The sequence below is a fragment of the Perca fluviatilis genome, chromosome 2 (genome assembly GCF_010015445.1).
Source record: "Perca fluviatilis chromosome 2, GENO_Pfluv_1.0, whole genome shotgun sequence".
Classification (NCBI taxonomy): domain Eukaryota; kingdom Metazoa; phylum Chordata; class Actinopteri; order Perciformes; family Percidae; genus Perca; species Perca fluviatilis.
In genome coordinates this window covers 9,111,228-9,183,316 of record NC_053113.1, presented here as the reverse complement: position 1 = coordinate 9,183,316, position 72,089 = coordinate 9,111,228, and the positions used below count along the sequence as shown (strand labels likewise).

The following is a 72,089-nucleotide window of genomic DNA, read 5'->3' as shown; positions in this document are numbered from 1 at the left end:
ATCTACTAATATGGAACATGACTCAGCTCTTTGATTCTCTCACTAAATCTACTAATATGGAACATGACTCAGCTCTTTTATTCTCTCACTAAATCTACTAATATGGATCATGACTCAGCTCTTTTATTCTCTCACTAAATCTACTAATATGGAACATGACTCAGCTCTTTTATTCTCTCACTAAATCTACTAATATGGATCATGACTCAGCTCTTTTATTCTCTCACTAAATCTACTAAATCTACTAATATGGAACATGACTCAGCTCTTTGATTCTCTCACTAAATCTACTAATATGGAACATGACTCAGCTCTTTTATTCTCTCACTAAATCTACTAATATGGAACATGACTCAGCTCTTTTATTCTCTCACTAAATCTACTAATATGGATCATGACTCAGCTCTTTTATTCTCTCACTAAATCTACTAATATGGAACATGACCCAGCTCTTTTATTCTCTCACTAAATCTACTAATATGGAACATGACTCAGCTCTTTTATTCTCTCACTAAATCTACTAATATGGAACATGACTCAGCTCTTTTATTCTCTCACTAAATCTACTAATATGGAACATGACTCAGCTCTTTTATTCTCTCACTAAATCTACTAATATGGATCATGACTCAGCTCTTTTATTCTCTCACTAAATCTACTAATATGGATCATGACTCAGCTCTTTTATTCTCTCACTAAATCTACTAATATGGAACATGACTCAGCTCTTTTATTCTCTCACTAAATCTACTAATATGGATCATGACTCAGCTCTTTTATTCTCTCACTAAATCTACTAAATCTACTAATATGGAACATGACTCAGCTCTTTGATTCTCTCACTAAATCTACTAATATGGAACATGACTCAGCTCTTTTATTCTCTCACTAAATCTACTAATATGGATCATGACTCAGCTCTTTTATCTCTCTCACTAAATCTACTAATATGGAACATGACTCAGCTCTTTTTATTCTCTCACTAAATCTACTAATATGGATCATGACTCAGCTCTTTTATTCTCTCACTAAATCTACTAAATCTACTAATATGGAACATGACTCAGCTCTTTGATTCTCTCACTAAATCTACTAATATGGAACATGACTCAGCTCTTTTATTCTCTCACTAAATCTACTAATATGGAACATGACTCAGCTCTTTTATTCTCTCACTAAATCTACTAATATGGAACATGACCCAGCTCTTTTATTCTCTCACTAAATCTACTAATATGGAACATGACTCAGCTCTTTTATTCTCTCACTAAATCTACTAATATGGAACATGACTCAGCTCTTTTTATTCTCTCACTAAATCTACTAATATGGAACATGACTCAGCTCTTTTATTCTCTCACTAAATCTACTAATATGGATCATGACTCAGCTCTTTTATTCTCTCACTAAATCTACTAAATCTACTAATATGGAACATGACTCAGCTCTTTTATTCTCTCACTAAATCTACTAATATGGAACATGACTCAGCTCTTTTATTCTCTCACTAAATCTACTAATATGGAACATGACTCAGCTCTTTTATTCTCTCACTAAATCTACTAATGTGGAACAGCATCACTATGAGCTGGCTCTCCTCCAACAGGAACTAGTGGAGCTTCTTTATGATGCAGCTTTGGGTTCATATTCAACACCATGTTATTAGTAGAGTCCAATCCTAATCAGGAGCCTCTACTAATAGAGGAGGTGGAGAACACACTCTCAGCTATCAGTCTGATGTCTAAACTCCTGCATTCAGATATATTAGTAAGCATGAATTTAAGTTCCTAAATGTTGTAGGTTTCCCCAGAATGAAGTCGTAGCTCGATGCTCTTCTTCATCTCCTCGTCTTAATCCACATTAAAAAACCCACACACCCAAACCTGGAAAGGTTATTTCTTTTTTTTAAAAAAAAAAAAAAAAAAACCCTCCCAAAAAAACAAAACACACCCCCCCTCCCGGGGGGTTTTTTCCTCCCCCCCCCCCCCCCTCTCCCCCCCGACATGGAGTCTCTGGTGATGACGTCATGGCGCCCTCTGGTGACATCAGCAGGAACTACAAGCAGAGCTCCACCAATCATATTCACACATTAAAACATGTTTACAGATTTTATTAGTTTCATTTCTATGTTCTTATCTTACACACTCACCACACTTTATACATTACATGTTATTACATGTTATGTATTTATTTGGTAATACTTAATCAATAAACACTTAATTAACAATTAACACCATGTATTATTTACTTGATAAATGACCCATACCCCATGTAGTGTGTGTGTGTGTGTGTGTGTGTGTGTGTGTGTAGTGTGTGTGTGTGTGTAGTATTGTGTGTAGTGTGTGTGTGTGTGTGTAGTGTGTGTGTGTGTGTAGTATGTGTGTGTTGTGTGTGTGTGTGTGTGTGGTTTATGTGCGTCTAAAGGTCCGTTGGTACAGTGAATATAAACTCTCCACTGAAGAACAACTGATGAAATATTGTTATTTGGAGATAACGTTACTGTTATTGTGATTTAGTATTCTATTATATGAAGTATTGTATATTGTTCCAACTAGTGCAGTGAGCCGTCTGAATGAATGGAGGAGTAAACGGTCTGATTGTTTTTAAATGGATTGAGGACAGACATCTTTAAACAGCCTGGAGTCTGTGTGGACTCTCAACACACCATCCTCTGATAGAATCACAACAGTTTTCACACTCAACTGAAATACACTCCTGCTCTTTATTTTCTGATGATAAAGTTGTTATTTTCTACCTTATTACCCCACTGGGACCCTGACTTCTACCAATCAGTCCTCTGGTACAGGTCTACCCCACTGGGACCCTGACTTCTACCAATCAGTACTCTGGTACAGGTCTACCCCACTGGGACCCTGACTTCTACCAATCAGTACTCTGGTACAGGTCTACCCCACTGGGACCCTGACTTCTACCAATCAGTACTCTGGTACAGGTCTACCCCACTGGGACCCTGACTTCTACCAATCAGTACTCTGGTACAGGTCTACCCCACTGGGACCCTGACTTCTACCAATCAGTACTCTGGTACAGGTCTACCCCACTGGGACCCTGACTTCTACCAATCAGTACTCTGGTACAGGTTCACCCCACTGTGACCCTGACTTCTACCAATCAGTACTCTGGTACAGGTCTACCCCACTGGGACCCTGACTTCTACCAATCAGTGCTCTGGTACAGGTCTACCCCACTGGGACCCTGACTTCTACCAATCAGTACTCTGGTACAGGTCTACCCCACTGGGACCCTGACTTCTACCAATCAGTCCTCTGGTACAGGTCTACCCCACTGGGACCCTGACTTCTACCAATCAGTCCTCTGGTACAGGTCTACCCCACTGGGACCCTGACTTCTACCAATCAGTACTCTGGTACAGGTCTACCCCACTGGGACCTGACTTCTACCAATCAGTACTCTGGTACAGGTCTACCCCACTGGGACCCTGACTTCTACCAATCAGTACTCTGGTACAGGTCTACCCCACTGGGACCCTGACTTCTACCAATCAGTGCTCTGGTACAGGTCTACCCCACTGGGACCCTGACTTCTACCAATCAGTACTCTGGTACAGGTCTACCCCACTGGGACCCTGACTTCTACCAATCAGTACTCTGGTACAGGTCTACCCCACTGGGACCCTGACTTCTACCAATCAGTACTCTGGTACAGGTCTACCCCACTGGGACCCTGACTTCTACCAATCAGTCCTCTGGTACAGGTCTACCCCACTGGGACCCTGACTTCTACCAATCAGTACTCTGGTACAGGTCTACCCCACTGGGACCTGACTTCTACCAATCAGTACTCTGGTACAGGTACCCCACTGGGACCCTGACTTCTACCAATCAGTGCTCTGGTACAGGTCTACCCCACTGGGACCCTGACTTCTACCAATCAGTGCTCTGGTACAGGTCTACCCCACTGGGACCCTGACTTCTACCAATCAGTACTCTGGTACAGGTCTACCCCACTGGGACCCTGACTTCTACCAATCAGTACTCTGGTACAGGTCTACCCCACTGTGACCCTGACTTCTACCAATCAGTCCTCTGGTACAGGTCTACCCCACTGGGACCCTGACTTCTACCAATCAGTCCTCTGGTACAGGTCTACCCCACTGGGACCCTGACTTCTACCAATCAGTACTCTGGTACAGGTCTACCCCACTGGGACCCTGACTTCTACCAATCAGTACTCTGGTACAGGTCTACCCCACTGGGACCCTGACTTCTACCAATCAGTACTCTGGTACAGGTCTACCCCACTGGGACCCTGACTTCTACCAATCAGTACTCTGGTACAGGTCTACCCCACTGGGACCCTGACTTCTACCAATCAGTACTCTGGTACAGGTCTACCCCACTGGGACCCTGACTTCTACCAATCAGTACTCTGGTACAGGTCTACCCCACTGGGACCCTGACTTCTACCAATCAGTACTCTGGTACAGGTCTACCCCACTGGGACCCTGACTTCTACCAATCAGTACTCTGGTACAGGTTTACCCCACTGGGACCCTGACTTCTACCAATCAGTACTCTGGTACAGGTCTACCCCACTGGGACCCTGACTTCTACCAATCAGTACTCTGGTACAGGTCTACCCCACTGGGACCCTGACTTCTACCAATCAGTACTCTGGTACAGGTCTACCCCACTGGGACCCTGACTTCTACCAATCAGTACTCTGGTACAGGTCTACCCCACTGGGACCCTGACTTCTACCAATCAGTACTCTGGTACAGGTCTACCCCACTGGGACCCTGACTTCTACCAATCAGTACTCTGGTACAGGTCTACCCCACTGGGACCCTGACTTCTACCAATCAGTACTCTGGTACAGGTCTCCCCACTGGGACCCTGACTTCTACCAATCAGTACTCTGGTACAGGTCTACCCCGGGGCCCTGACTTCTACCAATCAGTACTCTGGTACAGGTCTACCCCACTGGGACCCTGACTTCTACCAATCAGTACTCTGGTACAGGTTCAACCCCACTGGGACCCTGACTTCTACCAATCAGTACTCTGGTACAGGTCTACCCCATGGGCCCTGACTTCTACCAATCAGTACTCTGGTACAGGTCTACCCCACTGGGACCCTGACTTCTACCAATCAGTACTCTGGTACAGGTCTACCCCACTGGGACCCTGACTTCTACCAATCAGTACTCTGGTACAGGTCTACCCCACTGGGACCCTGACTTCTACCAATCAGTACTCTGGTACAGGTCTACCCCACTGGGACCCTGACTTCTACCAATCAGTACTCTGGTACAGGTCTACCCCACTGGGACCCTGACTTCTACCAATCAGTACTCTGGTACAGGTCTACCCCACTGGGACCCTGACTTCTACCAATCAGTACTCTGGTACAGGTCTACCCACTGGGACCCTGACTTCTACCAAAGTACTCTGGTACAGGTCTACCCCACTGGGACCTGACTTCTACCAATCAGTACTCTGGTACAGGTCTACCCCCACTGGGACCCTGACTTCAACCAATCAGTACTCTGGTACAGGTCTACCCCATGGGACCCTGACTTCAACCAATCAGTACTCTGGTACAGGTCTACCCCACTGGGACCCTGACTTCTACCAATCAGTACTCTGGTACAGGTCTACCCCACTGGGACCCTGACTTCAACCAATCAGTACTCTGGTACAGGTCTACCCCACTGGGACCCTGACTTCAACCAATCAGTACTCTGGTACAGGTCTACTTATGCCCCGTCTTCTGTTGTCTGTTGTCTGTCCTATGCAGAATTCACTTGTGACAGTGAAGTTTGCCTTTACCTTGACCCACAGCAGTGATTTATGTGTGGAATTTACACTGGATTGTAAAAGGTGAACTACATTATTTAATTAATCACTTTAAACATAAATGTTAAAAATATTGCCAGTGTTTGTGGCTTATGTAGTTTTTGAAGTTAATGCCCATTTCAATGTGAAATAAAGGTCTTTCTAAAGCTACATTTGTTGTTTTTCTGAAGTAACTATAGGAACATACAGTATTGTAGTCATACAAGACATTGGTAATTTAATAGAATTTATAATTGATTAAAAGTGTCTATTTGGGCTTTAATCAACATAAATGATTTCTTAAATGTTACCATACTTACTTGAATGTTGACAAAGGATCAGCAAAATGTAGTTTGTGCTTTTCTTGTGTCTTTATGTACTTGTCAATTTTAATCACCATGAAAACACTTCACCAAAATCCTTTTAGATTAATTTATATATTTGAATATATTTCAAATACGTAGTCAAGTGTTTAGTAGGTAATAGAAAATGCACTAGGTGCTGTTTAATCTGTGTAGTTATTGTAAATTCATTATAACAAAAGTATGATCACAAATTGCAAAGAAAAAATAAACAACTTATTCAATGTAATAATTAAATCAATGTACCTTATATTTACTGCACTGACGTTTTTAAAGTATGAAAACTAAAAACCATACAAGGACATGCAATGTCAATATCTAATTCTAACAGTTTAATCCTATACATAAAATATCTCAATTATATGCCTTATACATATTTCTAAAGTGCTAACTTTTAGGTTTGAATGGTGAACAGAACGCAGAGCCAGGAGTGTGAATTAACAGGTTTTATTTAAAGTATCGAGTCCAGGTTTCTGAGGGGGGGAAAAGCATCGCAAAGTTTCCAGGATGGAGAACGGTCGGTGCTTTCTGGGAAGGAGCAGGTCCGTCAGAGGAAGATAGTAGTGTCGAGCTAGTGGTGGGGGTCCAGTGGGGTGGCTGTCTGCTCCGGTGGATGGCAGGAATGAAGCGGTAGCAGGAGTCAGGTTCCAATGGCAGCTGAGGCACAAGAGAAAGGATAAGGACAGGCAAATGTTTGTAATAGACAAAGTAGTTAAGGCATGGTAGATCACAATGAATTATATTAATATATGCGCTTGTACATGAATCTATGCTTCAGTTGAGGACATGCAGTATTAAGTAAACATACTCCTACATGTCAACTTTATCTTAGACAATGTGTATTGTACGCAACACTTTTTTAATGATATGTACATTTTGGTAATAAACAGCACTTGTAAATATAGATTGTAACATGTATGTGACTCATCTTAAAACAGACTAATGTGCTGACAGAAGGTCTTCAAATAGATTAGCAGACACAACTACAGTAAGTGGAAGAAAGACATCAGTGTAACAGCATCAACGCATATTCTGGCCCACTGCCCCGCCCAGAGACCTCCGTCTCCGTCACCTGTGAGGGTGACAGTGATGCTGTGAGGGTGATAGTGATGCTGTGTGGGTGACAGTGATGCTGTGAGGGTGGATGCTGTGAGGGGATGTGTGGTGACGGTGATGCTGTGTGGGTGACGTGATGTTGTGTGGGTGTGATGCTGTGTGGGTGATGGTGATGCTGTGTGGTGACGGTGATGCTGTGTGGTGACGGTGATGCTTGTGGGTGACAGTGATGCTGTGGGTACAGTTGATGGTGTGGATGTGGGTGATAGTGATGCTGTGGGTGACAGTGATGCTGTGTGGGTGACAGTGATGCTGTGTGGGTGACAGTGATGCTGTGTGGGTGACGGTGATGCTGTGTGGTGAGAGTGATGGTGTGGGTGATAGTGATGCGTGTGGCAGTGATGCTTGGGTGACGGTGATGCTGTGAGGGTGATGCTGTGAGGGTGGACGGTGGAGGGTGATAGTGATGCTGTGAGGGTGATGCGGTGATGAGGGTGACGGTGATGCTGTGAGGGTGACGGTGATGCTGTGAGGGTGACGGTGATGCTGTGGGGTGATAGTGATGCTGTAGGGGTGATGCTGTGAGGGTGATGGTGATGCTGTGGTGGTCGGTGATGCTGTGAGGGGTGACGGTGATGCTGTGAGGGTGATGCGAGGGTGACGGTGATGCTGTGAGGGTGATAGTGATGCTGTGTGGGTGACGGTGATGCTGTGTGGGTGACGGTGATGCTGTGTGGGTGATAGTGATGCTGTGAGGGTGACAGTGATGCTGTGAGGGTGACAGTGATGCTGTGAGGGTGATAGTGATGCTGTGAGGGTGACAGTGATGCTGTGAGGGTGATAGTGATGCTGTGTGGGTGACACTGATGCTGTGAGGGTGACAGTGATGCTGTGAGGGTGATAGTGATGCTGTGAGGGTGATAGTGATGCTGTGTGGGTGACAGTGATGCTGTTTAGGGTGACAGTGATGCTGTGAGGGTGACAGTGATGCTGTGAGGGTGACAGTGATGCTGTGAGGGTGATAGTGATGCTGTGAGGGTGATAGTGATGCTGTGGGGGTGACGGTGATGCTGTGAGGGTGACGGTGATGCTGTGAGGTGACAGTGATGCTGTGAGGGTGACGGTGATGCTGTGAGGGTGACGGTGATGCTGTGGGGGTGACGGTGATGCTGTGAGGGTGATAGTGATGCTGTGAGGGTGATAGTGATGCTGTGAGGGTGATAGTGATGCTGTGAGGGTTATGGTGATGCTGTGAGGGTGACAGTGATGCTGTGAGGGTGACGGTGATGCTGTGAGGGTGATAGTGATGCTGTGAGGGTGATGTGATGCTGTGAGGGTGATAGTGATGCTGTGAGGGTGATAGTGATGCTGTGAGGGTGATAGTGATGCTGTGAGGGTGACAGTGATGCTGTGAGGGGATGTGGGGACGGTGATGCTGTGTGGGTGACAGTGATGCTGTGTGGGTGACAGTGTGTGGGGTGATGCTGTGAGGGTGACGGTGATGCTGTGGGGTGACGGTGATGCTGTGAGGGTGATTGATGCTGTGAGGGTGACAGTGATGCTGTGTGGGTGACGTGATGCTGTGAGGGTGATGCTGTGGGGACGGTGATGCTGTGAGGGTGATAGTGATGCTGTGAGGGTGACAGTGATGCTGTGTGGGTGACGGTGATGCTGTGAGGGTGACGGTGATGCTGTGTGCGTGATGCTGTGTGGGTGACGTTGATGCTGTGAGGGGTGATGATGCTGTGAGGGTGAGTTATGCTGTGTGGGTGCTGTGGAGGGTCGATGCTGTGAGGTGACAGTGATGCTGTGAGGGTGACAGTGATGCTGTGAGGGTGATAGTGATGCTGTGAGGGTGATAGTGATGCTGTGAGGGTGACAGTGATGCTGTGGAGGGTGATAGTGATGCTGTGGAGGGTGAGGTGATGCTGTGAGGGTGACGGTGATGCTGTGAGGGGATGGGATGCTGTGAGGTGATGGTGATGCTGTGAGGGTGACGCGTGATGCTGTGGAGGGTGACGGTGATGCTTGTGGGTGATCGTGATGCTGTGGGTGATTGGTGATACTGTGTGGGTGACGGTGATGCTGTGTGGGTGAGGGGTGATGCTGTGTGGGTGACGGTGATGCTGTGTGGGTGACGGTGATGCGGGACACTGGTGATAGCGGAATAAAAAGAAAGAAAGATAAGGGGGAAAAGAATGTGGGGATGATGGAGGAAGGAGGGAAAGATGAAGAGGGTGGTATGATGGGATTGAGAAGTAGGTGAGTTGATGATATGGATAAGTAGGAGGGGATGGGAGTGGAGGTAGGGGAGGTGGAGGGGGTTGAGTGTAGAGGAGGGTGGGGGGGGGGGGTGAGATGTGTGGAAGTGGTGATGGTGGAAGAGGAGGTGGGGGGGTGGAGTGGAAGGGGGTGGAGTGAGGGAGTTAGTGGAGGTGGGAGGTGGAGTGGAGTGGTGAAGGGTGGAGTTGTGGTATGAGTGGAGGAGGGGGGGGTGGAGAGGAGGGTGGGGAGGGGGGTGGTGGAGAGTGAGGGGGGTGGTGGAGTGGAGGGGAGGTGGGTAGGGGGGGGTGTGAGTGGTGGTAAGGGGAGGTGAGGGTGAGGGTGTATAGGAAGGGAGGTAAGTGGAGAATGGAAGGGGGGGAAGGAGGGGATGGGGGGGGAGGGGGGGGAGGGGGGTGGAGGGGGGGGGGGGGGAGGAGGGGGGGGAGGGGGGTGTGGAGGGTGAAGGGTGTGGGTGACAGTGAGTGTGGGAGGTGGGGGGTGGTGATGCTGTGAGGGTGATGTGATTTGATGCTGTGGGTGATGCTGTGTGGGTGATGTGTGAGGGTGAAGTGATGCTGTGAGGGTGACGGTGATGCTGTGGAGGGGTGATAGTGATGCTGTTGTGACGGTGATGTGGGGTGTGGATGTGTGTGGGGAGGTGATGCTGTGAGGGTGACGTGATGCTGTGAGGGTGAATAGTGATGCTGTGTGGGTGATGCTGTGAGGGTGATAGGTGATGCTGTTGAGGGTGACAGTGATGCTGTGAGGGTGATGATGATGTGGTGAGGGTGAAGGTGATGCTGTGGGTTGATGCTGTGAGGGTGATGTTGATGCTGTGGAGGGTGACAGTGATGCTGTGAGGGGGAAGGGGATGATGCTGTGGAGGGTGAAGGTGATGCTGTGAGGGTGACGGTGATGCTGTGGGGGTGACGTTGATGCTGTGGAGGGTGAAGGTGATGCTGTGTGGGTGAAGGTGATGCTGTGGAGGGTGATAGTGATGCTGTAAGTGGACGGGTGATGCTGTGAGGGTGAAGGTGATGCTGTGTGGGGGATGCTGTGAGGGTGATGACAGTGATGCTGTGAGGGTGACGGTGATGCTGTGGAGGGGTGACGGTGATGCTGTGTGGGTGACAGTGATGCTGTGTGAGGGTGACGGTGATGCTGTAGAGGGTGAAGGTGATGCTGTGTGGGTGAAGGTGATGCTGTTGAGGGTGATAGTGATGCTGTGGAGGGTGAAGGTGATGCCTGTGTGGGCGAGATGTGAGGGGTGACAGTGATGCTGTGGAGGGTGACGGTGATGCTGTGAGGGTGACGGGTGATGCTGTGTGGGTGACAGTGATGCTGTGGAGGGTGATAGGGATGCTGTGTGGGTGATAGTGATGCTGTGAGGGTGACGGTGATGCGTGTGGGGGGACAGTGATGCTGTGAGGGTGACAGTGATGCTGTGGAGGGGCGATGACATGATGCTATAAGGGGTGACAGTGATGCTGGTGTGGGTGCCTGCGCGGGATGATATTATGTGCCTGTCCTTCGGGCACCTCCGGGTAACGTTGCCCAACCTCGGGCAGGAACATATATTTCAGTATATTCAAGTAAAAGCAGTCTCTGCTTGTCCTGTGCGAATGCGCCACATGAAACTCAGATGTGAGGGGGTATTTCTAAATCGCACGCAGTCCCAAAATTATTCTAATCCCGTGCGAATATAGGGTTTAATATGACTTTGCACCATAGCATTAACTATATCAGGCTTTGATTTTAAGCTAACATTAGCTACCATTACATGTAATGGTAGTTTTAGCTTGCGGGTTAGGGAGGCATGCGCATCGATTAGCAATAACACCACATCAGGTTAAAAATAGATCGCCGGCGAGACCGTTATGCATAGCTACTGTATACGACTGTATATGTAATATATATTTGAATCCGTTTATAAGGTCTGCATAACGTTAGCCCGCTAGCTTGGTTAGCAAGGTGCAATCTAGCTAGCAAACTGATATTAATTGGGATGTTAACGTTCGCTAACGAAAAACAGTATTTAAAAAAATTAACGTTACTTACCAGAAAAACTGAACTGCCGACTCCTTTGAGTGTGTTGTCGTCCAACCGAACGCTGAACAAGACATTATTAGGCGACCAAAGTGTCACAATCACTACGAAGAAAGCTGGTCAAACTCCAAAATGAAGTTTATGTGCCTCGGATAAGCTTTGCTAAACCTCTGTCGTGATTGCCCGCCGACGACTGAACCGTCAATCACATCATAGCCACGCCCCTAAAACACGTTCTGCTTTATCGCTGGTTTTAAAATCAACGAGACCATAATTCAAAAAATGAACATCATTCTGTGTTGCAGAAGACTTAAAACTAGCGATTGAGACCATAAACTCTTCAAGAAAATGTGAACTGAGGTAATAAATCAAGTGAGAAGTGGGTCACTTTCTCACAGACTTCTACAGAAACAGACCTCCTTTTGCAACCGCACGTGTCGCCCCCTGCTGGAATTCAGATAGAATGCAGCTTTAAGGCACTTCCGCATTTGCAGCACTTTGCGAAACCGGATGGACTGTCCACTAATAATATACAGTCTATGGCATTAACCCATAGCATTAACCTAGCTACCTAGCTAGCCAGCCAATGTAGCATACGATGACTCAGATATATCTTACTTTAATAAAAAAGAAAACCGATAACTATTATTAGATAACGTAAATTTGAATTTGCAAACAGACATAGAAGATGAAAATGATATACAGCCAAATGTCTCCATGAACAACTCTTCTGAAATAATGTTAATTAGCTAGCCAAGTTAAATGTCAGTACCCTTCAAAAGCTAGCTAGCTATCTAGGTTACGTTAGCTAATGTAACGTTATAGAGTTTATTCTAGAAACACTGTTTAAACAAGCAGATTTTCAGACTAGAAACAAACTACCAGTAAAATGAATGCTTACCTCGCCTCCCTGCACCAGGAACTGAAGTGTCATTTTGAGGAGAAAATAAGCTGCCCATGGTCCGATGCCAACTCACCGATAGAGAGACGATGTGTGGCCGCCTGGGTTACGCCAGTTGATGAAGCGCGCTCGTTTTTTACCTGTGTGAAGTTCCAGCGGGCGGGGTGCCAGATAGAGCGCACTCCTCAATGTGTTTCTGTCTCCGCCCGCCATAGTTCTTTGCTGGTATATATTTGCAACGCATATCGTGTTGGATTTAAATTTAATAACGTTTCTTGAATAAAACAAACCTAAATCAACAGGTTAAAAATCGTTAGTCTGTTTTAAGCTAAAGCTATACACTATATGATCTGTAATGTACGAAACAAACATTTTTATACATTTTTTTTTATACATTCATGTCACGTTTTTTTACTCTTCCCTTACCATGTCATGACTCATGAGTGTGTGTGTGCGTGCGTGTGTGTGTGTGTGTCTGTGCGTGTGTGTGTCTGTGTGTGTCTGTGCGTGCATGTGTGCGTGCGTGTCTCTGTGTGTGTGCGTGCGTGTCTCTGTGTGTGTGTGTGTGCGTGTCTCTGTGTGTGTGTGTGCGTGCGTCTGTGAAGTATTGATCAGGGGAAAAAGAACATAAACTAACTTGACCTACAGGCTAACTCAAAACATTTACTCAGTTACTGTACAGTATGTTTTAGGTAGTATCAGAGCCAATACCGATACTGGTATTGGTATCAGAACATCTCTAAATTATTACACCTACCTTTTTCAGCTGCAAAATTGACATTTACATTAATCCATATTTTTTGTACTTTTACTTTAAATTATTAACATTTTACTGGGAATTTACCAAGTATTACTAGTCCTATTAATCATAACCTCTGAGTCCTACTTCTACTATTGCAGTAAACTAACCATGCCAAACACTGTGATTTTGGGAAACTGTGCTGAGCATCTTTCACTTTGCTTTCTAATGTTTTATGCAGACCAAACAATCGAGAAAATCTGCAGATTAATCGATAATGAAAATAATTGTTTGTGCCCTAACTTCATGCTTTCTGGCTACCATGAACCGTTTGTACTCAAAAGAACCATATAAAATGCTTGAAGAACCATTCCCTAAATATAGAGGTTCTTCAATTGGTGATGGTTCTTTAAAGAACCAAATAGAGTCCTGAAGAACTGTTAAAGAACCATTATTTTTCTGTATACTTGGAATTTTATATAGTTGATTCAAAACAAATATTTTCCAATTCATGGCTCAAAAAGGTAGGTATAACAAAGAACATGCTACAATTATAAAAATTAAATCTGACTACAAAGTATGATTAAACTGTGCAAATAAATCAAAAGGAGAAAGAAAAGAAAAAATTTCCTTGAGACATTAGTTATCATTCATTTGAAGGCAGGGGAAACATTCTAACTAAAATCAACAATTAAGTAAATAAAAATATAAATATACTAATAATAATTGATCCAATAATTGACCAGGAAAAAGGCTTTTAATTCGACCTTCACTAGGTACAGTATCTAAAAGAATTTTTTTTAATTAAAGATTTTTTAAACTACATTTCTTATGAATTATTTAATAAAATATTATAAACTCATAGCTTTCGACATTTATTTAAGGAGAAACAAAATACAACCATTACAGTAGAAGTGAATAATTTCAAAATGTGTCTATCCAGTGGCATCGGAATATTCTGCTGTTGTAGTCAATCTTCAACATTTTATGCATTTTGTGTGTCTGAGATGCTTTTGTGCACACCACTGTGGCTAATTGAGTTGATGTCACCAAATATTGATAAGACATGACCTTTCAGGGATAACATAATGCAAAGCAGTGCAGCATCATGGGGCAGTGTCAATCAAAAATAATCAATAATCAAATAAATAGCCTAGATTTATTTGCCTCATAACATCACTATGTACTTTGACATAAATCAGTCCCTCCAGAAAAACGTGATTATGTGATTGTATAATTCGGGCTTGGCTCCTAACATTTGGGCAACGTCTGGCCCACACGACACTCACTGTAACTCAGGCCGGGCCCGGCTCCTTACATTTGGGCCACGTCTGGCCCACATGACAGTTGCCATAACCCAGGTCGGGCTTGGCTCCTTACATTTGGGCCATTTCTGGCCCACATGTCAGTTGCCATAACCCAGGTCTTGCTTCGCTCCTTACATGTGGGCCACGTCTGGCCCACATGACAGTTGCCATAACCCAGGTCTTGCTTGGCTCCTTACATTTGGGCCATTTCTGGCCCACACGACCCTCGCCGTAACCCAGGTCGGAGCCGGCTCCTTAAATTTGGGCCACGTCTGGCCCACACGACACTCACCGTAACCCAAGTCGGGCCTGGCTCATTTCATTTGCGCCACATCTGGCCCACACGACATTTGCCATTGCCGGAACTGAGCCGTAAGTGCCAAAAGTGGCCCAAATTTGGCCCAAATGTGTCTGCTATCTGGGTGAGGTTGGTGGGATAGGTTAGAGAGGTGGGATTGGTTGGATACGTAAGAGAGGTGGGGTTGTGGAAATGTTGCGAGCTAATGCGTGGTTTGTAGTTTCTCCGAGAGGAAACACGGACAGGAATGGAGAAGCAGCACATTTCTGGATGAAGACCCTGAGCAGTGTAAGTGAGATATGAGATATCAAACCCACTATAATGGCTAAGCCTAAAACTTAAAGCCACTGAGGGGCTGCTAGGCAAACTTAAACAATCAATCAAACAAATAAACAAACAAACAAACAAACAAACAAACAAACAAACAAACAAACAAACAAACAGTCTATGGCTACTAAATTGGCTGACGTGCTCTCTTCTACCTGACACCACTCAGTAGTCTCCTGTTGAAACCACAGACACCAATAGTCATCGTTGTGTTCTTCATATCAACGTGCAAGAAACCATGTGTCCATCAAGCTCCATCAACAAACATTTCATCATCCACATGAGCGTTGCGCACTGTAGCAATTTGATGCGGTCAAAAACTGTTTGTGCTCCTTCGCTGAACAGCACCCCTAGTTACCTGTCGAAAGGTTCCTACCTATATAGACTTCACTCATATGCCTACCAGTGCCACTAGTGGACAATTTGTGTCCTACAACCAAACCAATGAAAATGGCTCTTACACCCACTTAACTTCCCACTTAGCCTCCTGCGAAGACTTGTGCGTAGACTCCTTTGTCTTTGTCCTCCGAGTCTTCGTCCGATGACGCTGCCGCTTTACGCAAATGCCAATATTAAATACAAGGAGGTGATTGGTGTTGGCTACAGGTGGGGAGGCCACACCCTGGCTAATCAGTCAAAGACCCTGATAGTCGTTAACCTCCACTCCCCAACTTCACACTAAAATACTTTCAGTCACTTTAAGAAAAACCACTAAATGTTGCCTAAGAACACAGCCAATCCAGTGAAAACACAGCAGCAGTAGAAGGTAGAAAAGTAGAAGAATCAGCAAAAACCCAAATAAAGTAAGTACTTAACTTAATATCTAGCTGTCCAGTAGTGAGTTCCCTCAGCAATCAAATAAACTCTAAGTTTTTGATCTGATTTTAGCTTACTTATGTAGCCAGTTAGTGTGTTAGTGTGTGTGTGTGTGTGTGTGTTTAATATCATTCAGATTTACTGTCTTCAAACTATAACATAAAAGTATTACCAAATAAATACATAAAGTGTCATTTAAAGTGTGGTTAGTGTGTAAGATAACAACATAGAAATGAAACTAATAAAAGCTGTAAACATGTTTTAATGTGTGAATATGATTGGTGGAGCTCTGCTTGTAGTTCCTGCTGATGTCACCAGAGGGCACCATGACATCACCACCAGCTCAGAGATGAAAACTAACTGGGGACTTTAGGTTAGTGGGATTGTTCTTTATTTTGGTATTTCAATTACAAACTTTTTCATCTTTACAGTTTGAACAGTTTGAGTGACTTGACACTACTCAACAGTTTATTTAAGGAAAAAATATAGATTGTATAGCATATCAATTTTTACATAAGGTAAACAAGAAGGAATGAAAATCAGCAGTTTTCTTCAATAAAGTATTTTGTCTCTAGTAATTTATGGAATTATTGGGGAAAAAAACTAAAGGTACATAACAATACAAACGAATAGTGTGACTAATCCTGCCTCTCTCCAGCATCATGTGGCAAGTTTTCTTCATCACATTGGATGTCTTCATCATCTCTAAATACTAATGAATGTGGTGTTTCTATTGCTTTCACCTCCATTACTTTCTGAAAAACAGTAAGAACGCAGTTTTACTATTGTAAAGATATTGTGTTTTTCACTTTTTTTTATAGCTGTGTACATAACCTCAGACATCTTACCTGGACATATTGGTATCTTTGCTATTTTACCTGTTTCTTCAAACAGTACAGTGTATAATTGTTTCATTCTTATTTGGTGTTTGTATACAAAAAAGGGTTTCTGAGCTTTATCTGTATAAATACCATATATGTTCACTAACTAGTCTAAAACAAGACACCTACTTAGGCTATCAGCTGAAATTGCAATCAGCAGTGTTTGATAGGCACCAGACTGAAATCTATTCTGTTTTGAATGTGTGGTTTACAGTGTTGACAGTAGTGTGTTAGCATCTGAACAAAGTGCTGTAAATCTACAGTGTTGTGCACGTTGTGGTTAAAGTCATGGGATAAGTGTGTAGAGTTTTGAAAACTGTGTTCAAGCAATGAAAAACGAACTAGAGTTTGGTCCACATGAACTGCTGCTGTGCAGACTGTAGTTAGAGTTTTGCACATGTGACTCCAGTTGTGCCCACTGTCGTTTAGCAATCGAAAAAAACTGTAGTACTTTTACTGCAGTAACATGCAGGGCCGTAGCACAAAATTCTGGGCCCTGCAGAAGGGTATTTTCTATGGACCCCTCCCCGCACCAAACAGCTATTACTTCTAGCATCTTTTTGGGCCCTCCTTACATGAGGGTCCTGGGTACTCAGTCCCCTTATTCCCGCCAGTCCGATGCCCCTGGTAACATGTCTCAATACTTCCTTTAATCACAATAATCATCATATATTGATATATCTCTGCACCTGCATGGCGGGGGCTAGAGAGAGGGACGAGTTTGTGATCTACATTTTCTGTTGACAGCAAGTTTCACAGTTAGTAGAGTTTTGAAAACTGTGTTCAAGCAATGAAAAACGAACTAGAGTTTGGTCCACATGAACTGCTGCTGTGCAGACTGTAGTTAGAGTTTTGCACATGTGACTCCAGTTGTGCCCACTGTCGTTTAGCAGTTGAAAAAAACTGTAATACTTGCTTTAATCTCAGAAGGAAAGCTTGTACTTGTTATTGTCCTCCATTTATCTGACAGTGTGTTACTCTGCACATTCACAGTTTACACACAACATATGAATCAGTAGTAAAACATGATGTAATGTTCCAGATGAAACTATAAAGGAGTTCACATCAGCTAAGGAAGGGGGGGCGAGGAAGAAACTGGCATGTCCATTTCTAAAGGGGTCTGTTGACCTCTGACCTCCAGGTATCTGAATGAAAATATTAGATTAGATTAGATAATACTTTAATTATGGAGTTATATTACTATCTTTATTCAAGAGCGCATTATTTCAATTTGAGAGCATTTCTCACTGATATTACGTTCACATTTCTTGCTCTCACCCTCAAATAGTCACTGCTCATGCTTGATTTGCTCTGCTTGTGCTCAAACTTTCTGCCTGGACTCAGATATTTTGTTGTTTGGACAGATTTCCTGCTCTCAGCTTTGAACCTTCTCCTCACACTCAGGCTGATTCTGCTCGCTTACAAATCTTGCTCTGCTCTCGGATTTCTCCTGCGCGCTCGGATTTTTTGGTGTTATAACCCTATCAAAATTCAACAACCAAAAGAATGCCAGCTGTAGTGTTGACCAATGAAATGATCCCTGCCCCGTTGAAGATGCGTTCAATTTACTGTTGAGGGCGGCTGCTCTGTAACCAAGTTTAGTTATGTAGCTACCCCTGCCCCGTCCATTGCTTTATTATAAGTATATGTCAACAATGTGCATAGAGTGGTCGATGCACTTTCACCTGCACCCATCAGGAAACTGGAGAAAGCTTTGAAGTGGGACATATGAAGTTATGTCCACAACTATGAGGGTGAGTAACATAACTTAAGCACCTAGCTAGCTAGCTAACATGGCGCTAACATATAGCCTAGCTTGATGTCCATAAACAAATAGATTTTCTGTATTGTTTAGCTAGATTGAACAACATATGATGGACAGTATGTGTATATTTGATGACCCTACTTTGTATTTTTCCTCATTTGGTTAACCATGTTCCTGGGATTTGGCTGATTTCATATTAGAGCCAGTAGTAAAAAGTGTAATATAACTGAAAGAACACAAGAAACTGGATTGTTTGTCAGTTTCTGCATCACTGTTGTGTTCACCAGAATTTAGTCTTTATTCCTTCATTTAACATTCGTCTGAAAATTATGAATTCATATCAGTCTGTTTAAAAAGTTGTAACATTAAGTACAATTTCACCACTATAAGAAAAACAGATCTAGAAATGATATGGTTTCTTATTTGCTCCTTAAAATCAGTTATTTTTTAAATTAATACAAAGCAAACTGAAGTGAAAAAAAGTATTTTGTTTCACTTTCTTTTCATCCAGGTGGGGCTGAGGGGCTTGACCCCTGTTGATCTGTGTGTGTCATATCACCAGCCCATGAAAGCTAGAAGTCACCCTGCTGCTCCAGATCTACCTACTGTATGGATGGTTACAGACTACAACCATCTGCTCCAGATCTACCTACTGTATGGATGGTTACAGACTACAACCATCTGCTCCTGATCTACCTACTGTATGGCTGGTTACAGACTACAACCATCTGCTCCAGATCTACCTACTGTATAACTAGCTACAGACTACAACCATCTGCTCCAGATCTACCTACTGTATGACTGGTTACAGACTACAACCATCTGCTCCAGATCTACCTACTGTATAACTGGCTACAGACTACAACCATCTGCTCCAGATCTACCTACTGTATGGCTGGTTACAGACTACAACCATCTGCTCCAGATCTACCTACTGTATAACTAGCTACAGACTACAACCATCTGCTCCAGATCTACCTACTGTATGACTGGTTACAGACTACAACCATCTGCTCCAGATCTACCTACTGTATAACTGGCTACAGACTACAACCATCTGCTCCAGATCTACCTACTGTATGACTGTCTAAAGACTACAACCATCTGCTCCAGATCTGCCTACTGTATGACTGTCTAAAGACTACAACCATCTGCTCCAGATCTGCCTACTGTATGACTGTCTACAGACTACAACCATCTGCTCCAGATCTACCTACTGTTTGACTGGTTACAGACTACAACCATCTGCTCCAGATCTACCTACTGTATGACTGGTTACAGACTACAACCATCTGCTCCAGATCTACCTACTGTATGACTGTCTACAGACTACAACCATCTGCTCCAGATCTACCTACTGTATGACTGGTTACAGACTACAACCATCTGCTCCAGATCTACCTACTGTATGACTGGCTACAGACTACAACCATCTGCTCCAGATCTACCTACTGTATGACTGGTTACAGACTACAACCATCTGCTCCAGATCTACCTACTGTATGACTGTCTACAGACTACAACCATCTGCTCCAGATCTACCTACTGTATGACTGGTTACAGACTACAACCATCTGCTCCAGATCTACCTACTGTATGACTGGCTACAGACTACAACCATCTGCTCCAGATCTACCTACTGTATGACTGGTTACAGACTACAACCATCTGCTCCACCATCTGCTCTACCTACTGTATAACTGGCTACAGACTACAACCATCTGCTCCAGATCTACCTACTGTATGACTGTCTAAAGACTACAACCATCTGCTCCAGATCTACCTACTGTATGACTGTCTACAGACTACAACCATCTGCTCCAGATCTACCTACTGTATGACTGGTTACAGACTACAACCATCTGCTCCAGATCTACCTACTGTATAACTGGCTACAGACTACAACCATCTGCTCCAGATCTACCTACTGTATGACTGGTTACAGACTACAACCATCTGCTCCTGATCTACCTACTGTACGGCTGGCTACAGACTACAACCATCTGCTCCAGATCTACCTACTGTACGGCTGGCTACAGACTACAACCATCTGCTCCAGATCTACCTACTGTGTGACTGGCTACAGACTACAACCATCTGCTCCAGATCTACCTACTGTATGACTGGCTACAGACTACAACCATCTGCTCCAGATCTACCTACTGTGTGACTGGCTACAGACTACAACCATCTGCTCCAGATCTACCTACTGTATGACTGGTTACAGACTACAACCATCTGCTCCAGATCTACCTACTGTATAACTGGTTACAGACTACAACCATCTGCTCCAGATCTACCTACGTTACGGCTGGCTACAGACTACAACCATCTGCTCCAGATCTACCTGCTGTACGGCTGGCTACAGACTACAACCATCTGCTCCAGATCTACCTACTGTATGACTGGCTACAGACTACAACCATCTGCAAGTTTTGTTTGTAGTTAACATCAACAGCTGCACTAAAAGTCTCTTGGGTTCATATGGGACTTGGTTGTTCTCCATACTGCATCATACACTATTGTTTTGTTATATTAGTACAGACAACAGTATCATTACTTAATCACAGTATATATTATTCTGGTGTACACGGTTGACTTAACTCACTGCTATTGATTATACGTCACTTTAGTTTGCCACTACCTCATAACTTAAACTTAATTGCTCTTTTTTAGTTAATTTATCTTCTACTTGTTGTATGTACCTCCTTTTAATTGAATTATTCTTATCTTATCTTTTTTCATAACCCTGCTCACAAACTCACCTGAACCTGGGTCATCTGTTTGCCAATATATGTTCCTGCTACAATAAATCCTACAGGCAAATTGTACTGCTTCACCGTAGTATGAATCATACACTTTTAAGGTTTTGTGTGAAATATTGTGCAATTTGTTATGAATTACTCATTGTTTTGACAATGTAAATTAAAGCCATTCAACAAGTGTCAGCTCTGGTAAATTTAATTGTACTGTTTGTTTTTTTATAAATGTTATGGAAAATGAAAAACCATTTGCCTTGATCAGGGTTTTAATTTGTTGCAAATATGAACATGGTTTTAATAATCTGTATCTTATTGCTCTGAAAAACTACAATGCTTTAAGAAATATCAGTGATACTTATCAACATTTATTGAATTGATTGAATATATTGGCAGACATATCAGGCACCTATTCATGTCAACAGATAAAACAATAGTTTGTTCTCTCTTTTATCATTTTGATTACGCAGTTGATGGTGTAGAAACGTGTGAAGTCCTTGTAGATCTCTGGCTCTCCACTGTTGTCTTTATATAGTATGCTCCTATTAAAGACAAATTCATAGACATCAACACATAATATATTAGGTATACATAGCTTTTAACATAACATCATTGCTATCTTACCTTGTCTGATTTGGTTTTGTGGATATCAGTAATTTTCTCTCCCAGGCCTGGTTGTGTGTGGATTTAAGCAAGAAACATACATGCACATAGTGCATAGACCAGTGAGCTGTGATGCAGCTCAACAGGGATACTTCAGTCACACCTGAAAGAAGAGAAACAAACAAACAAAATACTTGTTCTTTTCTGCTCAGTTTGCTTTTTATTAATTAAAAAACATTTAAGTTGCAAATAAAGCACATCATCTCTAGATCTGTTTTATTATAGTGGTGAAATTGTACTTAACAGACTGATAGGAATTCAAAATTTTCAGACTAATGTTATATGAAGGAATGAAGACTAAATTCTGATAAACACAACAGTGATGCAGAAATCCATTTTTTTGTGTTCTTTCAGTTATATTACACTTTAGTTTTTACTACTGGCTCTAATATGAAATTAGCAGGAACATGGTTAACCAAACAAGGAAAAATACAAAGTGAGGTCATCACATATACTGTCCCTCATATGTCGTTCAAACAATCATGTCGCTAAACAATACAGAAAATCTATTTGTTTATGGACATCAAGCTAGGCTATATGCTAGCGCCATGTTAGCTAGCTAGCTAGGTGCTTAAGTTATGTTACTCACCCTCGTAGTTGTGGACTTTCTCCAGTTTCCTGATAGGTGCAGGTGAAAGGGATCATTTCATTGGTCAACACTACAGCGGGCATTCTTTTGGTTGTTGAATTTTGATAGGGTTATAACACCAAAAAATCTGAGCGCGCAGGAGAAATCCGAGAGCAGAGCAAGATTTGTAAGCGAGCAGAATCAGCCTGAGTGTGAGGAGAAGGTTCAAAGCTGAGAGCAGGAAATCTGTCCAAACAACAAAATATCTGAGTCCAGGCAGAAAGTTTGAGCACAAGCAGAGCAAATCAAGCGCGAGCAGTGACTATTTGAGTGTGAGAGCAAGAAATGTGAACGTAATATCAGTGAGAAATGCTCTCAAATTGAAATAATGCGCTCTTGAATAAAGATAGTAATATAACTCCATATTTAATCATCCCACAATGGGGAAATTCACTTGTTACAGAAGCAGCTTTTACACAATAAAACCAAACCAACAAACAAACAACCAAACAAACAAAAGGCAAACAACAGACAATGTGCAAAAAGAACTGAATGAATGGAAAGTAGCATTATATAAAAAGTATTGTAAATTAAAGAAATTAAAGTGAGGTCCCATAGTATGAAAAATATTGTAATGTACGTAAGTAATTGACGTGAAATTAGATTGAATATGTAATTAAATACCGACCAATCAGAGTTAAGCTTGGCCTCAGTTCTTTTACTGTTTATTGAGAACACTAACCGACCAATCAGAGTTAAGCTTGGCCTGAGTTCTTTTACTGTTTATTGAGAACACTAACCGACCAATCAGAGTAAAGCTTGGCCTCACTTCTTTTACTGTTTATTAAGAAGACTAACCGACCAATCAGAGTTAAGCTTGGCCTCAGTTCTTTTACTGTTTATTGAGAACACTAACCGACCAATCAGAGTTAAGCTTGGCCTCAGTTCTTTTACTGTTTATTGAGAACACTAACCGACCAATCAGAGTCAAGCTTGGCCCCACTTATTTTACTGTTTATTAAGAAAACTAACCGACCAATCAGAGTTAAGCTTGGCCTCAGTTCTTTTACTGTTTATTGAGAAGACTAACCGACCAATCAGAGTTAAGCTTGGCTTCAGTTCTTTTACTGTTTATTGAGAACACTAACTGACCAATCAGATTTAAGCTTGGCCTCAGTTCTTTTACTCTTTATTGAGAACACACTAGCCGACCAATCAGAGTTAAGCTTGGCCTCAGTTCTGCTGTTACTGTCATTAAACCAGAACTGTTTCTGTCCCCTAGGAGCCTTCAAAGCTTTAGGAGTTTAAAAAAGATAACCTCGACCCTAACTTTCATGTTTCACACACACAGACACAGACACCCACACACACACAGTGATACACACACACATACACACACACACACACACACACACATACACACACACACACACACACACACACACACACACACACACACACACACATGCCAACACAAATGCACGGCCACAAGCAGCAGCGTCCTCCAGTAACCCCGACCTGTAAGGACGTGCGAGGGCCCGTCCATCGCTGCTTGCAGCTTTAATTGTTCTTTATTTTGGTATTTCTTTCTAAAATAACAGATGACAACATTACCAATAATCAGTAACATTATAATTCATCATGTTGGTGTTTGTTAACAGTTAAAATATCTTTTAACTGAAGTTTAATTTCCTGTTTATCACTGCTGGTTGTTATAAAGAGTTACTGCTCCTCTCATCTCTGTTGACACAGTGTTTCTGGTTCTACAGGATTCTTTCTGACTCCTCCTCCTCCTCCTCCTACTGATGAAGATGAAACAGGTTGGTTGTGTTGCTGTCAGAGACACATACAATAAGATGTCTGGGTGTCCCAGAGGTCTTCCAGGTCCAGCTGCAGCGTGAGAAACCCTCCAATCAGAGCAGTCCAGTACGTAAGTCTTTCACTTTTTCATATTGTGTTGAGTTCAGGGAGCAGAGAGTGTGTCTCTTTTCTCTCCACGTTAGTTATCTGCTCAGCCAGCTGCTGGAACTTTACTCTGTGCTATTAGTACTTTTACTGCAGTACCATGTCTGAATACCTGTTTTAATCTCAGAAGGAAAGCTTGTACTTGTTATTGTCCTCCATTTATCTGACAGCGTGTTACTCTGCACATTCACAGTTTACACGCAAAGTATTAATCAGTAGTAAAACATGATGAAATGTTCCAGATGATGAAACTATACAGGAGTTCACATCAGCTCAGGAAGGGGGGGCGGGGGGCGAGGAGGAAACTGGCATGTCCATTTCCAAAGGGGTCTGTTGACCTCTGACCTCCAGGTATATGAATGAAAATGTTAGATTAGATAATACTTTATTCATCCCACAATGGGGAAATTCAATTGTTACAGCAGCATAAAAACAAACAAACCAACAAACAACCAAACAAACAACAGGCAAACAACAATGTGCAAAAAGTACAGAATGAATGTAAAGTGGCATTATATAAAAAGTATTGTAAAGTAAAGTAAATTAAAGTGAGGTGGCCATAGTACGAAAAATATTGTAATATAAGTTAATTAACGTGAAATTAGATGTAATTAAATAACATAGCAAAAGTAATTAACCATAACATAAATGATATTGTGTGACCATAATATAAATAATATTGTAAAAGTAAGTACAGGAAACACCTGATATCTCCTCAGATTGAGACAAGAAACAGCTGACCAATCAGAGTTAAGCTTGGCCTCAGTTCTGCTGTTACTGTCATTAAACCAGAACTGTTTCTGTCCACTAGGAGCCTTCAAACCTTTAGGAGTTTAAAAAAGATAACCTGGACCCTAACTTCGTCCATGTCCAAAGGGGTTTGTTGACCTCTGACCTCCAGGTATCTGAATGAAAATGTTTCTCTGGGCGGACATGCCCACTCTATGATAATCCATCCGGTTATTATCAGGCAGCTGATGTCCTGCAGGCCTGTCTGCTCTCACGCAGCCTTGTTGGCTGAAAACTTGTTCTGCATCTTTTCAGTGTAGCTCCTCCTCTCTCCTCTGATCTCTTTAGTCAGAGTGTTTCTGGTTCTCCAGGATTCTTTCTGTGCTCTTCCTCCTCCTGACGAAGCTGCCTGAGTTCAGCTAGAAACGGGTTAGTTCTGGCTCTCCTGTTAAATGATGAAACACATTGATGCCCCTTTGGCTCCCAGCCCTCAATGTGCTGTCTATAATATGGAGTTCTCTGCTGAGGTTTTCTCTGTTAAAGTCCAGAGAACAGAGAAAAGAGAGTCTGTTTTCAGACTGTCTGAATACTGCTTCAATACTGCTTTAATCTCAGTAAAACATGATGTAATGTTCTAGAGAATCAGCTCTCTCGCTGCTACTTCTACATCAAGTACATTTAGTAACAGAGCAGGATGTTGGACAGAGTATTTTCACCGTGTAATATTAATAGTTTGGAGTACTTCTTCCACTGCGTCACTGAGTCTGTTTAACGATAAAGTTTGTTCATCACATTTTAAACATGTTGGAACTTGACGAGTGGAAAGTTCCTCGTGTTGCATTCATGGGACAAAGGAAGAACAAACACACACTGACAACAACAACCACAGTTACACAGGGAGAAGATACAAAGCTCTTATTGTGAAAATCTGCTTCCTGACAGGTGGAGCTGTGACTCATCAGGAAACAACTCACCTGAGTTGTTCTACGTCGACATTTTGGACTGTTTGAAGAAACTGTAAGTTGCTGTTTGGTACTTTAACAACACATTAGTCTTTGGTCTCTTCAGGGATAGTTTCTGGCTCTGTAATGTTAAATATAATGTTTCTACTTCACTTCTTATTTCCTGAGAAAGTGTGGATGAAGCTTGTGTTGAAGATAAATCTCCATGTTGTAACATGAACTACTACAGAGGAGGTTTTAAATACTTTGCCAGGTGTTTCTACGTCTACCTGTCCCAACCGTGAGGCTGCAGTCAGAAACCTTTACAGCTGTGTAGTTGAGATCTAAATGAAGGCTTAGTTTGAAGATGGGGGGGGTCCAAGCCTTTCTCCTGCTGTCAGAAAACACACCGTCGTCTCCACCAGCATAAAGTCAGACACAACAGGACTCTACGGTTTCCTCTGGGACCTTTCAGAATAAAATGTAGTGACCTAAATATCTCTGATACTATAGAGTTTTCTGTTACTGTGGAGGAGTATGCACAGGACAGAAAGGTGAGACTGATTGTCATAATGGAGTCTTGTCTCCATTAGAGGACAGAAAGATGACATTAGTCCTGGAGTCTTGTCTCCATTAGAGGACAAAAAGATGACATTAGTCCTGGAGTCTTGTCTCCATTAGAGGACAAAAAGATGACATTAGTCCTGGAGTCTTGTCTCCATTAGAGGACAGAAAGATGACATTAGTCCTGGAGTCTTGTCTCCATTAGAGGACAGAAAGATGACATTAGTCCTGGAGTCTTGTCTCCATTAGAGGACAGAAAGATGACTTTGGTCCTGGAGTCTTGTCTCCATTAGAGGACAGAAAGATGACATTAGTCCTGGAGTCTTGTCTCCATTAGAGGACAGAAAGATGACATTAGTCCTGGAGTCTTGTCTCCATTAGAGGACAAAAGATGACATTAGTCCTGGAGTCTTGTCTCCATTAGAGGACAGAAAGATGACATTAGTCCTGGAGTCTTGTCTCCATTAGAGGACAGAAAGATGACATTAGTCCTGGAGTCTTGTCTCCATTAGAGGACAGAAAGATGACATTAGTCCTGGAGTCTTGTCTCCGTTAGAGGACAGAAAGATGACATTAGTCCTGGAACCTTTTCTCCGTTAGAGGACAGAAAGATGACATTAGTCCTGGAGTCTTGTCTCCGTTAGAGAACAGAAAGATGACATTAGTCCTGGAGTCTTGTCTCCGTTAGAGGACAGAAAGATGACATTAGTCCTGGAGTCTTGTCTCCGTAAGAGGACAGAAAGATGACATTAGTCCTGGAGTCTTGTCTCGTTTAAGAGGACAGAAAGATGACATTAGTCCTGGAGTCTTGTCTCTGTTAGAGGACAGAAAGATGACATTAGTCCTGGAGTCTTGTCTCCATTAGAGAACAGAAAGATGACATTAGTCCTGGAGTCTTGTCTCCGTTAGAGGACAGAAAGATGACATTAGTCCTGGAGTCTTGTCTCCGTTAGAGGACAGAAAGATGACATTAGTCCTGGAGTCTTGTCTCCATTAGAGAACAGAAAGATGACATTAGTCCTGGAGTCTTATCTCTTTTAGAGGACAGAAAGATAACATTAGTCCTGGAGTCTTGTCTCCATTAGAGGACAGAAAGATGACATTAGTCCTGGAGTCTTGTCTCTATTAGAGGACAGAAGGATGACATTAGTCCTAGAGTCTTGTCTCCATTAGAGGACAGAAAGATGACATTAGTCCTGGAGTCTTGTCTCTATTAGAGGACAGAAAGATGGCATTAGTCCTGGAGTCTTGTCTCTATTAGAGGACAGAAAGATGACATTCGTCCTAGAGTCTTGTCTCTATTAGAGGACAGAAAGATGGCATTAGTCCTGGAGTCTTGTCTCTATTAGAGGACAGAAAGATGACATTCGTCCTAGAGTCTTGTCTCCATTAGAGAAGAGAAAGATGACATTTGTCCTGGAGTCTTGTCTCCATTAGAGGACAGAAAGATGACATTAGTCCTGGAGTCTTGTCTCCATTAGAGGACAGAAAGATGACATTAGTCCTGGAGTCTTGTCTCCATTAGAGGACAAAAAGATGACATTAGTCCTGGAGTCTTGTCTCCATTAGAGGACAGAAAGATGACATTAGTCCTGGAGTCTTGTCTCCATTAGAGGACAGAAAGATGACATTAGTCCTGGAGTCTTGTCTCCATTAGAGGACAGAAAGATGACTTTGGTCCTGGAGTCTTGTCTCCATTAGAGGACAGAGAGATGACATTAGTCCTGGAGTCTTGTCTCCATTAGAGGACAAAGAGATGACATTAGTCCTGGAGTCTTGTCTCCATTAGAGGACAGAAAGATGACATTAGTCCTGGAGTCTTGTCTCCATTAGAGGACAGAAAGATGACATTAGTCCTGGAGTCTTGTCTCCATTAGAGGACAGAAAGATGACATTAGTCCTGGAGTCTTGTCTCCGTTAGAGGACAGAAAGATGACATTAGTCCTGGAACCTTTTCTCCGTTAGAGGACAGAAAGATGACATTAGTCCTGGAGTCTTGTCTCCGTTAGAGAACAGAAAGATGACATTAGTCCTGGAGTCTTGTCTCCGTTAGAGGACAGAAAGATGACATTAGTCCTGGAGTCTTGTCTCCGTTAGAGGACAGAAAGATGACATTAGTCCTGGAGTCTTGTCTCCGTTAGAGGACAGAAAGATGACATTAGTCCTGGAGTCTTGTCTCTATTAGAGGACAGAAAGATGACATTAGTCCTGGAGTCTTGTCTCCATTAGAGGACAGAAAGATGACATTAGTCCTGGAGTCTTGTCTCCATTAGAGAACAGAAAGATGACATTAGTCCTGGAGTCTTGTCTCCGTTAGAGGACAGAAAGATGACATTAGTCCTGGAGTCTTTTCTCCGTTAGAGGACAGAAAGATGACATTAGTCCTGGAGTCTTGTCTCCATTAGAGAACAGAAAGATGACATTAGTCCTGGAGTCTTATCTCTTTTAGAGGACAGAAAGATAACATTAGTCCTGGAGTCTTGTCTCCATTAGAGGACAGAAAGATGACATTAGTCCTGGAGTCTTGTCTCTATTAGAGGACAGAAGGATGACATTAGTCCTAGAGTCTTGTCTCCATTAGAGGACAGAAAGATGACATTAGTCCTGGAGTCTTGTCTCTATTAGAGGACAGAAAGATGGCATTAGTCCTGGAGTCTTGTCTCTATTAGAGGACAGAAACATTAATTCGTCCTAGAGTCTTGTCTCTATTAGAGGACAGAAAGATGGCATTAGTCCTGGAGTCTTGTCTCTATTAGAGGACAGAAAGATGACATTCGTCCTAGAGTCTTGTCTCCATTAGAGAAGAGAAAGATGACATTTGTCCTGGAGTCTTGTCTCCATTAGAGGACAGAAAGATGACATTCGTCCTAGAGTCTTGTCTCTATTAGAGGACAGAAAGATGGCATTAGTCCTGGAGTCTTGTCTCCATTAGAGGACAGAAAGATGACATTAGTCCTGGAGTCTTGTCTCCATTAGAGGACAGAAAGATGACATTAGTCCTGGAGTCTTGTCTCCATTAGAGGACAGAAAGATGACATTAGTCCTGGAGTCTTGTCTCCATTAGAGGACAGAAAGATGACATTAGTCCTGGAGTCTTGTCTCCATTAGAGGACAGAAGGATGACATTAGTCCTGGAGTCTTGTCTCCATTAGAGGACAGAAAGATGGCATTATCAAACAAAAGATACATTGAGTCTTGTCTCCATAGAGGCAGGAATTAGTCCTGGAGTCTTGTCTCCGTAGGAGGACAGAAAGATGACATTGGTCCTGGAGTCTTGTCTCCATTAGAGGACAGAAAGATGACATTGGTCCTGGAGTCTTGTCTCCATTAGAGGACAGAAAGATGACATTAGTCCTGGAGTCTTGTCTCCATTAGAGGACAGAAAGATGACATTAGTCCTGGAGTCTTGTCTCCATTAGAGGACAGAAAGATGACATTAGTCCTGGAGTCTTGTCTCCATTAGAGGACAGAGAGATGACATTAGTCCTGGAGTTTTGTCTCCATTAGAGGACAGAAAGATGACATTAGTCCTGGAGTCTGGTCTCCATTAGAGGACAAAAAAAGATGACATTAGTCCTGGAGTCTTGTCTCCATTAGAGGACAGAAAGATGACATTAGTCCTGGAGTCTTGTCTCCATTAGAGGACAGAAAGATGACATGAGTCCTGGAGTCTTGTCTCCATTAGAGGGACAAAAGAAGACATTAGTCCTGGAGTCTTGTCTCCATTAGAGGACAGAAAGATGACATTAGTCCTGGAGTCTTGTTTCCATTAGAGGACAGAAAGATGACATTAGTCCTGAAGTCTTGTCTCCATTAGAGGATCTAAATATGACATTAGTCCTGGAGTCTTGTCTCCATTAGAGGACAGAAAGATGACATTAGTCCTGAAGTCTTGTCTCCATTAGAGGACAGAAAGATGACATTAGTCCTGGAGTCTTGTCTCCATTAGAGGACAGAAAGATGACATTAGTCCTGGAGTCTTGTCTCCATTAGAGGACAGAAAGATGACATTAGTCCTGAGTCTTGTCTCCATTAGAGGACAGAAAGATGACATTATCCTGAAGTCTTGTGTCCATTAAAGGACAGAAAGATGACATTAGTCCTGCGTCTTGTCTCCATTAGAGGACAGAAAGATGACATTAGTCCTGGTGTGTATTCCATTAGAGGACAGAGAAAGATGACATTAGTCCTGGAGTCTTGTCTCCATTATTAGGACAGAAAGATAACATTAGTCCTGGAGTTTTCTCCCTTAGAGGACAGAAAGATGACATTAGTCCTGGAGTCTTGTCTCTATTAGAGGACAGAAAGATGACATTAGTCCTGAAGTCTTGTCTCCATTAGAGGACAGAAAGATGACATTAGTCCTGGAGTCTTGTCTCCATTAGAGGACAGAAAGATGACATTAGTCCTGGAGTCTTGTCTCCATTAGAGGACAGAAAGATGACATTAGTCCTGGAGTCTTGTCTCCATTAGAGGACAGAAAGATGACATTAGTCCTGGAGTCTTGTCTCCATTAGAGGACAGAAAGATGACATTAGTCCTGGAGTCTTGTCTCCATTAGAGGACAGAAAGATGACATTAGTCCTGGAGTCTTGTCTCCATTAGAGGACAGAAAGATGACATTAGTCCCGGAGTCTTGTCTCCATTAGAGGACAGAAAGATGACATTAGTCCTGGAGTCTTGTCTCCATTAGAGGACAGAAAGATGACATTAGTCCTGGAGTCTTGTCTCCATGTGAGAACAGAAAGATGACATTAGTCCTGGAGTCTTGTCTCCATTAGAGGACAGAAAGATGACATTAGTCCTGGAGTCTTGTCTCCAAGTAGAGGACAGAAAGATGACATTGGTCCTGGAGTCTTGTCTCCATTAGAGGACAGAAAGATGACATTGGTCCTGGAGTCTTGTCTCCATTAGAGGACAGAAAGATGACATTAGTCCTGGAGTCTTGTCTCCATTAGAGGACAGAAAGATGACATTAGTCCTGGAGTCTTGTCTCCATTAGAGGACAGAAAGATGACATTAGTCCTGGAGTCTTGTCTCCATTAGAGGACAGAAAGATGACATTAGTCCTGGAGTCTTGTCTCCATTAGAGGACAGAAAGATGACATATTTTTTTTTTCTAATGTCTCTATTAGAGGACAGAAAGATGACATTAGTCCTGGAGTCTTGTCTCCATTAGAGGACAGAAAGATGACATTAGTCCTGGAGTCTTGTCTCCATTAGAGGACAGAAAGATGACATTAGTCCTGGAGTCTTGTCTCCATTAGAGGACAGAAAGATGACATTAGTCCTGGAGTCTTGTCTCCATTAGAGGACAGAAAGATGACATTAGTCCTGAAGTCTTTCCAATAGCCTCTTTCTGACCAAGTAGTTACAGGAACGTAGTTATAGGAACAGTCCACTTCTCCCCCACCTCTGACTGATGCACTGTGTCTGTCTGTGTCTGTGTGTGTGTGTGTGTGTGTGTGTGTGTGTGGCCGTGTGTGTGTGTCTGTGTGTGTGTGTGTGTGTGGCCGTGTGTGGCCGTGTGTGTGTGTGTGGACTTGTTTGTGTGTGTGTGTGGCCGTGTGTGTGTGTGTGTGTGTGTGTGTGACCGTTTGTGTGTGTGTGTGTGTGTGTGACTGTGTGTGTCTGTGTGTGTCTGTGTGTGTGACTGCGTGTGACTGTGTGTGTGTGTGTGTGTGTGGGGCTGTGTGTGGCCATGTGTGTGTGACTGTGTGTGTGTGTTTGTGACTGTGTGTGCTGTGTGTGTGTGTGTGTGTGTGTGTGTATGTGTGTGTGTGACTCTGCGTGTGACTCTGTGTGCGTGTGTGTGTGTGTGTGACTGTGTGTGTGTGTGTGTGTGTGTGGCCGTGTGTGTGTGTGTGTGACACACTGTGTGTGTGTGGTGTGTGACACACTTGTGTGTGTGTGTGTGTGTGTGACTGTGTGTGTGTGTGTGTGTGTGTGTGTGTGTGTGTGTGTGTGTGTGTGATATCCTACTGTATACTCTGTGTGTGTGTGTGACTTCCTGATTGTTGCTTCCTGTTTTTGACTCCTGAACAAACTTGATATCTTTTAAATGTTGTGAGCTCACAGTCAGTGTTCCTGTTTGACCTCTCAGACTGACTTCAGATCAGAAGATGAGTGGTTTGGAGGAAGAGGAGGATGGAGCAGAGTCTGTAGTATCTGGCTGTCTGTCTATGAAGAGTGACCGGTCCAATGATCATCCTCCAGACTTCAGTAATGAACCTGGACCCTCAGACACAAAGTAAGACCACTGATACTAACTCATTTTATGAATCAGCTGCCAATGCCACGTTGTTATTGTTACACATTCACACATTTGTTCCATCTTCCTCTTTGTGTCTGTGAAAGCTGTCAGTGACCCAGAAAAACTCTCTGATCTAATCTAAGAGGACTAATACACACTTTAAATCCTCCTAATTATTGACAGTAGCATCAGTTTGTGTGATTAGAGCTTCATAAAGGGCTAAAAAAAGAGCATTTATCAAAGATTTAAGCAATATGAATAAAAACCTGTTGGTGTTTGCAGAGTTCAGGACAACAGACAGAGAGCAGAGTCTGTAGTATCTGGCTGTCTGTCTATGAAGAGTGACCGGTCCAAAGACCCTCCTCTGACCTTCAGTAATGAACCTGGACCCTCAGACACAAAGTAAGAGACTGTTTTACTGTCAGCTGACCTGATGAAGATGAATATTAAATGTTATGCTAAAAGACTTATATTCATGATGCAGAACTATTAGTTCAGATACTGTTTCTAACTCAGATGGATCTTTTCTGGGTTTTAAAGCCGAATGTTGAAGTTACTGTAAAGATATTTTCTAACTATTAAAAGTCTGAAAATGTTCGTCAAATGTGGTATTTATTTTCTCAAAATAAAAAAATAAAAACTGCCTCTATCATTTTAGTGATGAAGTAATGTTTTCACAGAGAGAGGAAGAGGAGTGATGTTTCTGAGGAGGAGCAGCCGTCCAGAACCAGAACCAGAGCTGGACTCCAGACAGCCAATCAGAGCAGCTCTGAACAAAGTAAGTCTGTCCATCTGTCTGCTGATGTCTTCATGTCTGAACACACCACTGGTTGTTGTAATACTGAGACATGTGTTGAGTCAGACAGCACAGACTAGGTTTACACAATATATTGTTTTATTGTTTTTGATCGTTAACTAATGCAACATACACATCAAGAAAGCCTTTTTTGTGTTAATTACAAGAATAATTTAATTAACTTCAAAATTAAACTTTCATTTTTTTGTCTTTTATATTCATTTCAATTTGTTTAAAAAAAGAAAGTTGGAAATCATTTCCTTTCATCTGTTTTTAACTCAACAAGCGTTGTTGTATTTTAGCAGAATACTGAAAACAGCAGAACTGACAACACTTCATGTTTGTGTGATTATGGATCGTATATATATATCAATATTCAACAAAGTTGTAGCATAACATGTATTTTCCTTATACTGTATATTATGCTGCATATTTATATAACATAAATATTGTTACAATTTACGTCCATCTGAAATTTAACTGGATTGTTTTCATATTGGTAATAAAAATAATCATCAGATTGTCAATTTTTCTCTTTCTTGTTCTGTCTCTCACCTTTGTCGTTTTTTTAGTGAATGTTGGTCGTCAGAAACATAAGATCAGTCTGAAGGGGACATTTGAACGTGTGACTGAAGGAGCTGAAACAGGAAGTAGAACCCTCCTCAACAGGATCTACACTGTCCTCTACCTCATAGAGGGACAGAGTGAAGAGGTTAATACCCAACATGAGGTGAGGCAGCTCGAGTCAGCTTCCAAGAAGAAGATCCTCCATGACTCTCCAATCAAGTGCTGTGACATCTTTAAAGCCTCACCTGACCAACAGAAACACATCAGAGTGGTTCTGACGAGCGGCGTCGCTGGCGTTGGAAAAACCTTCTCAGTGCAGAAGTTCTGTCTGGACTGGGCCGAGGGTTTGGAGAACCAAGATATCAGTCTGGTGATTCCTCTTTCCTTCAGGGAGCTGAACTTGATCAAAGATGAGCAGTACAGTCTTCTGGAGCTGCTCCGTGTTTTCCATCCAACATTACAGGAGGTCCCAGCAGAGCAGCTCGCTGGCTCTAAACTTCTCTTCATCTTTGACGGCCTGGATGAAAGCAGACTTTACCTGGATTTCAACAACAATGAGGCTGTTTCTGATGTCACACAGAAGTCATCGGTTAACGTGCTGTTGACAAACCTCATCCAGGGGAAGCTGCTTCCCTCGGCTCTCATCTGGATAACTTCCCGACCTGCAGCAGCCAATCAGATCCCTCCTGCGTGTGTTGACAGGGTAACAGAAGTACAAGGCTTCACTGATGCCCAGAAGGAGGAGTACTTCAGGAAGAGAGTCAGTGATGAAGAGCAGTCCAGCAGAATCATCTCCCACATCAAGACCTCCAGGAGCCTCCACATCATGTGTCTGATCCCAGTCTTCTGCTGGATCACTGCTACAGTTCTGGACCACATGTTGACTACAGACCAGAGAGGAGAGCTGCCCAAGACCCTGACTGACATGTACTCACACTTCCTGCTGGTTCAGACAAAGAGGAAGAAGCTCAAGTATGCTGAGGGACATGAGACGAGTCCACAGGAGCTGACGGAGGCTGACAGGGAAGTTCTTCTGAAGCTGGGGAGGCTGGCGTTTGAACAGCTGGAGAAAGGAAACATCATGTTCTACCAAGAAGACCTGGAGCGCTGTGGTCTGGATGTCACAGAGGCCTCGCTGTACTCAGGAGTTTGTTCAGAGATCTTCAAAAGAGAGAGTGTGATCTTCCAGAAAACAGTCTACTGCTTCGTTCATCTGAGCGTTCAGGAGTTTCTGGCTGCAGTCTACCTGTTCCACTGTTACACCAACAGGAACATAGACATACTGAAGGACTTCCTGAGGAAGAGAGCTATGGATTATGATGGTCATGGTGATTGGGACAATGATAATTACCCATCCCTGGATGTCTTTCTGAAGAGAGCTATGAAGAAATCCCTTGAAAGTGTAAATGGCCACCTGGACCTGTTTGTCCGCTTCCTTCATGGCCTCTCTCTGGAGTCCAACCAGAGACTCTTAGGAGGCCTGCTGGGTCAGACAGACAACAGTCCAGAAATCATCCAGAGAGCCATCAACAACCTGAAGGAGATGAACAGTAATAAGATCTCTCCTGACAGAAGCATCAACCTCTTCCACTGTCTGACGGAGATGAACGACCACTCAGTCCATCAGGAGATCCAAGAGTTCCTGAAGTCAGAGAACAGATCAGAGAAGAGACTCTCTGTGTTCCACTGCTCAGCTCTGGCCTACATGCTGCAGATGTCAGAGGAGGTTCTGGATGAGTTGGACCTGGAGAAGTACAACACATCATGGGAGGGACGACAGAGACTGATTCCAGCTGTGAGGAACTGCAGAAAGGCTCGGTAAGTCCAGATTTGATTATCATTTCAAATCAGTGTGAAGCTGAGACCATCAGTATTAGAGTAAACATACTGACTTTACACACACAAACAATATAAAACTTACACACTATAGATGATAAACCTGTCTGTATAATATATAAAACTAGAAGACCTAAGGAATCCATTGGTATCAGCTATGTCATGCTAGCGGAAAGGTTAGATAACGTCCCAAAGTTACATTACAAGAAAGTTTTTGAGAGTTTTTCCTCGCCACTGTCACAGTGAATACTTGCTCTTGGGGTAATTACTGGAATTGTTGGGTCTTTTTATATTATTTGAGTGTGGTCTAGACCTCTATCTGCAAAATTTCTTGAGATAACTTATAATTTGATACTATAAATAAAATTGAATTGAATTGAATAAAAAGTACATTAAAGTGCCCATATTATGAAAAAAACATTTTTTCTTGGATTTGGGGTGTTTTGTGTTTCTGGTGCTTCCACACACACACAAACTTTGAAAGAAATCCATCCATGGTGTTCTGCGTGAGATACGGTTTCTGAATGTGTCCTGCCTTCACTCTCCGGGTGAGCTGTTCAAAATCGGCACGAAACGGGCTGGCTAACCACAGCCGTTAGCTTGTAGCATTCGCTAATGCTAACGCTAGCATGCTACCTCGTTCTCAATAGCAAAGCACTGCTAGAACACACACAGGTTCACCATAATCTACAAAATAACTACTTACATGTGCACCCTGGTTTAGAAGAAGTCTCCCAGCTAATCCTGCCTTGTAACTGACTGAAGTTGGAGAAACAGGCTTTCTTCTACTGTCTATGGAGCTCGCTAGCTGACATGATCTACATCTGAGCTACTGAGCATGTGCGCGTGCAATCAAAGATAATACAGAAGAAGAAGAAGAAGAAGAAAGGAGGTCTCACTCTGAAGCTAAAACAGATACCTGGTGATTATTAAACCATGTTATCCTATTCTGGTACAACCTTAAAATACAATTATGAACCTGAAAATGAGCATAATATGGGCGCTTTAAAGATAAACTACGTTTTTTTCGACTTTGCCCCCATTTGCCCATGCATTTGTGTCTAATAGACTGATGTGACCAAAAATCTTTGAATTTGGTCCAGTATTGAGGGAGATCACAATGACGAGACGGTGTGAACTGAGCTACAATGTAACCTAATGGGGCAATTGTGAAGCCTTGCTTTTTGTCCAATAAACGTGATTCTTTTTTGCTACAGACAGGCTCAGATCGTTGCTAAAAGTGTCTGACAACATTATAGATCTCAGGACTTGACGTATTGTCTGAAGACAGCAGTGTGGAGAGTGAAACATGAGAGGAGAAAATGGTGTTCAGGTAGTCTGTATTTACGGAGTATGATACAGAAATCTTAGGCTCCTGTTATCTAAAAGATTTTCAATGTAATGGCTCAATATTTAAATGATTTTGTTTTAGCTTAACTTACAATATAATATAGCTCTGTCTCTATGCAGCAGGTTAGAGGGAACCTTTTATAACTGTATAATCTCTTTCATATCCAAGATACATTAGTTTTACAACTGAAATATCCTAAATAAACATTGAAATTGTGTATCGGAATTAAAATCTATCAGGAAATTAGAGGCCATACTCAGCCCTATTATCTATAATCATTGTTTGATGAGAGAGAAGATGTGGGGGAGGCCAAAAAAAATCTCCATCCTCGTTAAATAAAAGCTGCAACTTTACATTGTTTAGTTTCCAACAATGAGCATCTTTTTATATGGGACAAGCTTTTTAAAGATTGTCCCATTTCTGGTCACCCTAAAATTCAAACTGTCAGACAACGCCTTTATTTTACTTTTCAGTAACAGTAAAGGTGAGATGCGCTGAGAAAATAGCAGCAGACATTAGCGCCGTTTTTTTTTATTGAATGTGTGTATTTATCTCCTGATTTACTGAGACATCAGCTGATCACACAGTTTTGGGAAATTGCCTGTTTGTGAACTTATAGTAGCCAAACCTATCCATGAAAAATATATTTCTTTAAGTAGATATAGTTATAACCAGATTAAGTTAGCCCAGCAGTTTGGTGGTTATATGTGCAGTAGTTGTTTGGAAAATTCCATGATCTCTACCATTACAAAGCTATCGTTACCTTAAGATGGCTGGCTGACTAACATTAAACAGGGAGGGACTACAAATCCTCTCTGTTACTTTTCTTTATTTTGAGAGTGCATTGCCCCACAATATGAATACAGTTTGATTATAACTTTTATTTAGTTGGTAACCATTGTTGTATAATTGCTTTATTACACGAGAGGGTTTGATTATCACTTCAGTCATTCTTACGAACCTCGGTGCTAGCGCCTTGGTCCTAGATGCATCACTGTTGTGCCAACAAGGACGTTAAATCAAACCCTCTCGTGTAATATTGCTTAATTCCGTCATGATTAATGATGATGTTTCCAACTTGGTAGAGTAGCAGACCAGCTGAGAAGGGATTTCATATACTGTATCACCAAAAGTCCGAACTCACCATATAAACACAATCATTATTTGTCTTACAGGATTTTTCTCTAAACTTTAAGCTTTATTCAACTTAAACCGCCTGTCTCATTTTAGGATTTAAAATGTACCTATTCGGAAATCTTTGAATGTTTCCAAAGCATAGTGTTCTTATTTATAACATGTCATAATGCACAAAGTATGAACTTTGGCTGAGATTGAGAAACTAATTCTTTTTAAAATCTTAAGTGAATATAAATACTGCCTGTCTTTTTACTCCTCATTCAGTCACAATAATTTATCATTTTTCCAACTTGTTTAGAAAATGGATTTTATGTTCTCTATCAGCAAAAGTCCAGACTTAACATTCAAACACAATCTTTATCTGTCTTCTTCATTACCGCCCCTCCAATGAAGCTCTGTAAGTTTGATTTATTTATCATTAAATACTCTGATATCTTTCATCAGGAGTTAAATATAATAACTTGTTTAATTCCTGTTGTCTCTCCAGACTGAGTGGCTGTAACATGTCAGAGAGAAGCTGTGAAGCTCTGTCCTCAGTTCTCAGTTCCCAGTCCTCTAGTCTGAGAGAGCTGGACCTGAGTAGCAACAACCTGCAAGATTCAGGAGGGAAGCTGATATCTGTTGGACTGAAGAGTCCACACTGCAGACTGGAGACTCTCAGGTCAGGTCAAGAACAATAATCTTTGAAAATACAGTATTGAAAAATACTTTGGAAACATTAAAAAAATGTAAATGCTTCCAAAGTATTTCATTCTGATTTAGAATCACTTCATAAAGAATGAAATATGAACTGTGGCTGGGATCCAGAAATCATTTATATTTTAATATCATGTGACTTTGATTCATGATTCAGTCTTGATTAGTTATCTACAACTTGTTCAGAATAAAACAGAAAGGATTTAAATCGAAAAAGGGGTTTAATATATTAAATATACCAAAAGTCCAGACTCAACATTTAAACACAAATATTATCTGTCTTGTTTCCGGTCATCTCTCCAGACTGAGTGACTGTAATCTGTCAGAGAAAAGCTGTGGAGCTCTGTCCTCAGTTCTCAGCTCCCAGTCCTCTAGTCTGAGAGAGCTGGACCTGACTAACAACAACCTGCAGGATTCAGGAGGGAAGCTGATCTCTGTTGGACTTAAGAGTTCACACTGCACACTGGAGACTCTCAGGTCAGGAGTCATTAACCCATTCAACTGATATCCATTTAAACTCTGATTAACTGTAGTTGATAAAACAGCTGACATGTAGCTTTGTGTCGGATAATTCGATAATCTTCAGCAGTAGTTATTCATTATAAATTTATACATTTCTAGACTCAGAGTTACTTTCCATGAGGAGTTTTCATTGTTAACTTTTGTTGTTAAATACTTAAATAGAACAGATGATTTTAAATGTGTATTCTATACCCGGACCAAAATGTACCTGGACAACAAACAAACATAAAACAAATATGGCTCCACGTGTTGACAGAGGGTTCCTGTGTGTTGTTATGTGTATTTGCAGTCTGTCAGGCTGTCTGATCTCAGAAGAAGGCTGTTCTTCTCTGGTCTCAGCTCTGAGCGTCAACCCCTCCCATCTGAGAGAGCTGGACCTGAGCTACAATCATCCAGGAGACTCAGGAGTGAAGTTACTGTCAGAGGGACTGAAAGATCCTCTCTGGAGACTGGACACTCTCAGGTACAAACACTGATAAACATAAAGAAGCTATTTGTGAAGAAATGTTTAAAGGAGAACATATCTAGGAACTAAAATTATAACTCCCTTTTGTTAATAATTGATGTAGTTTGGACATATCTCTGTATGTTAAAGGCACTGTCTGTGGTTTTAAGAAACATCCTTTTTTTCTCTTTCCCGGTGTCAAATCAGTTTCAACTCGACAGAAACATCCAGGAAAGATTTAGCCTAGCTTAGCAAAAAGCAATGTGCTTTCTACGGTGTGAGAAGAGTGGGTGGATGAAGCATTAATCTACTCTTTTAGCAGACTAGTTAGCTAGCTTTTTAAAATGTCAGTTGCGGGTGCTGCATGGCTCATGTGATCGATCAGAGACGTACACTGACATCTAGACTAATTATTGTACAAAGTTCCTCTTGGGCTGGGAGAGTACCAACTCTAAGTTCAAAACACTCTTTCCTAGTCACTGTGGTGCAAACACAACATATGTGTGTGAGAGTGATGTACTGTTGATGTTTCTCTATAGAGAAAGGTCCACTGTTGCACCAAATGCTTGCTCTTGGGGGAATTGTTGGGTCTCTCTAAATGATAGTGTGGCAGTGGCGTCGGCAGCCGTAATCCTGTTTGCACTTTGTGTACATTTTGTTCTATGAGACACTCATCTAATGATAACAATGTGTAAATGCGCACATAGTCTGTTCTGTTCTCTGCTATGTTCAGCTATATTTTCCTCATTATTTTCGTTATTTCCCCCACAAGCCATCCACTATTAATCACAATAGTCATCGTTATGACTCAAACTGAAGATCAGAGGTGGGCCATCAGGGCCAGCAAGGCCTTCTCTGCTGGCCAAGAGATTGTTATATTTTTTTTATAATTAAAGGTTTATATATTCATTTCTAAAATAAATAAATATATATTCATCAATTTCATTTTATATACTGTATTTTATATGCTGCAAGTTTGTTTACATTTTTAGATGAAAAGTTAATGACATTAAGGTGGCAGTACTTTTTCTTCACATGATGAGCAGCTTTTGGTAAGTTTATTGGATTTTTCAGCATTTTAGTGAAATTATTTACTAACTATTACTGCTTGCTTTAGGTGTTAAAGATTTGAGCAGTCTCAGTGGCTGCTGTGCCTTTGTGTGTGCGTGGTGACGTGTGTGTTAAGCCCCCGCTGCTTGGCTGGAATTTGTGGGGAGGCCTGTTGATCACTGATTGTGTTATTTGTGTTTTTGATTGCTTTGTGGTCACCGTATGAGTAAATATGACCGGTTGTTGTGGTTTTGTTTTTGTTTCTTTGGTAATTCCATTCATTTTGACTATATGTGATGCAGCATCCTGTCATACTGCGTGAAAGTGATGCTTCAGTCAGCGTGTGTTCATGTCCCTGCAGTAGTGTATTAGGTGTCTCTATGTGTTGAGCCTTGTTTTAAATCATGTTATTCCATGCGGTAATGTCCTAGTGTCATGGTGAGGTTATTCAAATGCAGTGTTCGAATTATCTTTTTGTCTTCAAGGGGGTCTCTCTATCTCATAAAAAAAGTTGGCACACCCCGCGCATAGCCTAACAAGGCTATACAATTAAATAACCTAGGCACGAGTGGCGCTTTTGCGCAGTATGCGCACAGCAGAGATGTTCACAAGTCAAGTCTCAAGTCTTTTGCCACGAGTCCAAGTCAAGTCTCTGGTTATCTGATCTGTCCCATAAATCTTATGAATTCTAAGCATGTCCAGACAGTACAGTATTAAAATCAGTTGTGGAATAACTTTATGGGGTATACTTAACACATCCATCTAGCCCTCTGATCTGGTGAAATATTAAACTAAGTCTGTCACATCCTATGGATAGAACTATAAAGATACAATGTGCCTGTTCCCAGCATTAGCACAACACTTAGTGATGGGTGATGATATATGCTAAACGTAACGTCTATTTCATTCAAAAAAATGTCTAATGTCGAAGTGGAAATCACCAGTTACAGAACAACATGCATCTCATCGTCAGTTCAAATTACGCACAATAAGCAGTTTGAAATCACTGATGTAATGCCATTTATTTTCTAAGTGTTAGTAGGCTCAGTGAAACTGAGTCCAGCGCGAGGGACACCAGACTCAGAGGGGGAGAGGTTAGTGAGGCCAGCTTCTCCACGGCAGGTGACGGTGCGCACAGATCCGCTGCTCCACGCATGGATGAAATAATGAAATAGTAAATAGGACTACAGTAACACAAATAGGTGCAGAATTAAGACGCAGTGTTTGGTGGACCGGGTACACATTGTTCACTTAATAGCCTACAAATCATCCATGGGATCAACTACGCATCACATGAGTTTGCCCCCCCGACACAGCGTTTGTTCCTGGGGAGATGGATCACTGCGACCTGCCTCCTGTGCGCCTGTCTGAGGCTCAGCAATTACTAACTATAAAGATATAATGTGCCTGTTCCCAGCATTAGCACAACACTTAGCGATGGTTAGCTTGTTACCTGTGACGATATATGCTAACTAACGTCTCTTTCACATTAGCGTTTGAGTGACTGACCTGCCTGGGTGCGTTTTGAGATGCCTGATGAAGTCCGACGTTACACCTTGCACGTGGCTGTTGGCTTACTGCCACTGTTTACAAAGTTTTTGAAAACAAAACTAATGACAAAAGCAAGATCACTTCTTCGGACTTGCAAGTGCTGTGATATCAATCGTATGTGGTTTGCTCACGTAGCCTAGTGGTGTGGTGGTGAAGTGCAGTCATGCTGCGTTCATGAGCGTAGGGTAGGCTCAGGTCTACGTCCGAGTAGCCTATATTTTAATTTAACGTCTTTAATGGTAAGAGATCGCACAGGGATGGATAATGAGCATTGATTAAGATTAAATTACAATGCCACATATGGCAGACACCTTCAGATATGAGAGCCCCCCCCAGATTTTTGACTTTGGTGCTTTCATGGGAGCCAGTCCTGTGATTTAATTGCTGTAGGATAGCACTTGTGAAGTTATGTATGGTTCACTCTTCAGTGGGGTATTTAAGGTAGAAGGTTTAACAAACTCTGAGTCTAACCCTGATGTCTGAGTTGATTTACCCTGAGATGGAAACTCTGAGTTTTCGGTTTCAGAACAGCTGATATGAGTTGGTTCAATCAACTCAGAGTAGGTTCACCACCACAATAAAAAGGCATCATGAATGGAGCCATGATTCTACGATTCACCATGGTAACAACCACAAACAAACGGGTCAGAGGAAATACTCATGCGCAAATACAGTGAGTTAAAACAACAACACAGCGGCTGCTGCAAAACAGAGAGAATTTGCGTAGGAGAAAACTGCTGAAGTAAAAGCGTATATTCCAATATAGTGTATATCATATTTAATCATAAGTATAGCCTAATCTTACTGGTAAAATGGTATTGAACCTATAATCTATTTCATTTAGGTGCAACACTGCGGACGACAAAGTCCTAGTCCTACTAATTCCATTTTGAGGCTGCAGCACCATCATTATCAGAATTATAATCCATAATCTTTTATTTCAAAGGCTTTACATCATTCACCTGCAATCCTGTGGAACTCGTTTTTAAAACGTTTAAAACACGTTTCAGAGCGAGTCTCACTCTTCTGACGGAGCTTTGCTACAGCGGCTTTATGCTCCGCAGCACCAATGTTGTAAAGACAAATGCTGTTTGCAAAAAAACGTGATGACACAAATAATCTGCTGGGATGTAAGAGCATAGATGGGTGATGTTAGTGATATGAGGACGGGTTATGTAGCCTAGCAACATGGCATCATGACTTTGCGTAAATATATATGCCACTTTCATAAAGCCAAATATTATTGTTCGCACTTTCAGCTATCCACGTGTATGCCTACGCTGTACAGTGCCTTGCGAAAGTATTCGGCCCCCTTGAACTTTTCGACCTTTTGCCACATTTCAGGCCTCAAACATAAAGATATAAAACTGTAATTTTTTGTGAAGAATCAACAACAAGTGGGACACAATCATGAAGTGGAACGAAATTTATTGGATATTTCAAACCTTTTAAACAAATAAAAGACTGAAATATTGGGCGTGCAAAATTATTCAGCCCCCTTAAGTTAATACTTTGCAGCGCCACCTTTTGCTGCGATTACAGCTGTAAAGTCGCTTGGGGTATGTCTCTATCAGTTTTGCACATCGAGAGACTGACATTTTTGCCCATTCCTCCTTGCAAAACAGCTCGAGCTCAGTGAGGTTGGATGGAGAGGGTTTGTGAACAGCAGTTTTCAGTTCTTTCCACAGATTCTCGATTGGATTCAGGTCTGGACTTTGACTTGGCCATTCTAACACCTGGATATGTTTATTTGTGAACCATTCCATTGTAGATTTTGCTTTATGTTTTGGATCATTGTCTTGTTGGAAGACAAATCTCCGTCCCAGTCTCAGGTCTTTTGGAGACTCCATCAGGTTTTCTTCCAGAATGGTCCTGTATTTGGCTCCATCCATCTTCCCATCAATTTTAACCATCTTCCCTGTCCCTGCTGAAGAAAAGCAGGCCCAAACCATGATGCTGCCACCACCATGTTTGACAGTGGGGATGGTGTGTTCAGGGTGATGAGCTGTGTTGCTTTTACGCCAAACATAACGTTTTGCATTGTTGCCAAACAGTTCGATTTTGGTTTCATCTGACCAGAGCACCTTCTTCCACATGTTTGGTGTGTCTCCCAGGTGACTTTTGGCAAACTTTAAACGACACTTTTTATGGATATCTTTAAGAAATGGCTTTCTTCTTGCCACTCTTCCATAAAGGCCAGATTTGTGCAGTATACGACTGATTGTTGTCCTATGGACAGAGTCTCCCACCTCAGCTGTAGATCTCTGCAGTTCATCCAGAGTGATCATGGGCCTCTTGGCTGCATCTCTGATCAGTCTTCTCATTGTATGAGCTGAAGGTTTAGAGGGACGGCCGGGTCTTCGTAGATTTGTAGTGGTCTGATACTCCTTCCATTTCAATATTATCGCTTGCACAGTGCTCCTTGGGATGTTTAAAGCTTGGGAAATCTTTTTGTATCCAAATCCGGCTTTAAACTTCTCCACAACAGTATCTCGGACCTGCCTGATGTGTTCCTTGTTCTTCATGATGCTCTCTGCGCTTTACACGGACCTCTGAGACCATCACAGAGCAGGTGCATTTATACGGAGACTTTATTACACACAGCTGGATTCTATTTATCATCATTAGTCATTTAGGTCAACATTGGATCATTCAGAGATCCTCACTGAACTTCTGGAGAGAGTTTGCTGCACTGAAAGTAAAGGGGCTGAATAATTTTGCACGCCCACTTTTTCAGTTTTTTATTTGTTAAAAAAGTTTGAAATAGCCAATGAATTTCGTTCCACTTCATAATTGGGACCCACTTGTTGTTGATTCTTCACAAAAAATTACAGTTTTATATCTTTATGTTTGAGGCCTGAAATGTGGCAAAAGGTCGAAACGTTCAAGGGGGCCGAATACTTTCGCAAGGCACTGTATACAGCTGATGTAAACATACCCACCACATGGCCTCGCCACGTTGCGTGTTATCGCGAGAACGCCACACGCCTGTAAAAAAATAAATAAAAATGGTTGGGTTTAGGAAAAGAACACAGGGAAAGGCTTTAGTAACAAAACAGTGACAAAAACACGGAAAAACATGCTTAGGAACACAATAAATGGTTGGGTTTAGGAAAGAAACATTGGGTAAGGCTTATGAAAACCAAAAATAAAAAACGGCAGAAAAATCACCGCATGCGGGACGTGAACCCAGCTCTCCTGGGTGAAAGTCCTGTGTTTTACCCATCCGTCACCCCAACCTACCTCCTCACTCGATCCCTCGTTCCTTTATACTACTCGCTACGGCGGAAATTGACTCGCAATGTAGGTCAATGGCGGCCGATTTGCGCTGATAGACATGCAAAAATGCGATTATGCATCTTGATATCACGCAAAAACGGAATACAAATTGGCGTGACATACATACGCCAATTCATGAGATCAGTCTGAGCCTAGGCTGCATAACAGACTGGGAAGAAAAACGATACCGCTCAAATAGGAAGTTATCTAAAAATTTAAATGTTGGGGCTTCAGTATCATCTCCCGACATATAACACCCTGCGATGTAAAGCGGCTTCTGCATGAAGTTGTCGAATCGTTGACGAAAGGAAATGCTGTGTTTTGAGAAATAAAACGTTTTTAATGAACCAACATAATTACATTTTATTCATGCCGATAACAAACTGGTCTAAAATGCTCCTGATCCAGACTGAATGAATGAATGAGGAAATGAGAGAGCGCTGTGTCAGAGGACAGAGTTTCTCTCAGGAGAAACTTGAGGTTTCTTGAAGAAAACCTGCTCCAGACCAGGTTAGGTCCACAGGCTCAGTTACCATAGTAACTGAATCTGAGGTTAAGTTACCATAGTAACTGACTCTGCGACGTGAAGTTATCTCTCTTTCTGAAACAGAAAACCCAGAGTTTCCCTCATCTCAGGGTTAACAAACTCAGAGTTTTCACTAAACTGCTTTCTGGAATACCACCCGTCTCTTTGCCCAAACTTGAAAAAGGCCTCTTCAAGGACTGAAGGACGCAAGGGACAACTCAGATTTCTTCTGACTTCTCTTTTATTAGTGGGAATGCTGTTCTACAGCATTCCACCTATTGTTATTCAGTTCTTTATAAACTTCTTATTATTCCATATTTTTTTGGCTCTGCGTAACTTCTGCATACTTTCACCTATTTAAACCATTCAACTTTTAAAATATTCAGCTGTTTCAGCTAATGATGGGACTTCTTCAACGTTTTTTCTAATATTTATACTTTTTAAAATTTTAAGCTTTTTAACACTTTTTTTAACATTGAAGTCAATGAGAGCAGGCTTCGACTCCTTAAAATCTTCTTCCGCTCCCAAAAGTTTCAGCTCCTTTATACTTTCACCTACAGACACCAAACAAACTTTAAAATGTTCACGAAATATTCAGCTATCAGGCTTGTGCTTTTCAGATTAATATATTTTACAGTTTTTGTGAAAAAGCTGTTTAAGTTTATTGATCATTTCAGGAAATTTTATCGATTAAACAGAGTTTGTATTGCGCTTGCTAGAGTGGATGATGTCACAGCTAGAGGGTGAAGCTTCGAAAAAATTATCTTAGTTTCTTGTCTGTAAACTGCTCTCCCTCCCTCTCTCTCTCACTCCCTCTCTCCCTTCCTTCTTCTGTCTCTCCCTCCAGGGTCATTTGGGATTCCATCCATGTATATTGCCCGTTTCTTTTCAGCCAATATATCCACCTCTCAGCTCTTTAGGCTCATGCTTGTTTGTTCTACGCAATGGATATGGCTAATAATAATACAAAGTCTTTAAACTTTCAGCCTTTTTAGTCAATTTTAGTGAAGGTGGCTATCTTTCTTTTACTCTCCTCTCTTTCCTCTCTCTCTCCTTCTCTCTTTATTCTCTCTCTCCTCTCTCTTCTCATCTCTTCTCTCCTGCTCTCCTTTTTTCTCTCTTTCTCTCCCTCTCTCTTTCCTCTCTTTCTTCTTGTTCAGCCCCATTCTTTTCACCTAATATATTTCACATCTCATCTCAGCTAGATTTATGCTTTTTCGTTCTATGCAATGTATATATCTGATAATAATGAAAATATTTCTTCTTTCAGCCTTTTCAACTTTCATCTTTAACAGTATTACAGTATTAATTTGTTTCATATTTCTGCATATATGAGTCATTATCAGTTAGAAAATCTACTCAGACCTCACAATGTTCTACATATTTTGTCATTATTCAACCTTTAAAGCCAACAGTTCAGTTTAGCATAAACTTTTAACTTTTTAATGAAATTCATACTTATTAAACCGATTTCCACTTTTTCAACTATTCTCACTATTTCAACTTCTTACGGATTTAAGCTATTCAACCAGTTTAGCTTTAGCAGTTCAGCTATTCAGCATTCCCACGCATTTTCTGCAGGAAATGCATTTTCTAGTTTAATTCCAGTTTAGTTTGTTTTAAAAGGAGTTTAATTTGTAGGTACAAGCAGCAGAGGGATTATTAATAGCAGTAGAAGATTGTAGTAGCAGTAGAAGATTGTAGTTAGATAGTTAGTGGTAGTAATAGTAGTAGTAGCAGTGGTAATAATAGTAGTAGTAGAAGATTGTAGTAGCAGTAGTAATAGAATATTGTAGTTGGTTAGTAGTAGTAGTAGTAGTAGTAGTAGTAGTAGTAGAAGAATGTAGCTAGTAGTTGTAGTAGAAGATTGTAGCTAGTTTAGCTGTTGTGTTAGCTGTTGTTTTACCAGACTTAGCTGTTGTATTAGCAGACTTAGCTGTTGTGTTAGCAGACTTAGCTGTTGTATTAGCAAACTTAGCTGTTGTGTTAGCAGACTTAGATGTTGTGTTACCAGACTTAGCTATTGTATAAGCAGACTTAGCTGTTGTGTTAGCAGACTTAGCTGTTGTGTTACCAGACTTAGCTGTTGTGTTAGCAGACTTAGCTGTTGTGTTACCAGACTTAGCTGTTGTGTTAGCAGAGTTAGCTGCTGCGTTACCTGAATTAGCTGTTGTGTTAGCAGACCTAGCTGTTGTGTTAGCAGACTTAGCTGTGGTGTTAGCAGACTTAGCTGCTGTGTTACCAGACTTAGCTGTTGTGTTAGCAGACTTAGCTGTTGTGTTACCAGACTTAGCTGTTGTGTTAGCAGAGTTAGCTGTTGTGTTACCAGACTTGGATGTTTTGTTAGCAGACTTAGCTGTTGTGTTAGCAGACTTAACTGTTGTGTTAGCAGAGTTAGCTGTTGTGTTACCAGACTTAGTTGTTGTGTTAGCAGACTTAGCTGTTGTGTTAGCAGACTTAACTGTTGTGTTAGCAGAGTTAGCTGTTGTGTTACCAGACTTAGCTGTTGTGTTACCAGACTTAGATGTTGTGTTAGCAGAGTTAGCTGTTGTGTTAACAGACTTAGCTGTTGTGTTAGCAGAGTTAGCGGCTCTCTGTCCCTCTCTCTCTCTGCCCCACTCTCCCTCTCTGTCTGAATAAACTTAAGAGTATTAATTATCATTACATATGTTTGACCCATGGAAGACACAGTCTCTCCCTCCCTAAGGAGGGAGAGAGAGGGAGGGAGAGAGAGAGAGAGGGAGGGAGGGAGGGAGTGAGAGGGAGGTAAAGAGGGAGGGACGCACACACACACACAGAAACATACACACATTCTCTCTCTCACACATACACACACACACAAACACAAACACACACACACACTCACACACATACACACACACTCACACACACACATACATACACACACAAACACATACGCACATACATACAAACAAACACACACACACACACAAACACACACACACACGCACATACATACAAACACACACACACACAAAACCCACCAAACTCCATGTAAATAATCACTCATTTAAGCATCGTAAAACACACTACATTAAAAGTCGACAGAAACAAAATAAAGCTATGAAAAGCCGTTTTTGGTCTTCTCTACACTTTTCCAACCATCACAACTCTAGTATTGGTTGAAATAAACACATAGGTTACCAATTTACATGTGCAAATATGTTGGCTCTATTCACGCTAAAAGTACTATTTTTTGAATGGAGTCTGGTGTGTTTGGCGCTAGATACTTAATAGCTGTTTCTGGTAAACATAAAGGTCTTAAATAGGTTTTAAAAAGGTCTATCTCTGAAGGGTTAAGACACTTAACGATTCAATGTTAAAACAGGCTCACGTTGCTAAACCCACCAGACTCCATGTAAATAAACACTAATTTAAGCATCGTAAAACACCATTCATTCAAAGTCAAAAGAAAACAAATAAAGCTATGAAAAGCAGTTTTTGGTCCTCTTTACACTTTTACAAACATCACATCTCTATTGTTGGTTGAAAGAAACACATATGATTTACCGAGTTACATGTGAAAATATGTTGTCTCTATACTCGCTAAAAGTACAGTTTTTTTTAATGGAGTCTGGTGGGTTTAGCGCTACATATTTCATAGCTGTTTCTGGTAAACAGAAAGGTCTTAAATAGGTTTTGAATGGTATATCTCCAAAAGGTTAAGACACTTAACACTTCACCATTAAAACAACACTGTATGTATTTAAAATTGAAGCAAAACTGGGGTATTATGATTTGTATTGGTAAGGCTAGCATCGCTATAACCCACCAGACTCCATGTAAATAAACAATCATTTTAGCATCGTAAACCACCAGACTCCATGTAAATAATCAGTACTTTAAGAATCCTGAACCCACCAGACTCCATGTAAATAATCAGTACTTTAAGCATCGTGAACCCACCAGACTACATGTAAATAATCAGTACTTTAAGCATCCTGAATCCACCTGACCCCATGTAAATAACCAGTACTTTAAGCATCCTGAACCCACCAGACTAATTGTAAATAATCAGTACTTTAAGCATCCTGAACCCACCAGACTACATGTAAATAGTCAGTACTTTAAGCATCCTGAACCCACCAGACTACATGTAAATAGTCAGTACTTTAAGCATCCTGAACCCACCAGACACACACAGAGAGAGAAACCGTGCTTGATATCTGAATGCCCATTCAGCCCAAAACCAGCTCTCTGTCTCTTATGATTGGACTCTTTAAAGGAGATTAAACTGAAGTACATATTGTAATTGATTGACAGCCCAATGAAGGCCAAAGTCTTGTCTTCGGTTTAAACTTTTAATCTTTTTTCTACATTAAAGTATGGTGATACCACACTCCATGTAAATAATCAGTAATTTAAGCATTCTAAACCCACCAGATTCCATGTAAATAATCAGTACTTTAAGCATCCTAAATTCATCAGACCCCTATTTGTATTCTCGCTCCCTGTCTCTCTCTCTCTCTCTCTGTCTCTCTGTTTCTTATGATTAGACTCTTTAAAGGAGATTAAACTGAAGTAAATATAGTAATTGATTGACAGCCCAAATATGAATATAAATGAGTAAATTCCAGCCCTACATTAGATCAGATGAAGCTGTGTGTGTGAGAGTGATGTAATGCCCCCCCCCCCATGTGAGAGTGATGTAATGCCCCCCCCCCCCCGCCTCCTCCTTTCAGGGTGGAGCCTGCTGGAGTCAGATGGTTGACACCAGGTCTGAGGAAGTGTAAGTTTTTAATTTCATTCATCAAACTGTGACATCACTCATCCAACCCTCTGATGTCATCATCAGAGTGCTGATTGGTTAATAACTGCAGCTGTGTTGTGTCTCCTTCTCTCCGTCAGATTCCTGTGAACTCACACTGGACACAAACACAGTGGACAGAAAACTCAAACTGTCTGACAACAACAGGAAGATGACATTAGTGGAGGAGGATCAGCCATATCCTGATCATCCAGAGAGGTTTGACTCCTGGTATCAGCTGCTGTGTAGAGATGGTCTAACTGGTCGCTGTTACTGGGAGGTTGAGAGGAGAGGAGATGTTTTCATATCAGTGAGTTACAGAGGAATCAGCAGGAGAGGAGACGGTGATGACTGTGTGTTTGGATGGAATGATCAGTCCTGGAGTCTGAAGTGCTCTGATGTTAGTTACTCTGTCTGTCACAATAACAGAGTAACACCCATCTCCTCCTCCTCTGTCTCTGGTAGAGTAGCAGACATCTCCTCCTCCTCTGTCTCTGGTAGAGTAGCAGTGTATGTGGACTGTCCTGCCGGCTCTCTGTCCTTCTACAGAGTCTCCTCTGACTCACTGATCCACCTCCACACCTTCAACACCATATTCACTCAGCCTCTCTATCCTGGGTTCAGGTTCAGTTCTCGTGGTTCCTCAGTGTCTCTGTGTCCTCTGTAGGACGGAGAGTCTCCTCCTGTTTCTCACTGCTGATCAGTTGAGTCTGTACAGGATCACACTAACAGACATATTTCGGCTTATTGTTATGAACTAATGAATGAACTTTGTATAAAATAATCCAGAATGATTGAACAGATTCCTGGAGAACATTGTAAACTTCTTTAAAGATGGAAGCTGTGATCATCAAATTGTAGAAATGCTGTTGACTTGTGTCATGTTTAGTTTTGAGTTCTGTCTCTTTTCACAATAAAAGCATCAAGTTACTGTGATGTGTTTGTGGTCTTTCACAATAAAAGCATAAAGTTACTGTGATGTGTTTGTGGTCTTTCACAATAAAAGCATCAAGTTACTGTGATGTGTTTGTGGTCTTTCACAATAAAAGCATCAAGTTACTGTGATGTGTTTGTGGTCTTTCACAATAAAAGCATCAAGTTACTGTGATGTGCTTGAGGATGTATTCAAAATCCTAATTTCAGAAACAGAAGTCTTCTTCTTCTTCTTCTTCCTCTTCTTCTTCGCCCAGAAAAAGAAGCTGGAGTCTTCTTCCTCTTCTTCTTCTTCTTCTTCTTCTTCTTCTTCTTCTTCTTCTTCTTCTTCTTCTTCTTCTTCTTCTACTCCCAGAAAAATAAAAGTCTGTCTGTGTGTGTGTGTCTGTATGTGTGTGTGTGTGTGTGTGTGTGTGTATGTGTGTGTATGTGTGTCTGTATGTGTGTGTGTGTGTTTTTGTGTGTGTGTATGTGTGTATGTGAGAGTGTCTGTGTGTGTGTGTGTGTATGTGTGTATGTGTGTATGTGTGTGTGTATGTGTGTTTTGTGTGTTTGTATGTGTGTGTGTGTGTATGTGTGTGTGTATGTGTGTATGTGTGTTTGTATGTGTGTGTGTGTATGTGTGTTTGTATGTGTGTGTGTGTATGTGTGTGTCTTTGTGTGTGTGTTTGTATGTGTGTGTGTGTTTGTGTGTGTGTTTGTATGTGTGTTTGTCTGTGTGTGTGTGTTTGTGTGTGTCTGTGTGTGGGTGTGAGGGTGTGTGTGAAGTCTCTAGCGCTAAACACACCAGACTCCATTCACAAAATAGTACTTTTAGCGTGAATAGAGCCAACATATTTCCACATGTAAATCGGTAAACTATGTGTTTATTTCAACCAACACTAGAGTTGTGATGGTTGGAAAAGTTTAGAGAAGACCATAAACGGCTTTTTTATAGTTTTCTTTTTGTTTCTGTCGACCTTTAATGTAGTGTGTTTTACGATGCTTAAATGAGTGATTATTTACATGGAGTCTGGTGGGTTAGCGACGTGAGCCTGTTTTAACAGTGAATTGTTAAGTGTCTTAAACCTTCAGAGATAGACCTTTTTAAAACCTATTTAAGACCTTTATGTTTACCAGAAACAGCTATTAAGTAGCTAGCACTAAACACACCAGACTCCATTCAAAAAATAGTACTTTTAGCGTGAATAGATCCAACATATTTTCACATGTAAATCGGTAACCTATGTGTTTATTTCAACCAACACTAGAGTTGTGATGTTTGGAAAAGTGTAGAGAAGACGAAAAACGGCTTTTTATAGTTTTCTTTTGTTTCTGTCGACTTTTAATGTAGTGTGTTTCACGATGCTTAAATGAGTGATTATTTACATGGAGTCTGGTGAAAAACAGCTTTTGGTGATTAGGTCTGAAGTCAGTTAGGAGTCAGTCAGTTGGTCAGTTAGTCCATCATTACATCATGTTAGCTGAGAAATAACACTTCTTCTTCCTTCCTCTGCTCCTCCTCTCATCATCACAATAGAGATAAAAGTCTGGCCAACGCATTGATGTGGTTTTAAGTTTTCTTGTCCTCTCCTTTTCTTCTTCTCCTGTGGCAGTATGTGGTGCTAAAGTGATTCAACAATGCTTGAGTAAAGGCCATGGACACCACAGGTATATAGTTAATATCATTAGTAACAGCTGATCTGAGCTACCTTTACTCTGCTTTCCTGTAAAGAGAGGACAACATGGCCGACAGTAAAGAGGAGCTGTGTGAGGGTGGGAACTTGTTGCTATGGTGTCTTCCATGGGTCAAACATATCCATGTAATGATAATTAATCCTCTTAAGTTTGTTCTGTAATTCAAAAACCGTGGTTCCAAACGGCAAAATATTATGATCACCAGAAAGATAAAAGTCTGATGAACGCATTGATGTGGTTTTTATGTTTGTCGTGTCAAACGTATGGGACACAGAGCAGGTAACAGACAGGGAACCATCTGCATCCTTCAGATACTTTTCTTCAGTTTCTATCGGCAGTTGGTGTGTCTACAGCAACATCTTTACATCCGGTGGATTCCATAGTTACATGTCTGCAACCGTCACTAAATTTCCTACATTTTGACCAACTATGATGTATGAAGAGTGAAAACTGTAGGAGGCAGACAGCAATTTGTTTGGAAAACTTTCAGAGAATCATAAAGCAGCTTCACCCTCTAGCTCTCAACATCCTGTCCCCCATACACACACATTGGAGATCTCAACCGGTCTGAAGAAGGACTGCAGCTCCATTTGTTTTAAAGTTTCTATCGGCAGTTGGTTTCAAAATAACAAAAACTCTAGGTCCGGTGGATTCCATAGTCTAAGTGCTAAGTCGGTTGGATAAACCCAGCAGGTAAGATAACGTTCCTCTAATGATCAGAGGATCTCTCTTGTTCTCTTCTTCTCTTGTTCTCTTGTTCTCTTGTTCTCTGATGAGAACACCTGACTGGATAAACCCAGCAGGTAAGATAACGTTACATGTTGTTTAACAGGCAAGATGGCCAACTAGGCGGTCGAGCCTTTCGGAGGCCGGGAAGAAGGCCGACTCTCACGGGCCTTTGGATTCATTAATGGGCAGAAGATTTAGAAAGAACAGACATGAGACTCAACAGGTGATATAAGAGACTTTATACCAGAGAGGGGAACTCAATGGTCTATGATGAGGAACCTCTGGGCAGAGAGGGCTCCTAAAAACAGGTTAGTTCTTTACTTTGGTTAAAATAAACAGTTTAGTGATATAAGGTTAAGGTATTGGCTCTGACTCCAGTTCATGTTCTTTCTTAAGTCAGAGATTTCTTTTCTATCTTTAAAGGTAAGAGGTCTAAAGGACATGGTAGAACGTAAAGCTATCTTTTTGTCTTGTAAGGGACTTAAAGCACATTGCATGTTTTTACAAGAGACTCATTCAGGTGAAGAGGACACATCTTTTTGGAGAAAACAGTGGGGGAGACGAGATATGTTTCTCTCATGGCAGCAACCGGTCTGGGGGTGTGGCAACATGTCTGGGTGGATTTCCAGGGGAGGTGGTCACATCTAAAGTGGATAAAGATGGTCATTGGATAGCTGTGGTAGTTACATTAGAAGGGGCATTTACAATCTTAATTAATATCTATGGGTTCAATAGGATCAGCCAAAACAAAAGAACTCTGGGAATGCTGACTGACATTATGTCAGATTATAACAACATGTCTGGTATAAGGTTTACTCTAATAGGTGGGGATTTTAATATGGTACCAGATGAGTGGTCCGATAGGTGTCCCTCAAGTTACCATGACTCCCACTATAATACTGTTCTGTGTGTGTGTGTGTGTCTGAATGTGTGTTGTGTGTCTCTGTGTGTGTCTGTATGTGTGTGTCTGTGTGTGTGTGTGTGTGTCTGTGTGTGTGTGTCTGTGTGTGTTTGTGTGTGTGTGTGTGTGTGTGTGTGTGTGTGTGTGTGTGTGTCTGTTTGTGTGTCTGTGTGTGTGTGTCTGTGTGTGTGTGTTTCTGTGTGTGTGTGTGACTGTATGTGTGTGTGTGTGTGTGTCTGTGTGTGTGTGACTATATGTGTGTGTCTGTGTGTGTGAGTCTGTGTGTGTGTGACTGTGTGTGTGTGTCTGTGAGACTTTGTGTGTGTGTCTGTCTTGGTCTGTGTGTGTGTGTATGTGTCTGTGTTCGTATGTGTGTGACTGTATGTGTGTGTGTGTATGTGTCTGTGTGTGTGTGACTGTATGTGTGTGTGTGTATGTGTCTGTGTGTGTGTGTCTGTGAGACTTTGTGTGTGTGTCTGTCTTGGTCTGTGTGTATGTATGTGTCTGTGTTTGTATGTGTCTCTGTGTGTGTGTGTATCTGTGTGTGTGAGACTTTGTGTGTCTGTGTGTGTGTGTCTGTCTGTCTGTGTGTGTGTGTATCTGTGTGTGTGAGACTTTGTGTGTCTGTGTGTGTGTGTCTGTCTGTCTGTGTGTGTTTGTGTGTGTCTCTGTGTGTGTCTGTGTGTGTCTGTCTTAAAGTCCGGATCGGACCGAATTTTAAAGCTTTACATAACTCTAATGAAAGGCTGGCAGCCGTCCAGTACTAGTTCAGTACTAGTACTAGCTCAGTACTTCCTGCTGCTGGTTTGTACATGCATGCAAGGCTAGTATGAGTTCACTCTTTGATGCCAGATTAAAAGCAGCCATAACAAATTTGCTGAAGGCATCTTTTACACTCTCAATTAGGGCTGCAACAACCAATCATAACATCAATGACATTCAATTATTAAAATATAGAGAGGAGAGGAGAGGAGAGGAGAGGAGAGCAACCCCTGCACTAACATTAGTGCCATGGCTAAGAGCATGAGGACCCCCCCACCATAAAATCCAATCTGTCTCTACTGCTGGATCAGAATGTGTTTCCTGCAAAAACAGCACATCAACCCTTTTCTGACTAGAAACCTCAGACATTAAAGCCCTCTTCTGCCCGTCTCTCCCACCATTGATATTAAGAGATCCTATTTTTAGGCTCCTCATAGAAAAGTCAGAAAAAAGAAACAGACAAGTAGAGACAAGCAGAGAACAATATAAAGAGGAATAAAGTTTAAGTGTAATGATCATTGGAAGTTCTTATTCTTTTTGAGGTTCTACGTCCTTTTTCCTTTCTTAAAGTTGTAATGTGCTTTTTGAGGCGATAGCGTTTCTTTTTATCCAACAGGTTAAACCCAACAAGTCTTTTCAGTACAGCAACAGACTTGATAAACTTTTCTGTGTCTTTGAAGTAATCAGTTACTTTCACCGATCTTTTAAAAGTCTCATTCAGAAAACGATCTATTTCCTCTAATGAATACAGATCTGAGCTCAGATTAAGTTCTCCAATAGACGCAGTATCAGACTTTGAATCGTCCTCCATGTCTTCACTAGCACATGATGCCTGACTGCTGAACAGGCCTCCACCCTGTTCACCAGAGGTGAGCCCAGTGTGATCTCTGGTGATCCCTGTGGAAGCTCCTTCCTCAGTACTCCCTGACTGGGACTGAGCTGTAGCACCTCCACACTCAGAACTACTCTCTACTGTGGAGGGAACCAGCTGCTGCTGCTCACACTGGCTCTCTTCTCCACATCACCTTCCTCACCTTCCTCACCTTCATCACCTTCCTCACCTTCATCACCTTCCTCACCTTCATCACCTTCCCTTCCTCACCTTCCTTACCTTCCTCACCTTCATCCACCTTCCTCTCCTTCCTTCACCTTCCACCTTCCTTCATCACCTTCCTTCACCTTCATCACCTTCCTACCTTCATCCACCTTCCTTCCACCTTCCTTCCTTCCACCTTCATCCTTCCCCCTCCACCTTCATCCTTCCACCTTCATCACCTTCTCCCTTCCTTCCACCTTCCTTCACCTTCATCCACCTTCCTTCACCTTCCACCTTCCTCACCCCACCATCCCTCACCACCTTCATCCACTTCACTCAACTCCTTCTCCCCACTTTCTCCACTTCCTACCACCTTCTTAATTCCTCTCCTTCTCTCTCCCCTTTACTTTTAATTTCCTCAATCTTCCTCTTAACTTTCATTAATTTTCCCTCACCTTCCATTCTTCACCCTCCATCACCTTCCACCTCCATCAACTCCACCTCCCCACCTTCCTCACTTTCATCACTTCCTAATTCTTCACTATCCTTACTTCCACCACCTTCACCTTCCACCTTCCTCATCTTCCACCTCATCACCTTCACCTTCATCCTCACCTTCACCACCTTTCCCCACCTTCCTCACCCCACCTTCCCCACCTCTCACCCCACCTTCCCCACCTCCATCACCTCCCCATCCTCCCCTCCATCTCCCCTTCACCACCCACCACCTTTCCACCACCTCACCTTCACCTTCCCCACCTTTCATCACCTTCCCACCCCACCTTCCACCACCTTCCCTAACCTTCCCCACCTTCCTCCCTCACCACCCTTCACCTTCCACCACCTCCACCCCTCACCTTCCACCTTCCCTCAATTCCCCTAATCTTCCTCCACCATCACCTTCCCATTCTTCACCTTCCTTACCTTCACCTCCTCAACCTTCCATCACCTTCCCTTAATCTAACCTTCACCTCCCTTCCACCACCTTCCACCTTCTCATCACCTTCCTCATTCACCTTCCACACCTTCCCTCAATCTTCCCTTCACCCACCCCACCTTCCTTAACCTTCAATCTCCACCAATCTTCACCTTCCACCTTCACCTTCCCCACCTTCCACCTTTACCTTCCATCACCCACCCTAACTTCTCCCACCTCATCAATCCACCCCCTCACCTTTCAACACCTTCCACAACTTACCTTTCACCTTTCACCACCAATTCAACACCTCAACCTCACCACCCCTCACATTTCACTTCACCTTAATCACCACCTTCCACCACCTCCCCCTCACCCTTCCACCACAACCTCCCACCTTCATCTACCCTCACCTCCCTCACCACCTTCCTAACCTTCTCCCCACCTTCCCCAACTTCACCGACCACCTTCCTCACCTTCCCTTCACCTTCATCACCTCACCACCTTCACATTCCACCTCACCTTCTACCTTCCATCACCCTCCTCCTCACCTTCACTATTCCCCACCTCACCTCCCCTCATCCCTCAATCTCCCTCACCCTTCCCTCACCTTCCCTCCTCACCCCTACACCTTCCTCACCTCTACCACTTCCACCTTCCATCTCCTCATCCTTCACCTCCCTCACCTTCTCCCTTACTCTCCCCACCTCCCACCACCTTCCCCACCACCTCATCCCTCACCTCCCACCTCCCCACCTTCCACCAATCCCCTTACCACCTTCCACCTTCCTCAATCTCCCCTTCCTACACCCTCTCCACCTTCCACCTTCCCCACCACCCCCACCTCCCCACCCCACTCCCACCTTCCCCACCTTCCACCACCTCCCCACCTCCCCCAACCCCCTTCCCACTCCCACCACCTTCTCCCCACCTCACCTCCCCTCCACCTCCCTCAACCTCACCACTCCCCACCTTCCTCACCTCCCCACCTTCCACCTCCCCACCTCCCCACCACCCACTCCCCACCCCCACCTCCCCTCCCCACCCTTCCCACCTCCCACCTCCCCACCCCACCTCGCACCCTCCCTCACCAACCCCCCACCACCCCCCCCCAACCACACACAAACACCCACAACCACCCCCCACCCCACACACCCAGAGACCTGCACAAGACTTAGGAAATAACCAAATGGCCACAAACCTCATTTATTACAAACACCCTCCACAAAAAACAACAAAAACACACAAAACACCCCTACACCTAACACCTGAAGACATATATGGCAATGGCCGGCTTCCTCATCCAATTCCACTACCACCACAAGCCAAACCCCACACCCCAAATCTTGTTCCGCTAACATCCTCACTCGTACACCTCAAACATACCAAAGCACCAAACAACCTAGTTATGAACTTAAATCAACGTTGACTACCAACGGAAACAAACACAATATGGACGGTAAAAAAACAGCAACTTTAAAAACACGCGAACACTTACATTTTGCCTGGCCCGCCACAAACCAAAACCCCAAACCAAACATAAACCACCCCCCACCCCCCCGCCCTCCCCGGACAATCTTGGCCCCACAACAACAACACCACCCCCCCCCTGTCCGGCACTGATCTCCTTTCCGCGGCACTGGCTTGACTAGACCATGTTCACGCAGCCGGTCAAACACCAGTTGGAGCCGTCCAGATGTTCCTCAAACGTCCTTGAAAAGATAATCAGGTCATCAAGGTAAATCAGAAGATGCGAGCAGTTCAGATCCCCAAAGCAACAGGTCATTAACCTCTGGAATGTTGATGGAGCATTCTGTAGGCCAAATGGCATTCTGTTGGCTTCATAAAGACCCATAGGGGTGACAAAAGCTGTCTTATGCTTGTCCTGCTCCGCCACCTCCACTTGCCAGTAGCCAGATGTCAAGTCAAGGGTTGAGAAATATTTAGCCTGACCCAGGGCCTCAAGTGCGTCCTCAATTCTTGGGAGGGGGAATGCATCTCTGGTGCTACAAGAATTTAACCTCCTGTAATCAACACATATCCTCAACGACCCATCCTTCTTTGTCACAACCACAATGGGAGAGGCATAAGGACTCTTGCGGGGCGGATTACCGCAGATTCCTCCATATCCTTCAGAAGGTTACGAACATCCTGCCACTGGGAAGGTGGTAATTTTCCGTAAGGGAAGGCGGGAAAGGTTTGGGATCAATCAGGGGAATCTCATGTTGCACAGTTTTTGTGTGTCCAAAATCCATCGAGTGCTGTGAGAAAATGTCTGCATTCCTCTCCACCAGCTGCCTGAGTCGGACTCTTTGCTCCTCTTCCTCGACAGCCGCTTCACTGAGATCCACACAACCAGGTAGGGCGTGTCCCACTGGATTTGGGCGGACAACCTGGTCATGGCTTTGACACACTTCAGGCTCTGCACACTGTACATTTTGTTCCTCATCCGGCTGTTCATTACCTTGTGAACGCTGATTGTCCTCATTCCACTGCAACACATCCTGCAAAAGGAATGCATCTGCCAGATGAACATGTGGCTTGATCAGTACTGGTCGCGCAGATAAGTTCATTACTCTGACGGGGACCCGGCCCTTTTTCACATAGGCGAGAACCCTGCCCACAACAAGGCCCTCCGGCAGAAGGGAACCTGCCTGGCTTTCGACAAGAGCAGTGTATGTCTTTTTTCTTGGACCCCCTGCCACTTTGCACATCACATTCACTTCCTTGCCTGCTGGCACGTGTAGTTTGCGTCCAGCATAGTATGCAGGGCCTACCCGACCATCATGACTCCCAAGCTCAGCGTCCCCGACCTCCAACAGGGCAGTGTACCATTCAGGGTGTTTCTCTTTTACCACAACAAGAAACTGCTGTCCGTATGTTGCTTCAAGGTGGGATCTGGAGGCACGTATAACATTGGTCCCCACTAGCAATGGAACTTCTGACCGGTACTCCGTTATAGGAACAACAAGTGCAGGCACATTGGTGAACTCTTTACCCAGAACTTTAAGGTTGATGTAGAGTGTGCCATATTGGGGTATAGCATGACCACCAGCTCCTTCTATTGGGATATTGGACCTCTGTAACTCCTGTCTACACAGTTCAGGATGTGAGCGCCAGAACACCTCGGTGACAGTGGTTACTTGGGAGCCAGAGTCAATAAGTGCCCTACAGCTTGTGCCATTTACGTCCACCTGACCCTCGTTTAAGGGCCCGACCAAAGGGGTGTAGGGCTCTCTTGGGGCTCTCTGTTCCTGCTTTTCCTGTTGGGGACCTTGATGTGTGCCCATGGTTGCCCCAGTAACCACAGGCCTTAGGAGTTTAAAGTCTGCCTGGCTGCTGCAGCATTTTCATTTGGCACCCCAGCAGCAGAAGATCCAGGGGCATGCGTCAGTTCACTGTCTGGCAACACAGCTCTGCAAACCCTCGCTGCATGCCCAAGCTTGCCACAACGGTAGCACACAAACGTGGCTCCTGCGCTCACGTTACCTGTTCCTGGGCGAGACCGGGGGGAAGCTGGGACTGGAGTGGTGTTAAGCCTGGACTCCAATTGCGCAAGTTTTCTACCTTGTTCTTCCTGATTAAGAGCTATGTCTTTGACAAGGGCTGTCAGCTCAGAAAGCCCAGAGTTGTGCTTCCCTGTATCACCTCTGTCGGTTGGTCCACTTTGAATTTTACCACCAACAACTTGGACCTGGCTTAACGCCTTCTTCTGTGTATGTTGAAGATTAAATCTCTTTGTTTCTCTGGCAAGGCTTCTGAGCTCAATTTGCAGTTCCCGGAAACTTAGTAGCCTTGGCTTCATGGGTGCAATTCTCCTATACACTTCCTCATCTGTCAGCCCTCTCATGAACTGCCTAGCCAATTTAGCATCCCGATCTGGAAAAGGCTGGCCACCATTCTGAACCTCTTCCACATCTCTCAGTGTTGCTTCCAAGGCAATGGCATAGGAACATGCCGACTCCCCCGTGCGTTGGCTCCTCTCATAAAAGTCAGCTAAGGGGTCCAGGGATCTCTGCATGTCACCATATTCGGCTCTCAGCTCTTCAAAAGCTCTAACAGGACTTTGTTCAGGTGGGGGGAGATTTAAGACTAGCCTCCTAGCTTCACCACTTAGGTGCCGCACAATGGTTGCAAAACTGAGATGTGATGGTAGCCCACCAGCGTCAAGAAGATACTGCATATCTCGGATCCAGTCGTCAACCAGGAGCTTGCACTCAGGGCCCCCGCTAAACACTTGAACATTTTTCACTTGATGTGTCTGGGTGAAACCACCGTGAATGGGTTGGGCAGGAGGAAACCTAGTTAATCCGTCAGCGATCATGTGGGGGAGTGTGTGTGATTGTCCAGTGGCCTGCATGTGATAAGGGTTGGGTTGAACGGCTTGTGAAGATTGCCCTACTGCCTGAGGTTGGTACACTGAGGAAGGAGGGATGTACATCCCATATGATGAGTAAGGAGGTATGGGATAGCTGGTGGGAAAAGGGTCGCGGTTTGCAGGTGGGGCAGGTACTGTTTCTGTAGCGCTCTGTATGCCCACTGGGGGGCCATGCATAGAAACCTGTGAGGCATAGGTTGAAAGCACTGGAATGGGTTGTATGTTACTTGCCGGAGACGTGAAGACAAGGGGTTTGGGCAACAGGCTGGGACTATCAGGAATTATAAAGCTAGGTGCCCTGGCTGTAGTCGTGGGATGCCTAGGGAGAGTGGCTTCAGGGGGACTGAATGGGGTCAGGGAGGCATACTCATAGACCTTGGGACCATATCCTGTTGTAGCTGGGCCCTGAACACTTACATGTTTAGTAGGCATGGGGGACAGGCTGGGAGGTGTAGGGACAAGGCTTGTTGCTGGAGGGGTGAGTACACTGGGATGTGAGACATGACCAGCAGCTGGAGGTGTAGGCTCATTACTTGGGGGGGGCATGGTGTTCGATGTGGCCTCCCATGGCGTTGACCTCAGAAGGTGCTGAGAGTGACCTTGCTGGGACTCATGGGAACTGTTCACCGCTCCCATGTCAATTACTGTCTGTTCTGGAGCAGGCATTACCTCATCGGTGCCAGTCACTGATCCATGTGAGTGATATAGTGTCTGCCTTACTGCAGGGGGGAGAGTAGACAAAGGACGGCGAGGAGTGTTTTCGTAATGTCTTTGCATGTTTGACTTTTGCGGTAGTGTAGAAATAGAAGGAAGTTAAAGGATGTATCAGTGTTGTGTTATGAGTTGGCTAGTGGGAACACAATCAGATACAGTATAAAGCAACAACAAGCATCACAACATGTACACAATTAAATGACATTTGCATTTAACAAAACACTTGTCAAAGAGAACAGCAAGATTTTTTTTTTTTTCAAAAGCAGTTTTAGCACCTATTTTTTTTTTTTTACGATATCTAGGACATGAGAGGCAACAACAAAACCTGAGTGTTGAGTCCACAGAGATGTACAGTCTGCAAATTGTCTGCTCGTCCTGCTGTAAACCACCATCCGGGTCACGGCACCAAAGATGTAACCCTATCCGTCAGGCCGCAGGCCCCAGAAAAGTCTGACTCTGCGTTGTGTTTATTTAAGACGTTGGAGATACCAGGGCGTGTGGCAGGGACAGGAAAACAGGAGACCAAATGGTGGTTGAGACAAGCAAAACTCCTCTCATTTATTGAGCCTTTTGGGAAACAAAACAGAATATCTCACACACACAGCCAGTTAAGAACAACAATCTGGCCCATAATAAACCACAGTATAAAATAAACCTTAGCTGCCCCTCTTAGCATTAAGCAGTAGTTACTCAGCTAGCTCCATGTGTCTGCTTAACATGAAGAACATAAATGCTGGATTAAGCTAGCTTGCCTCATCCACACACTTAGCTAGCCACTAGCATTAGCTGTGGGTCTCTTAAACATTGGCTCACACGGCCCATATATTCTGTTCAGCCATCTACACAGTGCAACTTCAAACAGGTTTAATATACAAAATTGTTGCACCAAACAACTTATTTATGATTTAAATCAACGTTTCAATGTTACAGTGCTCTGATACATGGCTTACCTTTTGGGAAACAAAACAGAATATGACCTATGGTGGCCGCGGAGGGTCAAAAAGACTCTGTGCCAGGGCAAGCCAAACAGAAAAGGAGCACTCAAATTAAAACCAAGGCGCCATCTGCTGGCCAATACAGAACACTTCTTTACATTTACCCCCTCTTTGGTTGATGGCGTCTCAGCCATCAGACATCAACCAAGAGTCCCATAACATGCATGCAAAACATAACCATGAAGAACAGTACGGGGGTTGATATGTAAGCAAATGCTTGTTACAGTGTCAATCAGTAGATGTAACTGAATTAATGGGGGCCTCACTCCACCTTTGCTACTCTCCCCTCAGCTTTCCCGGCTCTCAGCCATATCTCCCGGCCCGATCAATCTTCTGCTGAACTGATTCAGAGTCTATGGCTCTCAGCTGATAGGACAGTCTTTTAGGTGGGTGCCTATTCCTAGGAGGGTTTCTTCGGACATACACTGTGTCTGTCGGTGGGACACCATGCCATGGAGGAGAATCATTTTCCTTCTGTTCCTCAGCGACTGACTCCAGAACTTCCGTCTCCCCCTGTTCCCCTTCACTATCCTGCTCACTAGTTTCTTCCAGTTGCTCATTGTTGTGATCTCTCTCTTCATTCTCTCTTCCCCAGTTTTCTCCATCTGACTCACTTCCTGACGTCCTTGATTCCTTATCAGACTCTCCCTTTTCGCCTGACTGTTCGGCCCCCATTGGGAAGAACATACATTGGGTGAGAAGGTTTCGATGGACCACCCTTTCTTTCTCCCCATTCTCCAACCGAACCACATACACTGGGACACCAGGCTGTTTCTTTAAGACAACATAAGGCTGTGCTTCCCACCTGTCCCCCAACTTCTGTCGGCCTTCAACATGGCAAACCTTAATCAGGACTTTGTCCCCTGGCTCGAATGTGTAGTTCTTCACCCTACGGTCGTAGTGCTTCTTTTGTTGCTCCTTGGCATGTCTTGAGCTCTTGTTAGCCTGATCGTAGGCATATATCAGGCAGGCTTGAAGACTTTTAACATATTTGTTGTAGTCACAAGGGGGGTCACCTGATGTCAGACCAAACACAAGATCGACCGGAAGTCTAGGATGTCTGCCATACATCAGGTAGTATGGGCTGTAACCAGTGGAGTCATGTTGAGTGCAGTTATAGGCGTGTGTCATTGTATCGACATACTTCGTGCCAGCGTGAGGGTTTCAGAGTTGGGGTGCCATTTCACCTCTCAGTGGTTTTTTTTTTTTTAGGGGTTTGGTGGGTGTGTGTTTAAAATTTTGGGGGGGTGATGCCAGTAATCTTGCACAGGTCTCTTACCACTGCACTCTCAAAGTTACGCCCTGATCAGCATGGAGCTTTGCTGGAAATCCAAAACGACAAAAGAAGTTCCTCCACAACACCCTGGCCACTGTAGTTGCCTTCTGGTCCTTAGTTGAGTAAGCCTGGGCAAACCGGGAGAAATGGTCGGTGACCACCAGCACATTTTCAACTCCGCCAACAGATTTTTCCAGTGTCAGGAAATCAATACAAACAAGCTCCATAGGGGCATTGGTATGTATGCTGACAAGGGGAGCTTTGAGGCCCGATGTGGGTGTCTTCCTGAGACAGCAACGCTCACACTGCTCACACCACGCTTTACATCCTGAAACATCCTAGGCCAGTAGAAGCGTTCTTATCAGAGTGAGTGTCCGTTCGAATCCCAGGTGACCTGATTCATCATGTAGGGCTGTTTTAACCATTCTCTGTAGCTTCTGGGGGAGGACTAACTGTTCATTGGTTCCATGCTGACCATCCTGAACTCTGCGATATAGGGTACCATCTTTTACCACCAATCTTCTCCACTCTTTTAGGAGAAGAGAGGCTCTCTCTCCCCAGGGCTCTCTTTCTGTTTTACCAGGTTTGGTATTCAATGTCCTGTAATGCAGAATCGGCCCTATGTCGGGATCCTCTTTCTGCCCTGCTCTGATGTCTTGTTTGGTCATTGAAGGAAGGGACTCTGTTCCAACCCCTGTGTATGGTCCAAGTTGAGGTTTGGGTTCACAAGTTTGGGGTGACTCCCTGGCCTGACAGCCTGTGTCGCCAAGCTCCACGTGACCTGGTTCCACCAGTTCGTCTTCGGCTGAACCCAGCCTTACTCTTTGAGGGCATGACTGAAGTGCTTTACAAACGTCCTGGTTAGACATTCTGGACAGGGCATCCGCGTTTGCGTTACACCTCCCTTGGCGGTACTGGATGTCAAAATCAAACCCAGACAACTGCGAGACCCATCGCTGTCCAGTAGCATCCAGTTTGGCAGTGGTCATCACATATTTCAGTGGGTTGTTATCCGTGACTACTGAAAACTTGTGCCCATACAGATGGTCATAAAACTTTTCTGTCACCGCCCACTTAAGTGCTAGAAATTCCAGCTTGTGAGCTGGGTAACGAAGTTTCTGCTGAGCTTAAACCCCCTGCGGCATATGCTATCACCCTCTCAGTCCCACTTTGAACTTGAGCCAGGACAGCACCGAGACCTTCTCCAGAGGCATCTGTCTGTAACACAAAAGGCAATGTGTAGTCCGGATAGCCCAACAACGAGCCGATGTGAGTTTCTCTTTCAGCATACAAAATGTCTCTGTGCATTCCTCCAGTCAGAAAGGGTGGCTCAGGAGCAGGAGGCGTCTTTTTCCCCTCTTCTTCCTTTTAGGGTCGCCAGAGGTAAGACGTAAAGGGTGTTCTTGCTTAGCAAAACCCCCCCAAAACGCGGTAGTATCCTGCGAAACCCAGAAACTGCAGGACCTCCTTGCGACTTGTGGGTTGCCGGCCAGTCCTTTACCTTGCTCACTTTTGCTGGGTCTGTACGAATTCCCTCGGCGGACACCAGGTGTCCCAGGTACTGGACTTCCTTCCTCATGAGGTGGCATTTCGAAGGCTTTAACTTTAGACCATGTTCACGCAGCCGGTCAAACACCAGTTGGAGCCGTTCCAGATGTTCCTCAAACGTCCTTGAAAAGATAATCAGGTCATCAAGGTAAATCAGAAGATGCGAGCAGTTCAGATCCCCAAAGCAACAGGTCATTAACCTCTGGAATGTTGATGGAGCATTCTGTAGGCCAAATGGCATTCTGTTGGCTTCATAAAGACCCATAGGGGTGACAAAAGCTGTCTTATGCTTGTCCTGCTCCGCCACCTCCACTTGCCAGTAGCCAGATGTCAAGTCAAGGGTTGAGAAATATTTAGCCTGACCCAGGGCCTCAAGTGCGTCCTCAATTCTTGGGAGGGGGAATGCATCTCTGGTGCTACAAGAATTTAACCTCCTGTAATCAACACATATCCTCAACGACCCATCCTTCTTTGTCACAACCACAATGGGAGAGGCATAAGGACTCTTGCTGGGGCGGATTACGCCGATTCCTCCATATCCTTCAGAAGGTTACGAACATCCTGCCACTGGGAAGGTGGTAATTTCGGTAAGGAAGGCGGAAAGGTTTGGGATCAATCAGGGGAATCTCATGTTGCACAGTTTTTGTGTGTCCCAAAATCCATCGAGTGCTGTGAGAAAATGTCTGCATTCCTCTCCACCAGCTGCCGAGTCGGACTCTTTGCTCCTCTTCCTCGACAGCCGCTTCACTGAGATCCACACAACCAGGTAGGGCGTTCCCACTGGATTTGGGCGGACAACCTGGTCATGGCTTTGACACACTTCAGGCTCTGCACACTGTACATTTTGTTCCTCATCCGGCTGTTCATTACCTTGTGAACGCTGATTGTCCTCATTCCACTGAAACACATCCTGCAAGAGGAATGCATCTGCCAGATGAACATGTGGCTTGATCAGTACTGGTCGTGCAGATAAGTTCATTACTCTGACGGGGACCCGGCCCTTTTTCACATAGGCAAGAACACTGCCCACAACAAGGCCCTCCGGCAGCTGGGAACCTGCCTGGCTTTCGACAAGAGCAGTGTCTTTTTTCTTGGAACCCCTGCCACTTTGCACATCACATTCACTTCCTTGCCTGCTGGCACGTGTAGTACCCGACCATCATGACTCCCAAGCTCAGCGTCACCCACCTCCAACAGGGCAGCGTACCATTCAGGGTGTTTCTCTTTTACCACAACAAGAAACTGCCGTCCTTATGTTGCTTCAAGATGGGATCTGGAGGCACTAGCAATGGAACTTCTGACCGGTACTCCGTTATAGGAACAACAAGTGCAGGCACATTGGTAAACTCTTTACCCAGAACTTTAAGGTTGATGTAGAGTGTGCCATATTGGGGTATAGCATGACCACCAGCTCCTTCTATTGGGATATTGGACCTCTGTAACTCCTGTCTACACAGTTCAGGATGTAGCGCCAGAACACCTCGGTGACAGTGGTTACCTGGGGAGCCAGAGTCAATAAGTGCCCTACAGCTTGTGCCATTTACGTCCACCTGACCCTCGTTTAAGGGCCCGACCAAAGGAGTGTAGGGCTCTCTTGGGGCTCTCTGTTCCTGCTTTTCCTGTTGGGGACCTTGATGTGTGCCCATGGTTGCCCCAGTAACCACAGGCCTTAGGAGTTTAAAGTCTGCCTGCTGCTGCAGCATTTTCATTTGGCACCCCAGCAGCAGAAGATCAAGGGCATGCGTCAGTTCACTGTCTGGCAACACAGCTCTGCAAACCCTGCCGCATGCCCGCCAAACACTACAACGGTAGCACACAAACGTGGCTCCTGCGCTCCACGTTACCTGTTCCTTGGGCGGAACCGGGGGAAGCTGGGACTGGAGTGGTGTTAAGCCTGGACTCCAATTGCGCAAGTTTTCTACCTTGTTCTTCCTGATTAAGAGCTATGTCTTTGACAAGGGCTGTCAGCTCAGAAAGCCCAGAGTTGTGCTTACCTGTATCAGCTCTGTCGGTTGGTCCACTTTGAATTTTACCACCAACAACTTGGACCTGGCTTAACGCCTCTTCTGTGTATGTTGAAGATTAAATCTCTTTGTTTCTCTGGCAAGGCTTCTGAGCTCAATTTGCAGTTCCCGGGAAACTTAGTAGCCTTGGCTTCATGGGTGCAATTCTCCTATACACTTCCTCATCTGTCGAGCCCTCTCTTGAACTGCCTAGCCAATTTAGCATCCCGATCTGGAAAAGGCTGGCCACCATTCTGAACCTCTTCCACATCTCTCAGTGTTGCTTCCAAGGCAATGGCATAGGAACATGCCGACTCCCCGTCGCGTTGGCTCCTCTCATAAAGATCAGCTAAGGGGTCCAGGGATCTCTGCATGTCACCATATTCGGCTCTCAGCTCTTCAAAAGCTCTAACAGGACTTTGTTCAGGTGGGGGAGATTTAAGACTAGCCTCCTAGCTTACCACTCAAGGTGCGCGCCCCAATGGTTGCAAAACTGAGATGTGATGGTAGCCCACCAGCGTCAAGAAGATACTGCATATCTGGATCCAGTCGTCAACCAGGAGCTTGCACTCAGGGCCCCCGCTAAACACGCTGAACATTTTTCACTTGATATGTCTGGGTGAAACCACCGTGAATGGGTTGGGCAGGAGGAAACCTAGTTAATCCGTCAGCGATCATGTGGGGAGTGTGTGTGATTGTCCAGTGGCCTGCATGTGATAAGGGTTGGGTTGAACGGCTTGTGAAGATTGCCCTACTGCCTGAGGTTGGTACACTGAGGAAGGAGGGATGTACATCCCATATGATGAGTAAGGAGGTATGGGATAGCTGGTGGGAAAAGGGTCGCGGTTTGCAGGTGGGGCAGGTACTGTTTCTGTAGCTCTGTATGCCCACTGGGGGCCGATGCATAGAAACCTGTGAGGCATAGGTTGAAAGCACTGGAATGGGTTGTATGTTACTTGCCGGACGATGAAGACAAGGGGGGTTTGGGCAACAGGCACCCCATCCTCCTTTCTATCCTTTCTTTCCTGTCTTTCTTTTCTTTCCTGTCTCCTTTCCTGTCTGTCTATACTACTACTTTCTCTCACTATCTATCCTCCTGTCCTTTCTTTCCTGTCTGTCTCACTGTCTGTCTATCCACTGCCTTCTGTCTATGTCTCTTTCCTGTCTATTTTCTCCTTTCTATATGCTGCTATCTTTCTGTCTGTCTATCTGCTGTCTGTCTGTCTTTCTTTCTTTCACTGTCTGTCTTTCTTTCATCTTTTCCTATATGTCTCTTTCACTGCTTTCTATGTCTGTCTCTGCTGTAATATATGTCTGTAATGCTGTAATATAATGTAATGTAATGTAATGCTGCTGTCTTAATGTGTAATGCTGTGTAATGCTGTAATGCTGTGCTGCTGTGTAATGTAATGCTGTAATGCTGCTGTAATGTGCTGTAATGTAATGTAATTAACAACAATGCTTAACAATGTAAATAATGCTTAACAATGTAATGTAACAATGCTGTAATGTAATGTAATGTAGCAATGCTGTAACAACAACAACAATGTAATGCTGTAATGCTGCTGCTGCTGCTTAACAACAATGTGTAATGTAATGCCAACAATGCTGTCTGTAACAATGTAACTGCTTAACAACAATGTAACAGCAATGTAATGCTGTAATGTAGTAAATGTAACAGCAATGCTTAATTAACAACAACAACATGTAATTAACAACAACAATGTGCTGCTGTAATGCTGCTTAGCACCAGTAAATATATGTAATGTAATGTATATGTAATGTAATGCTGTATGATAATGTAACAGCAATGTAATGCTTAACTTAACAACAACAGCAATGTAATGCTGTAGCAAAGTAATGTAATGTAGTAATGCTTAATGTAGCAGTAGCAGCAGCAGCAGCAGTAGCAGCAGCAGCAGCAGTAGCAGCAGCAGCAGTAGCAGCAGTAGTAGTAGTAGCAGCAGTAGCAGTAGCAGCAGTAGCAGTAGCAGCAGCAGTAGTAACAGTAGCAGCAGTAGCAGCAGCAGTAGCAGTCAGACAACTTTCTGGTGGGGAAAGACGTAGAAAACACCACGCAGCTACCACGCCACGCTCAGGCCACGCTCAGGCGACGCTCAGGCGACGCTCAGGCCACGCTCAGGCCACGCTCAGGCCACGCTCACGCCACGCTCAGGCCACGCTCAAGCCACGCTCAGGCCACGCTCAGGCCACGCTCAGGCCACGCTCAGGCCACGCCACGCTCACGCCACGCCCAGGCCACGCTCAGGCCACGCCACGCCCACGCCAGGCCACGCTCAGGCCACGCTCACGCCACGCTCACGCCACGCTCACGCCACGCTCAGGCCACGCTCACGCCACGCTCAGGCCACGCTCAGGCCACGCTCAGGCCACGCTCAGGCCACGCTCAGGCCACGCTCACGCCACGCTCACGCCACGCTCAGGCCACGCTCAGGCCACGCAGCCAGTGTGTAACCGGCCTGAGAAGGTGTATATACAGTTGATATATGAGGACAATCTGTTTACATCGGAGCCGCTTAACAATAGATTACCAAGCTCTGATCACGGTCACATGAAGGAAAAGAACAAGCCATCTGTGATCCTGAGTCTTAGAACAAATGACAATGCTGTCAGGCAGGCAGACAGACAGACAGGCAGACAGACACATGTGGTG

The 72,089-nt window shown here is 43.5% G+C and overlaps 1 protein-coding gene across 1 annotated transcript; it reads left to right on the top strand.

Moving 5' to 3' along the window:
- The first annotated feature begins 24,481 nt into the window (after window positions 1-24,481).
- On the top strand, window positions 24,482-52,333 carry LOC120543625 (protein NLRC3-like). Its single transcript, XM_039776768.1, has 11 exons — window positions 24,482-24,501; window positions 26,208-26,282; window positions 32,874-33,020; window positions 33,306-33,425; window positions 33,704-33,801; window positions 34,392-36,204; window positions 39,198-39,371; window positions 39,710-39,883; window positions 40,218-40,391; window positions 51,483-51,529; window positions 51,649-52,333. The coding sequence occupies exons 3-11, from the start codon at window positions 32,893-32,895 to the stop codon at window positions 52,212-52,214; spliced, it is 3,294 nt and encodes a 1,097-aa protein (XP_039632702.1). The 5' UTR covers window positions 24,482-24,501; window positions 26,208-26,282; window positions 32,874-32,892; the 3' UTR covers window positions 52,215-52,333.
- The last annotated feature ends 19,756 nt before the right edge of the window (window positions 52,334-72,089 follow it).

Coding starts and splice junctions, on each gene's coding strand:
- LOC120543625 (XM_039776768.1), top strand. CDS start 32,893: ATGAGTGGTTTGGAGGAAGAGGAGGATGGAGCAGAGTCTGTAGTATCT. Junction 36,205..39,197: donor AGGAACTGCAGAAAGGCTCG/GTAAGTCCAGAT, acceptor TTGTCTCTCCAG/ACTGAGTGGCTGTAACATGT. Junction 51,530..51,648: donor GACACCAGGTCTGAGGAAGT/GTAAGTTTTTAA, acceptor TCTCTCCGTCAG/ATTCCTGTGAACTCACACTG.